The 72,089-nt window shown below is 40.1% G+C and overlaps 1 protein-coding gene across 1 annotated transcript; it reads right to left on the reverse strand.

Annotated features, from left to right (window-relative positions):
* Positions 1–305: 305 nt before the first annotated feature.
* Positions 306–49,415, reverse strand: LOC128688896 (uncharacterized). Its single transcript, XM_053776927.2, has 5 exons — positions 49,146–49,415; positions 45,298–45,470; positions 44,249–44,413; positions 38,340–38,547; positions 306–18,933 (listed from the first exon to the last, which is right to left on the reverse strand). Exons 1-5 carry the CDS (start codon positions 49,155–49,157, stop codon positions 18,202–18,204), a joined length of 1,290 nt encoding a protein of 429 aa, XP_053632902.2. The 5' UTR covers positions 49,158–49,415; the 3' UTR covers positions 306–18,201.
* Positions 49,416–72,089: the final 22,674 nt, after the last annotated feature.

A 72,089-nucleotide genomic window follows, 5' to 3' on the forward strand; every position in this document is an offset into this window, starting at 1 on the left:
CCTTCTCCAGAACATCACTCCATCTGAGATCATACATACCCAGGATGACTCGAGTATGGAACACATTCGTACAGCATAATGATGTCAACGAGATAACGTCAGTTGATCAAATGAAAATGCTGGCCCACAGATGGCTCCAACTTCATCCTGTTCCCTACTTGTATGTCTCATAACAATAAAAATGCTTTCAAATGAGCTGATGTAGGTAACAGCTCTTAGCTTGCCAATAAAGTTAGGAATCCTTAACCTGTAAATAGCTGTCAATAAAGCTAGGGATCCTTAACCTTGTCAAACCCTGTGTAAAAAAAAAAAAAAAAAAAAAAAAAAAATATATAAAGAGAAAGAGAAAAAGACAAAGAGAGAGAAAGAGAAAGAGAAAAAGACAAAGAGAGAGAAAGAGAAAGAGAAAAAGGCAAAGAGAGAGAAAGAGAAAGAGGAAAAAGACAAAGAGAGAGAAAGAGAAAGAGAAAAAGACAGAGAGAAAGAGAAAGAGAAAAAGACAAAGAGAGAGAGAGACAAAGAGAGAGAGTGAGGGGGGAGTGACTTGAGGCATACACAACCTGAACAATAGCCTCAAAAAATGCTAGACTGGAGAATTTATGGGTAGCTTTCAGGCACCTCAACCAGTTGTCATTTACGACACTTAATATAGCATTTGTCAGCCTATCATGCAGCACCAGTATGGAACTCGTATCCCATAAAGCATGTCAAGATGCTGGAGAAAATGCAAGGATTTGTAACAAAACTAGTTCCAGAGCTAAGGTAAAGGATCTATAAGGATAAACTAAGTCTTACAGCATGCGAGGACAAAAGAACCATGGGATGATATGATTACAGTGTACAAAATACTGATGAACTGACAAGGTGAACAGGGCAAGTCTGTTCAAGAGGTGGGTGTCAGGTACAAGAGTGCATAGCTTGAAGTTTAAAATGCAGGCGAGTCACAGAATTGTTAGGAAATACTTAAAGTGGTGAGGAAGTGGAACAATATATGCAATGAAATGGCAGAGGCAAGATTCATACATAATTTTAATAAGAGGTATGACAAGGCTCATAGAGGCAGGAGAGAGAAAACCCAGTAGGCCCCAGCAGAGGCACAAGGCCAGAAGCTGAGACTTAACTCATGCAACCACAAATAGGTGAGCACACTGTATATATAATGGTGAATTATCTATTTTCAAAAATTGCAGCCATTCACACTTTGTAATAATTATATTATAAATGGAAGAGTCTGTGAGGAAGTTCAAATTTCTTAAGTTTATTAAACACTTCAAAGCAATAAAGCATACAGTACTTTCTATCACACTCAGTCATTCTTATTTCCCTCACACATGCAAAATGTAGTTCATACACAAAGCAAATGCTGATACTTCAATGCTGAACAAGCAACCTTCAGTTTACATAACATCACTGAACTGAAGACAATGTATTATTCCACACCACTACACTATCATCTCTTTTTAACATGGTTGCTCATCTTATTTATTTAAAAACGACATTTTCCCATAAAGCCTCAACATTCTGGCCTACAATCAGTCACTATTACACATACAAAATAACACAATCATTAATAGTATCCATTGTATAAGAACATTTAACAAATTGTCAGCCTATATTTCTTTTGCCTGAAATCATGACCTATTAAAGTTGTTATTATTGGAACCAACCCACAATGTACTTTATGAAATAACTATTACATTTATAAAATTATTCTAAAAACAAGTGGAGATGCTGAACTTCATAAGTGATAAAGCTTGCTCCCTATGTAAAAACAAGTTAACATAAAAACTGCAATGTTCATAAAAACAAATTGCTTAGAGGACAGATGGAAAATAATATGCAACTGTAATTATTAGCAAATGAAAGTTTTACATTTGCTAATCATTATTATATAAATAATTTATGAAAGAAAGGTCAGGTATGCCCAACAGCTCAAATTTTTTAGTCTGAGGAGCTTAAAGAAAAAATTGTTCTGGTGAACTGTTTCAATAGTTCATTAAATAAAAGATTTTCTTGTACAGTACCACTAATATTATATATAAAAATAAAGATCTTTATATCTTTATTTTTCATTACATTTTCTGACAAATACACACATTTAATTTTCTAAGCCTAAGTGAAATACAGCCTTATGAAAAATTATGGAATGAGTTTAAATTTCTTATCAATAATTTTCTGAAAACTCTGGGACAACCTTGGAGTGTGATGAGAAAATATCCCCAAAATGTGAGCTTGTCAGAATAACTGTCATTACTTCTGAATAATTATTTATTTCCTGTACATAAGCAACACCATAATATCAAAAATATATGCAAGTTCTTAGAAAATAGGCATGTTTTACTAAAGTCAACTGATGTAACACTTATAAAAAAATTAATTACCAGACATCTATTTATATCAAGTTCCTTAAACATTCAGTATTTATGCCATGTATGGGTAAGGCAAGAATGTTCTAAGACAGGTATAGCAACAATTAAAAGATATTATGTGTTATACTATATATAATACCCCATTTCATTAGCCTTGATATAAGATTTAACATCAAATACACATTTTCCTACCTTTTAAAAAGTAAAATGATGTGTATTTAGTGTTACATGTTTAACACTTAATTTGTTGGCCTTGGTAAATACATAAAATTTGCAACTAAACAAACTATCCTACATCACTTGAACATTACTTGAGCACCTTGTAACTATAAACCATACATTATTATTATTATAATCAAAAAGAAGTGCTAAGCCACAAGGACTATACAGCTATAAACCATACAAAAATTGCTGTCAGTAGTACGAGTGATTTTGCACTGGTATGTGTATCGTCTGTTAGTAACTGTTTAATGTATTCAGTAAACTTCCTAAAAGACAGATGCTATGTATGACTCGTATTGCCCCTGAGGGCTTAATCAGGTCAGTGAAAACCCAAGAATAGCATTTGGATATATTACTGTGACTATCCATGTTCACATTCTCCTGTACACTAAATGGCAGAACTCAAGTACATGTGTCTCTTTCTGTTGTCTGGTGAACCCACATGACCAGTTGAAGGCATGACAAATTGGTGGCAACAGTGAGACTGAACTCCTGGATGGTCAAAGACCATCTTGCCAAACACCCATTTGGTTGTTTATTCTGAAACAGGATATGGACTGGTTACTGGTAAATGATGTCTTGAAAATATTTTAGAGCCCAAATAATGTCTAATGCTACCTGTTCAGTAACTGAGTACTGTAATTTCATTCAGCTTAAGAATAAACTGGCAAATGCAACAGCTTTATACTTGCCATGTCTTTTATGCTATGACAACACCCCTGCCAATGGTACTAGCATCTGTAATCAGGTAAAAAGGTTTCTCAAACTTGGGAAATGTAAAAACAGGAACAGAGGTGAACTTTGACTCAAGTGTTTGAAATACTTGTTCTTGACTGCAGGTCCATCTGAATGGAGCATCTTTCATAAGTAACCCTGCTTAGGAAGCTGCAATAGATAAAAAATTTCCCATGATCTGCAGAATCCTTCTAAGCCAATGAATGATGTTATGGATTCAGCAGTGTGTAGTTTGGGGAAATTTTGAATAGCAGCTACTTTACTATGGTCAGTTGTAAACCCTCTAGGAGTGACTTCAGGCACTGACACTTAGAGAGCTCCATCTTTAAGTTAGTGTCACCTAGTTTCTCTACAAACAAGTCCAATCTCTTTAGATGTGTCTTTATGGTGTGATTGACAGCGATCACATTATCGCAGTACACCATCAGTAATTTACCAATGAGACTCCTAAAGATGTTCATCAAGAGACTTGAATGTGATAGGGTTTGACTTTAACCCAAATGCCATGTGAGCAAGTGATAATGACCTGTAGGGGTGAAGAAGGCTGTTAACATTTGGGTTTCCTTGAGAAGAGGGATTTGCCAAAACCCCTGTAACAAATTGAACACCAAGAAAACTTGTTGCCACTGATGTTCCATAGCAAGTTACTCAAAACAGGTAGCAGAAATGATCTGGTAAAGTCATTGCAATGAGTCGACAAAATCAACAATGGGGCACCATGTTTCATTCTGTATACAGTGGACCCCCGCATAACGATTACCTCCGAATGCGACCAATTATGTAAGTATTTATGTAAGTGCGTTTGTACGTGTATGTTTGGGGGTCTGAAATGGACTAATCTACTTCACAATATTTCTTATGGGAACAAATTCGGTCAGTACTGGCACCTGAACATACTTCTGGAGTGAAAAAATATCATTAACCGGGGGTCCACTGTATAAGGATCAATGGGGAATTGCTTGGAGTGATGACCATGTCCTCCAAAATCTTGGCAACAAGTTTATCAGCAAGTGAGTGCTGAGAATGTGTCTGGTACCCAGTTCTAGTGGAATACAATATGATATTTGTTTAGTAAAACTCACATTTTCACCAGATTAAACTACTGCTTTTCTTTGTTGATTCAGTGCTTGCAGCAGTCCACCAACTGCATCAAGACAATCTGTAGGCGACAGGTTTGTCAATAGTATTTGTAATGCTGTACTGGTATGTGTATCACTTGTTAGTAAATGTCTAAACAGGCACTATGGATGACTCAAAGCTGCTGTGCATCAGTTCCTGAGGGCTAGATTAAGCTGGTTCAAACGCAGGAGTAATGGCGTGTGGATGAATTACTGCAACTCTCTCTATCCACATTCTCCTACACAATAAATGGTACAACTCAAGTATGTCTTTCTCTTTCCATTTTCTTGTGAACCTATAACACGCCCAGTTAAGGGCATGACACTACAGAGCTGGTAAACTATAAAAATACCGGAAATTATATCAATCAAATAATTCCCTGTGATGTAGCCTAGTTTTTTGTCAATTGAATTGGACTTTCATAAAAAATAATTATCTGTTCTGAAATCTTAGTAAAATACTGAGATCCTTTTAGCAATAATGTGTTATAACACCAGTCAGAAAATCATGCACTTACCAGTTATGTACTTAACAGTAATTTTCTGTTCAGTTCAGCTATGTACATTCAATAGTAACAAATTCTTACACACTACCAAATTCTCAAGCAATTATTCATACAACATACAAGAGTTTTCACTTTATCAACAAATCATAAGTATTGCACCCAAGATTCATTCCTCATAGTTTACTAAAAAAATCTAATATAACCATAAATATAAACTGTGATCTCATATTCTGACTGAAATATTTTCTTTCAAAACAACAATTCTGTCAATGAACCCACATTCAGCAAGCCAAATAACACAAGAGAAAGACACAATGTGCCAGTTAAGGAATTATATTTAGAAAATGTTTCTTCCATCAAGATGAACATTTTTTAAATAAAACACCATAACTGATATACTATGTCTTACATACTTGTCTGTATACATTAATGATACCTATCTACAACAACAATCTAAGGATGAATAACCAGTATGAACAATTAATATTATCCTTCACAGCTCCAGTGCAATATATTAATGCAGTGAACATCAGTGATCAGTGTCCCAGTTATTCTCTTACACAATCATTATTATTTTTGTAGAGCTTGCCATACACTCTGGTACACCACTACTGCCGACTGAACAAGTGAGAGTCCCACAGCCATTTTTGTAATGGTGGTAATGTTAAAACTACCTTACAGCAGCAAGAAACTATTAATCATTACACTGGCTTTTTTGCCAGAATAATGAATAAAACCTATATATTTATATTAACAGAAAACCTAAAACTAATGTTACATCTATATACTTAGAGTATATAGTAGCCATGAAGAACAAATACTAAGGCCACTATGTGTTCTATACAAAATGATGTGGAACTTGAATAATTTCCTATGAAAATGTTTTCACTATACATTTTAATCTATGTACAAGTTTCAAAAGATTATTAAACAGAAAGAAAGACATTTCTAACTCTTATACATATCTCATTATATAAATTAAATCTTAAAAAAAATTTAATATTTCAAACTGATAACTGCAGGTGGACTTATTCAGTAACCTAGAAATGTCCTGTGCTTGAGAAAGTGATTTTCCTATAGGAAACAAGTCAATAAAGACATATAGATAGACAGATATATGCAACTGCTTCTTAACCCTTTGACTGTTGCAAGCCCCTTTCTGAAACTCATTCTGTCGCAAAATTTTTGAAGGGGGAAAAAAAAAACTAATGAAATAATAGAAAATCTTTTCCCAATAGTAATGACACCAAAAGTATGAAATTTGGTCGAAAACTCACGGAATTACACTCCCGCAAAGTTAGTGGTCTCGGCGACATATACGCATCAGCGATTTCGCCAACTTTGAGCCCTGTTTTTGGCCAATTCCGTTGTTCCAGTTGACCAAACTCAAAGGTATTTCTTTAGAACTCCATTTTTTCTATCAACTGAGTACAAGAAACTGCCCATTTACTGATTTGAACTACCCAATAAAGTAGTCAGAAATTGGCAATTTGGCCAATTTCACGCAAATTAAAAAAGATGCCAATTTCAAAATAGGGCCCAGAATAAACAATGTAGACATTCTTGGCACTAAAATAACATCCTCTGTTCATTAGTCATGTCTCTAGACCCCTCTTATATTACTATTGCTTTCTATTTTGAGTTTTTATTCATACAAAAAATATAAAATTTACTGTTATGAAGACTACTGCATTATTGTACAAATGTTATAAATAATATCAGTGCACTAGTGAAAGAATATTAGACTCCCCATTTGACGTGTATTTTGGACGTGTGGTGCGATTTGCTTACTCTTGAACACTGGTAAAAATCGAACATTTCCGCTACTTTGAGCTTAATTTCAAGGTCGTTTTCATCGTGAAACTAATCAATATCATCTCTATTTCTGCAATATGTTTTCCATTTTATCATGCGAGACCATGAAAACAAGAATACAACGACAAATTCTATACAAAAATACACCTCAAAGTCGGCATTTTAATCCAAAAAACAAGTCAGTTTTTTTTTCCTCATTATGCACTGCGTGCTGCAGGATTTTTTTTATGTGGTGCACACTGACCACACAGACCCATTCTCTCACATGTGGGCCTACCAGCTTTCTCCTGCTTGATTTGAAGCTGCTAGAATTATTGAGTATACAGTGGTCCCCCGCTTTTCGTAGTTCCCGGCAATCGTAAAATTCGCCAATCATAGGGGTATTTTCATATAAACATGGACTCGCTTTTCATAGGTTGACTCGTGAGTCGTAGTTCGTCCGGGACGCGTATGCACGGCGTGAGCCAGGGCGGCAGCCAGTCTGGCATTGTTTACCAGTGAGCGAAGGTCCCCTCGCGTGCTCCAGCGAAATATTTCATAATATTCCATTTATTTTAGTGCTTGCAAGTACTAAATAAGCTACCATGGCTCCAAAGAAAGCTCCTAGTGCCAAGCCTGTGGTAAAGAAGGTGAGAAATACGATTGAATTTAAGAAAACCATCATTGAACAATATGAGAGTGGTACAAGTGTGGCCGAACTGTCCAGGATGTATAAGAAACCCTACACAACCTTATGTTCCATAGTGGCCAAGAAAAATGAAATAAAGGATGCTGTTGTTGCAAAGGAAGTAACTATGCTGATAAAAATGAGATCACCAGTACTGGAAGAGGTTGAGAAGTTATTATTGGTGTGGATAAATTAGAAACAATTAGCAGGAGATACTCTTATGACTGTTTATTTGTGAAAAGGCTAGGCAGTTGCATAAAGATTTGGTAAAGAAATTGCCTGCAAATAGTGGTAAAGTGAGTGAATTTAAGGCCAGCAAAGGCTGGTTTGAGAGATTTAAGAACCGTACTGGCATACACAGTGTGGTAAGGCATGGTGAGGCTGCCAGTTCGGACCACAAGGCGGCTGAAAAATATGTGCATGAATTCCAGGAGTACATAAACAGTGAACGACTGAAACCTGAAAAAGTGTTCAATTGTGACGAAACAGGCCTCTTTTGGAAGAAAATGCCAAAGAGGACCTTCATTACACAAGAGGAAAAGGCAATGCCAGGACATAAGCCTATGAAAGACAGGCTGACGCTAATGTTCTGCACTAATGCTAGTGGGGATTTCAAAGTGAAGCCATTACTAGTGTACCATTCTGAAAATCCCAGAGTGTTCAGGAAAAACAATGTTATGAAGAGTAAATTGTGTGTGTTTTGGAAATCTAATAGTAAGGCATGGGTCACGAGGGAAATTTTCGTCAAGTGGTTCAATGAAGTGTTTGGCCCTAGTGTGAAGGAGTATCTCCTGGAAAAGAAATTGGATCTCAAGTGCGTGCTAGTAATGGACAATGCACCTGCTCATCCTCCAAACTTGGATGACCTAATTTTCGAGGAGTTTGGGTTCATCACAGTAAAGTTCTTGCCCCCAAATACCACTCCTCTCCTCCAACCCATGGACCAGCAGGTTATTGCAAACTTTAAAAAACTCTACAAAAAAGCAATGTTTCACAGGTGCTTGACTGTGACCACAGACACTCACTTGACCCTAAGGGAATTTTGGAGAGAACACTTCAGCATCCTCCACTGCATAACCCTTATAGGTATAGCTTGGGAGGGAGTGACTACCAGGACTTTGAACTCTGCCTGGAGAAAATTGTGGCCAGATTGTGTTGACAAGAGGGATTTTGAAGGATTTGGGACTGACCCTAATGAGCCTATGTCTGTTGTAAAATCAATTGTGGCACTGGGGAGTTCCATGGGGTTGGATGTGAGTTTGGAGGATGTGGAAGAATTGGTGGAAGACCACAATGAAGAGCTCACCACTGAGGAGCTGCAAGAGCTTCAGCAGGAAGAGCAACACATCGCAGCTCAGAATCTTGCTGCAGAGGAGGAGGAAGAGAGATGGAAGAAGGTGCCTTCTTCAGAAATTGAAGAGATTTTTACTATGTGGGGTAAGATGGAAAGCTTTATGGAGAAACATCACCCTAACAAGGTTGTTGCAAGCCAGGTTGGCAACATGTACAGTGACAAAGTCTTGGGCCATTTTAGGGAAGTGTTAAAGAGACGCCAGAAACAGAGCTTTCTCCACAGTTATTTTGTGAGACAGGACTCCAGTGACTCTCAAGGTGGTCCTAGTGGCATTAAGAAACAGAGAAGAGAAGCAACCCCAGAAAAGCAAATGGTACCTGAGGTGTTGATGGAAGGGGATTCCCCTTCCAAACTATAAATAATCCACTCTCTCTCCTCCTCCAGTCTCCCATACACTAAGAAGAATCTCCAATAAAGGTAAGTGTTATGCTGTTAATGTTTCATTCATCATTTCCCATTGTATTGTTTATGTACTACATATATATTTCATGTTAAAATTTTTTTTGTTTTAATACTTCTGGGTGTCAGGAACGGATTAATTGTATTTACATTATTTCTTATGGGGAAAATTGATTCGTAAATCGTAAATTTTGTTTATAGTAATGGCTCCAGGAACGGATTAATTATGAACAACGAGGGACCACTGTATATACGTCCAAAACACTGGCTCTTAACACGTATATATACAACCAAAACAGTCAAAGGGTTAAATACATTTCATACAGTTACAAAATTAAATTTGAGTGTGAAGTTAACTAAAAAACATTCTCATACCACATTCTTTTACAATCTAATTAACTTATCTTAAAATTGCAAACCAATAAAAACACATGCATTAGCCAAGGAAATTTTCACAGCCCTAGTCAGTAACACTAATAAATTTATTTTTTATATAAGATATTGCACTACTTGCAAAATTATATTATATTAGACACACTGACACTTCATTGATACATAAAAATCTTGCCACTGACAACCTTTTTGTTAGTGCATCAAATTATGGCAAAATGACAGTTGACTTTTATTTCCCCTTCTCAATTTCATGTATAGACAGATTTACTTGTGTATATTCATGAAGAAAAAACTGTGGACAAAAATAATACTTGTTCTTAAAACCCAAAGCTAAACTTTATATTCATTCTTTCAAGCTAGAGTATATTCAATTTTTATCAGTGCTATCCAACTAGCCATGAACACAAGTATTATGGCCTTTTAAAACAACAATATACATAAACAGCATTCCAAAAAAAGAAACTTATTTGTTAGATTCAAAATATTTAGAATTGCTAGTGTCATTACACAACATTACTGAAAGCATATTATTTTTGCCACTTATACAAGAGGTGTTAACAACAACCATCAATCCTTAACATAACTCTTAGTCAGTCAATATGCTATGTTTAAGTCCAATACTGTATTGAGGTTATCGTACACTGTACTGGAAACTGAAATGTGATAAATATCAATAATTAAAAATTTTGCCCATATTTTTGAAGGTCAAAAACATAAATGACAAGGGTGATATTATATCCATGGTTGAACAATGCCAAACTAATCTCAAAAGTTATCTGTATAAAAATAAAGCACTGTTACCACTACCTGCATACTGTCCTTTACTTTATTATAATTTTATCAATGACTGACTACTACACTTCCTGCCAAGGCAATGCTCTCTATAGGCAGAAAAATGGCTGATATCTTGTCATCCATAGTATCTTGACATGGGATTTTTTCTTTAATTATTAGTTCTTGACTGGCTTACAAGTACAGTACTGTACACTAAGCTAACTAAACTGTTCAGAATATGCAAAGCGAGATATTTTCTTTTACTAGATGTATAATTCTGTCTTGGCATTTTTACTGTCATCTTTCATTTTGTATAAAATTGTGATTTTTGTTTTTTAAATTGTTATCACTCACCTCATACACTTAATGACATCAACACTGCTATAATTATTGCTCGAGTGCATTAATAATTTTCTTCAACCTCATTTTCAAGTTTCAGAAATTATCACCAATTAAAACATTTTTCAATAATACAAAAAATATGTAAAACAAGACAGTGATATAATAAAAAGTATGTACATTTGCAAGTGCAGTACAAGGTATTTTAATAAATGACAGAGACAACACTAATGCAAAAACGAAATTTTAAAAAATCTTCATGGTCCCCTTTCTTTGGTGAAACTCTATTACTACAATCTTATTACATTACCAACCATTCTTTGTTATCAAAATTAGATGTCCTTTAGCACCCTACCCTATTTTGTGTCTAACATATCTTTATTTTGTAAATGTTGTACCAGTATAGTAATTTTCATATTTATCTGCTTCACCTTTTTATTTTTGTATGTTAAGTACTCAATCAGAAGTGACAAGAAACAATAAATTGGCCATTAAAAATACGAGAGAAGTCATAGGCTATCTTAATAAGAATTTTTTTTTAAGAGATAAATCTTAAATCTCAAACCATACTACGGGCAGCATTAGAACCCGCGGTCAGAGAGTTTCAAAACTCCAGACCATCGAGTTAGCCACTGGGCTAGCTAGCAAGTTCTAACCCTGCCCATGGTATGGTTTGTTTGCAATCGTGTCATTACGATTTCGTAAGTCTCAAATCTCTCTAGGCTTATTTATACAACATATCTTTAATATCTTACCACACATGCAAGATGATTATTTTTCACTTCTCTGTTTTCTAGTAATGTATGATGTATACCGGCTAATCAGTGAATGAAGAAAAATAAACACACAATACACAGAAATTAATCCCTTTAATTGATAGTAAAACTAATATTCAAACCCTTATGAATGATTCACACTTTCTAATAATTTTTTTTTTACATGAGATTCTGCAAGATTCACTTTGAATGGGGTAAACACACAATATCCAAATGAGATCAATGAGGGACCAAGTATTTGCCTATTTCACGTACAGCAAATCAAAACCCACAATACAGCAAATAAGCTAGGGAATTGTGACAATGTCTGATAATAAGACTAGTGGCATGTTCAGTGACCCAAGGTGTACTCACCTATGTTTGCAGAGTTTAAATTTTAGTTCCTGAACCTCATCATTTAACCATCAATTCCTCATTATTCTTAAGGTCTTTTTTTTTGTATACTATTTACACTGGAATTCCTGCAAGGAGTTTGTCTCTGTTGCTATATTCCCTGGTGATGTTCCACTGGCTTATTAGCCTTATCATGATCCTATCCCTTCCAAACTGTCTGTATTCACAATGCCAATACCTATGTATCATGCATGTTGTGACCACAAGATACAATACAAGCTCTTTAAGCTATCATTTTTTAAAATCTATCATCAAAGCTCAAGTCCTTAGTCTCAAGGACTAGCCTGGTAGAAAACCTGAAATTACCCATTTTTTTTTTTTCATCAAACCAGCCATATCCCACCAAGGCAGGGTGACCTAAAACAAAAAAAAAAAAAAAGTTTTTTTTTTTCAAGAAAATGAGTTTTTTTTTTTTGAAAAGAAAAACAAAAAAAATGTTTTTAAAAAAGAAAAAAGTTTTTCTTTTTAAACCCTTTCAGGGTACAGAGGCCAAATTTTAAAGTGTGCACCAGGGTCAAAGAAATATCCAAAAAATAATTTTGTTATTTTTTCTTATGAAATGGTAGAGAATCTTTTTCTGAAGGTAATAAAACAAAAAGTATGAAATTTGATGGAAAACTGACAAAATTATGCTCTCGCAAATTTTGATGTGTCAGCGATATTTACGCATCGGCGATTTTGCTGACTTTGACTCCCATTTTAGGGCAATTACAATACGTATTCCAGTCAACCAAATTCTTAGCTATTTCACTAGTATTACTTCTATTCTATTGATTGAGCACAAGAAATCGCCAAGTCGACTGTTTCAACAACAAAATAAAGTGACTGGAAATTGGTAATTTAGCCAATTTAATGCAAAGTTAAAAATAGGGTCCAAAATAAACAATGCAGGCATTCCTGGCACTAAACTAACATTTCCTCTGTTCATTAGTTATGTTCCCATTTTGATTTTTTATTCACATAATGAATTTTTATTCAAACCAAAAAATAGAAGATTTCTGTTATGCAATACTGTAATAATTGTATAAATAATATTACCACATTTGTGAATGTATATCAGACCCACCAGCTGTCATGTATTAGACTTGTGAGGTCATTTGTTTACTCTTGAACATCGGCAAAAATTTAACATTTCCACTACTTTGAGCTCAGTTTCAAGCCATTTCCAGCATTAAAACCAATCAAAATCATCTCTATTTCTGTAGTATATCTTCCATTCTATCAAATGAGACCAAGAAATTGCAAATACAACTATAAAAAACATACGAAAAAACACTGCAAAGTTGCCGTTTTAATCGAAAATTACAGTCTCAGTATTTTTCTCTCATTATGCATTGTGTGCTGCAGGATTTATTTTATGTGGTGCACACATACAACATAGATGCATTCTCTCATATCTAGGCCCAAATTTACTGCTCACAGCTTATCAGAGTGAGCTGAGCTCATGGCGTAGATCTACTGTTCGGACCCTGAACGTAAAGCTGTAGATCTATGGCACGGACCCTGAAAGAGTTAAATTTAGTAATGTGTACAGGAGAAAGGGTTACTAGCCCCTTGCTCCCGGCATTTTAGTCACATCTTACGACACTCATGGTTTACGGAGGAAGAATTCTGTCCACTTTCCCATGAAGATGAGCAGAAATAAAAAAGAACAAGAACTAGTAAGAAAATAGAAGAAAACCCAGAGGGAGTGTGTATATAAATGCTCATACATGTATGTGTAGTGTGACCTAAGTATAAGCAGAAGTAGCAAGGTGTACCTAAAACCTTGCATGTTTATGAGACAGAAAAAAGACACCAGGAATCCTACCATCATGTAAAACAATTACAGGTTTCTGCTTTACACTCACTTTGTAGGACAGTAGTATCTCCCTGGGTGGTTGCTGTCTACCACCTACTACCAGGAATTACTTATTTGTAAATACATTTTTTTTAACACACTGGTCGTCTCCCACCGAGGTAAGGTTACCCAAAAAAGAAACTCTTTCACCATCATTTACACTCTCGCTGTCTTATAAATACATGTACCGATTTTTAGTTTCGGAAATAAAACTTACGCTCATAGTGGTCTGTCATCTGTTATGAATTTATCATACAAGCTTTTAAAATTCCTAATGGTTTTAGCATACTACCTGCTAATTTGCTTCACTTCTTCCTCCTTTACAAAAGGCTCCTCTCTTATCCTCCTCTATTAGACTGATAAAGCCCTTGAAGCAAGAACCATCTCTCAAATATACCCAGGTGTGACAGTGAAAGCATCTCCTTTGTGTCACCCTACCTCGGTGGCACAAGGCCAGTGTTAAAAAAAAAAAAAGGTATTGCATGTTTTAATGAGTAAATTTATTTATGTGGGTTGATAAATAAATCTAAACATATTATTATTATTGCTTACCAGCAAAATTAAGTAACAAAACAATATTTGCTATGCACTTCTCTCTTACATCAATAGTCATACATTTTTATAAACATCACTTAGTACTTTGCTAAGTATGTCCTAGAAGAATATAGTGATACAAGCCTTTTGTCTTTTTTTCTAATTACAGGTCCGCCATCACAAATCCGGCAGACATCCAGTTCCATCAGTTATTCAGCACTAATTCTGGCTAGTATAATTTCAAATTTCCAGGGTTGCCACACCAACCTGCTGTTACTGTTTGGTGGCACTACTTCCTGCATAAGTCATTCCAATTTCTTTTTCTCCATTTATGGTTATAACCTGCTCACTTTTAGACCTAGCCACGGTTCCAACGGATAAATGATTCTCGTTGAGTAAATCACATACACAGTACACTGTCCATAAAAGATAAGGTGGCTTTCAAGCCACTGTCGGTTGCCATGAGCTCAGTTTCACGATGCAGGGAAATATGCTTTATTATTACACTAATATCAACACTATGGCTTATTTGCTTATCACAACTGATCTAATATGACATAATAAACAATATAAATGACATAAAAACACGTTAAATACTCCATAATGAATAATATTTGGCATAATACCAAGTGGCTCGACAGATTATTATTATAATAATCAAGGGGAAGCGCTAAACCCGGAGGATTATACAGCGCCTGGGGGGGGGGGGGATGTGGAAGGCATTCAGTATTTTCAAACTTCAAAAAACTGTACACCAGTGTTTCAAAAGTGTTTTGAAGTGACCTCAGAAACTGAATTGACCCTAAGAGAGTTCTGGAAAGATCACTTCAATATCCTCCATTGCATAAGCCTTATACCAGCTTGGGAGAGAGTAACTTCCAGGACTTTGAACTCTGTTTGGAGAAAACTGTGGCCAGAATGTGTCCAAGAGAGGGGATTTTGAAGGGATTGGGGGCTGACCCTGACGAGCCTATGCCAGTTGTGGAAAGTACTATTGCGGCATTGGGGAATTCCATGGGGTTGGATGCGAGTTTCAAGGATGGGGAAGAGTTGGTGGAGGACCATGATGAAGAGCTAACCACTACAGAGCTGCAAGACCTTCATCTGCAACAGCAACAGACCACAGCTCAGGAAACTACTTCAGAGGAGGAGGAAGAGAGATGGAGGAATGTGCCTTCTTCAAAGATTAAGGACACTTGTGCAAGGTGGACTGAGGTGCAAACATTTATGGATGAACTTCACCGTGACAAAGCTGTTGCAAGCCATGTTGGCAACATGTACAATGGCAATGTTGTGTCCTATTTAAGGGAAATTTAAAGAAATGCCAGATACAGACCTCTCTGGAACACTTTCTTGAGCAACAGGGGTCCAGTGACTCAAGCTGGTCCTAGGGACATTAAAAAACAAAGAAGGAAAGTAACCCCAGAAAAAGACTTGGTACCTGAAGTCATTATGGAGGGGGATTCCCCTTCCAAACAATAGTACACCTCCATCCTCTCCCCTCCTCCCATCTCATCACTCGTCAACAAGTCTTCAATAAAGGTAAGTGTTATTTTATTATTGTTTTATTCTGCATGTCTTATTGTTTTCTGTGTAGGTAAATGTATATTTCATGTAAAAAATTAATTTTTTAATACTTTTGGGTGTCTGGAATGGATTAATTGGATTTACATTATTCCTTATGGGGAAAATTAATTCAGAAATTGCCAGATTCAGGTTTAGTCACTTTCTCTGGAACAGATTAATTACGAAAACAGGGGGTAAACGTACCATTCTTCTATCCCTGTCTTGGGGCTTATATTAGAGAAAACAGAGTAGAGCACAGGGATGTGATATACACTCAAAATGCACCATAAAACTGAAACAAAAAAGCTATTTTCTCTACAGAGATTATCATATATAGCAGCATATGTATAGAGAAGCTAGGATAACCCAAAAAAGTCAAAGTGACTTATTTCTAGTACCTGGCCTGGGCTTGCCATATATGATTTTTTGGTAAATTTTTTTTTCTCAGTTGTTTGTTGGGCTATCTTATTGAAACTTGGGCAATGTATGATGAAAAGATGCTTCTTAACATACACCAAAAATTAAAGAAATCGGATAATTAATAACAGTTCATTAGCCATTAGCCGACCCTTAGCAGTATATTTTCGTATGGTTTTTATGTTTGTATTCTCATTTTTTTTTTCTTATTTGATAGAATGGAACATATATTAAAGAAATAGATATGATCTTGACTGAAACTGAGCTCAAAGTAGCAGAAATGTTCGATTCTTTGGCGATGTTCAAGAGTAAACAAATGATGTCATAGTCCAATACAGTATGTGTCCGAATGGCCAGTCCAAATTCCAATACACAGTCACGAATGGGTTCACATTATTTATACAATTATTATAATAATGCAATAGTCTGCATAACAGTAAATCTTGTATCTTTTGTGTGAATAAAAATTCCAAATGGAAAGCAAGAGTAATATAAGAGGGGCCTGGAGCCATGACTAATGTACAGAGAAAATGTTATTTTAGTGCCAGGAATATCTGCATGTTTATTCTGGACCCTATTTTGAAATTAGCATCTTTTGAAATTTGTGTGAAATTGGTCAAATTGCCAATTTCTGACCACTTTATTGGGTAGTTGAAATAGGTGAATGGGCAGTTTCTTGTACTCAGTCAACATAACAGAATAAAGTTTATTCAGGAATACACATATATAGTTACATAGATTATCGTACATAGCAGCGTATGTAGAGAGAACCAAGGATAACCCAAAAAAGCCAAAGTGACTTACTTCCAGTACCTGGCTTGGGCTTGCCATATATGATTTTTGGTAAATATTTTTCTCTCAGTTGTTTGTTGGGCATCTTACTGAAACTTGGGTAATGTATGATGGAAAGATTCTTCTTAACATACACCAAAAATGAAAAAAATCTGACGATAAATAATGGAGTTCACTTCTCAGCCATTAGCCGCCCCTTAGCGGTAAATTTTTGTATGTTTTTATGGTTGTATTCTCGTTTTTTGGTCTCATTTTAAAGAATGGAAAATATATTACAGAAATATATTTGATTTTGATTGGTTTCAAGGCAAAAAGTACCTTGAAATTGAGTCCAAAGTAGTGGAAATGTTCAATTTTTGCCGATGTTCAATGAACTTTTTTGTGTAAGTCAAGTTGGTTAACTTTATTAAGTGTATTCTAACCTGACCACTCTGTAATCTGGTAAACTCAATAATCTGGCACACTACAGGTCCCAATGATGCCGGATTTGTGATGGCAGACCTGTATTTCATGCTAGAAAAAATGATATACTTAACTTACTTTGGTATGCTCATAGTCAGTCCTAAGTCTTACATGGCTGTGGACCCTAAAGACCTCTTCAAACTAAAAAGATCTGATGTTAGCCTAAAAAGTAATGGCTCATGGAAAGAATTTTAAATTATAAAATAAATAATACTGTGTATTATCACAACAGCACAAATAATAATATGCATATTAGTACAGTATTATAATAGTTATATTAATATCTGCAAAAATATATAATGCCACATTCATACAAATTAATGAAAAAATAATTTGATTAAATTCTAGTAATCAAGTAATGAGTGGCAGGTTTTGGGTTATGGAAATTAGCATGAATGATTTAACAAATCAGAGGAATTTGCTATATTATAAATCATATCTAGTAAAAGACAATCACAACTGGATCAATTATAAAAAAATAAAATCCCTTTAAAAGTATACAGTATGTACCTTCTACATTAAATCACTGAAAATCTTCCTAAAAAAAAAAAAATCCTCCTAAAACAAGACAATACATAAGTGATGTATATTTTAAATATCTGCAGATAGTTATCACTATATAAATGAGAATACAGAAGGCTTCAACAGTTACTTTTGCCACCATTCACAGATAAAAAATAAAATAACAGGATGTCCTAAATGTAGTGTTTAGAGCCAGATATTATATCCCTCAATTTTGACTAAGAAAAGTGGCTGGGAAAGAAGGAAGTGTACATCCCTTTTGTTGCAGAAGCTTTTGAGCTGTCCATGTACCACAATCCAGACACTTGTCAATAGGCTGCCCTGTGCTCAATGCAGCCAAGAATCCTCCCACAAATGAGTCACCTGCACCAGTTGTGTCTACAATGCCTTTGGGCGAGATTGGGGGAACAGGACGTTCTCGAACTTCATGATTATGGACATACAAAAGTGGACTTGGGCCCTTAGTTACAACCACCAGTTTCTGTTTTCTACCACTTACATTATATAAAGAATCATTAAAATTAATCCTGTGACCATTAATGACACCATTGATTAAACCATTTGTGGTTCCATTAGCCACAACACTATCTTTATGACTGAAATGATTATCAGATATTTTTAAAGATTCAAGTTTGGCTACCTTTTGTAGTTCTTCTGATATATAAATACTACTGTCTTTTATAATCTTCTCCTCACCTTTAATGGCTTTTAAGACCTGCAATACATCATGAGATATGTTATTGGGATTGATCATGTGACTGGTAGAGACTCTCTCAAGGTCAACAAACTTATCCAAGGTTTTGTACTCTTCTACATAACCAAAGAGGATGTCCACATATGGCAAAAGTTCTGCTAATTCGTTGGGATGATTTTCACACACGTAGCTTCCACATAGATTAAATACAAAAGTTTTCTTGTTCTTCTGAGCAAATCTGGCAATCTGTAAAAAAATAAATATATTAGGAAACTTCTTTAAAGACTGGTGAAGTCTTATAACATTGTGACAAAATACAAACTTTAAACTCAACACTGTAGCAAAGTTAATGTATGAGCATCACATAAAAAGAAGGAAACAAAGGGACTAGCTTAAAAAAGACACAATAGGACAAACAAAAATCTGATGACTCATGAAATTGTAATGACACGATTGCAAACAAACCATATCATGGGCGGGGTTTGAACCAGCGGTCAGAAAGTCATAAAAACCCAGACCAACTCGTTAGCCACTGGTCCAGTGGCTAATGCGTCGGTCTGGAGTTTTATGACACTCTAACCACAGGTTCAAGCCCTGCCTGTGGTGTCTTTTTTTTTAAAAAACTGATGCTGTATGTTTACAAAGATGAACACATCTAATTTACAAAGATTATCTTGTTTTTACAAGAAGCATTATAGTTTACTTGGCAAAACACAACACCAAACCCAGAATAAGGAATATTCAGACCAATATTAAACAGGATTAGAGGCATATTGTTATACGGTGGACCCTCGGGTAACGAAAGCATCGTCTAACGTTAAATCCACCTAACGAAGCGTTTGAGCGTAAAAATTTTGGCCCAGCCAACGATGAAAAACTCACCCAAAGTGATTCGTCTAGTAAGCATCCACATGTGGCCTGAGCGCGCCTCAGCTGCCCCGTGTGTGCAAGTGTTTACAAGCCAGCCAGTGCGGTCACATCCATGCATACATTCGGAACATTTTATACTATCCTAGTGTCTTTAATACTTGTAACTGCAAAATAAGTCACCATGGGCCCCAAGAAAGCTTCTAGTGCCAACCCTGTGTTAAAAACAGTGAGAATTAGTATGGAATTGAAAAAGAAGAGATAATTGCAAAGTACGAAAGTGGAGTGCGTGTCTCGGAGCTGGCTAGGTTGTATACCAAACCCCAATCAACCATCGCTACTATCTTGGCCAACAAAAAGGCAATCAAGAAAGCTGTTCTTGCAAAAGGTGCAAGTATGTTTTTGAAACAGAGATCGCAAGTACTCGAAGATGTTGAGAGACTGTTATTGGTGTGGATAAACAAAAAACAGATAACAGGAGATAGGAAGTTGCATGACAATTTAATTAAAAAAATGCCTGCAAAGGTTGGTTTGAGAGATTTAAGAGTTGTAGTGGCCTACACAGTGTGATAAGGCATGGGGAGGCTGTCATTTCGGACCAAAAAGCGGCTGAAAAATATGTGCAGGAATTCAAGGAGTACATAGAGGCTGAAGGATTGAAACCTGAACAAGCGTTTAATTGTGACAAAACAGGCCTGTTTTGGAAGAAAATGCCAAACAGGACCTACATTACTCAGGAGGAAAAGGCACTCCCAGGACATAAGCCTATGAAAGACAGGCTTATTCTTTTGTTGTGTGGTAATGCTAGTGGTGATTGCAAAGTGAAGCCTTTATTGGTGTATCACTCAAACTCCCAGAGTGTTCAGGAAAAACAATGTCCTCAAGGCTAATTTGTGGGTGATTTGGAGGGCAACAGTAAGGCATGGGTCACTAGGGACTTTTTTCTATGACTGGTTTCACCATGTGTTTGACCCCACTGTGAAAAATTACCTCCTGGAAAATAAATTGGACCTTAAGTGCCTCCTGGTATTAGACAATGCTCCTGGTCATCCTTCAGACTTGGCAGAGCCAATTTCTAAGGACATGAGCTTCATCAAGATCAAGCTTTTGCCTCCTAATACCACTCTTCTCCTGCAGCCCATGGACCAGCAGGTCATTTCAAACTTCAAAATACTCTACACAAAAGCTATGTTTCAAAAGTGCTTTGAAGTGACCTCAGATACTCAAGAGAGTTTTGGAAAGATCACTTTAGTATCCTCAGTTGTGTAAACCTTATGGGTAAGGCTTGGGAGGGAGTGACTAAGAGGACCTTGAACTCTGCTTGGAGGAAACTGGCCAGAATGTGTAGAAGAGAGGGATTTTGAAGGGTTTGGGGCTAACCCTGAGAAGCTTATGCTAGTTGTGGAATCTATTGTGGCATTGGGAAAGTCCTTGGGGGTGGAGGTTAGTGGAGAGGATGTGGAAGAGTTGGTGGAGGAGGACAATGAAGAACTAACCACTTTTGAGCTGCAAGAGCATCTGCAACAGCAAGAGGCCAGACCTGAGGAAACTGCTTCAGAGGAGGAGAGAAATTGAAGAAGTTGCCTACTTCAAAGATTAAGGAAATGTATGCGAAGTGGGTTGAACTGCAAACTTTTATGGATGAAAATCATTAACACAGCTATTGCAAGCCGTGCTGGTGACTATTACAATGACAATGTTGTGGCCCATTTTGGCAAATCTTAAAGGAATGCGAGGTAAAGAGCTCTATGGACAGATTTGTTGTGCAACAGAGGTCCAGGGAGTCTCAAGCTGGTCCTAGTGGCATTAAAAGAAGGGCAGTAACCCCAAAAAAGGACTTGCTATCTAAAATCCTCATGGAAGGGGATTCCCATTCTAAAAATTTATAACATCTATCATCTCCCCTCCTCCCATTCCATCAATCATCACCAGATCTTCAATAAAGGTAAGTGTCATGTATTCTTTATTTGGTACAGTAGTAATTGTGCATGTCTTCTTTTTTTGTGTAGGAAAATGTTTATTTCATGTGGTAAATTTTTTTTTTTCATACTTTGGGGTGTCAGGAAAGGATTAATTTGTTTCCATTATTTCTTATGGGGAAAATTAATTCTGCTCTCTGGAATGGATTAATATCATTAGCCGAGAGTACATTGTATGGGATGTACTATGCTGTTCACTGTTTGCAGAGACCCTTTTCTTTGCAAAATATTTGTGAAAATGCTCAACATTACAAGCTGTGAAGTGTGACAGAAACATCGTAGAATAAAACGACTTAAGAAATCGTAATGACACGATTGCAAATAAACCATACCCCCGGTCGGGATTGAACCCGCGGTCATAGAGTCTCAAAACTCCAGCCCGTCGCGTTAGCCACTAGACCAGCTAGCCACAATAAGATTCATCCAACTAGGTATATTTCTACACCATAGGAAAGTTAGCACAGGCGTCTGTGCTAACTTTCCTATGGTGTAGAAATATACCTAGTTGGATGAATCTTATTGTGGCTAGCTGGTCTAGTGGCTAACGTGACGGGCTGGAGTTTTGAGACTCTATGACCGCGGGTTCAATCCCGGCCGGGGGTATGGTTTCGTAGAATAAATTTAAACAGTTGAATTTTTTTCCTTTTCAACCTACTTGAACCTACAGACTTTTCTGCACTGCCACCCACACTCCTTAAAGTTGCATTCTGGGAGCATTATGTGTTCTATTCTGTATTTAACCCTTTGAGGGTCGCCAGGCCCTCTCAGAGACTTGTTCTCAGGGTTGCCAAAAATTAAAAAAAAAAAATATTTTTTCTTATGAAAAGATAGAGAATCTTTTCCCATCACAATGACACCAAAAGTATGAAATTTGATGAAAAACTTACGGAATTATGCTCTCGCGAAGTTAGTGGTCTCAACGATGTTTATGCATCGGCGATTTTGCCCACTTTGAGCCCTATTTTCGGCCAATTCCAGTGTACTAGTCGACAAAAATCATAACTATTTCGCTAGAACTCTGTTTTTTCTATTGAATGAGTACAAGAAACCACCCATTTACCGATTTCAACTATCCAATAAAGTGGTCAGAATTTAGCAATTTTGCCAATTTCACACAAATTTCAAAAGATGCCAATTTCCAAAAAGGTTCCAGAATAAACAAGGAAGACATTCATGGCACTAAAATAACATTTCCTCTGTTCATTAGTCACATCCCCACGCCCCTCTTACATTTCTTTTGCTTTCCACTTTGATTGTTTATTCTCACAAAAATAATAAGATTTACTGTTATGCAGACTACTGCATTAGTGTAGAAATGGTATAAATAATATTGGCGCACTTGTGAAAGAATATTAGACTCACCAGTTGACGTGTATTGGACGCTTGGCATGATTTGATTACTTTTGAACTTTGGTAAAAATCGAACATTTCTGCTACTTTGAGCTCAATTTCAAGGTACAGTGGACCCCCAGTTTACGATATTATTTCATTCCAGAAGTATGTTCAGGTGCCAGGAATATTGTGAATTAGATTAGTCCATTTCAGACCCCCAAACATACACGTACAAATGCACTTACATAAATACACTTACATAATTGGTCGCATTGGGAGGTGATCGTAAAGCGGGGGTCCACTGTACCTTTCATTGTAAAACCAGTCAAAATCATCTCAATTTCTGTAATATGTCTTCCATTCTATACAATGAGAACAGGAAAACTAGAATACAATAATAAATACCATACGAAAATACAGTGCAAAATTGCCGTTTTAAACCAAAAACACGGTCAAAGTTTTTTTTTTCTCATTATGCACTGTGTGCTGCAGGATTTTTTTTATACTGCACACACTGACCACATAGACCCATTCTTTCAAATGTAGGCCTACCAGCTTTGTCTTGCTAGATTTGAGGGCACTAGAATTTATGCGTAATAGTACATCAAAAACCCTGGTGCATAAGCCGTACTAATACAGCCGAAACCCCAAAAGGGTTAACAAATTATTATATTAACCATGGCACCCAAGACGACTACTGGTGATGGCAAAAAGAATAAGCATGAAACTCTGATGGTAATGAAGAAAACGCGTTTTAGATATACAGTGGAACCTCCAATCATGAGTTTAATCCGTTCCGAGCCTTGCTCGCATCTGGATTTGCTCGTTTTCAGAGTCAATTTCCCTCATTTAAATTAACTGAAATGCATTTATGTAATCCATTCCTGGCTCTCAGGAGGCATGACAAGATATTCAGTATTTCGCTAATATCATCTGTATAGCTTATTTATGTATCACAATTCATCTAATATGGCATAATAAACATATATAAATAACATAGAAACCTGAAAGAATGAATAAAATATGTCATTCATGTATGGGCAGTGTAGGCAGTGGACAAAAGTTTGTCTGGAGACCAGACAAAATACTCCTTGAATAATTTCACTAAGATCATCTATACAGCTTTTTTTTTTATTTTAACAAACCAGCCATCTCCCACCAAGGCAGGGTGGCCCAAAAAGAAAAACGAAAGTTTCTCTTTTTAAATTTAGTAATTCATATAGGAGATGGGGTTACTAGCCCCTTGCTCCCGGCATTTTAGTTACCTCTTACAACATGCATGGCTTACAGAGGAAGAATTCTGTTCCACTTCCCCATTGAGATAAGAGGAAATAAACAAGAACAAGGCGTAGAAAGAAAATAGAAGAAAATCCAGGGGGTGTGTGTATATACATATATGCTTGTACATGTATGTGTAGTGTGACCGAAGTGTAAGTAGAAGCAGCAAGACGTACCTGAAATCTTGCATGCTTGTGAGACAGAATAAAGGACACCAGCAACCCTACCATCATGTAAAACAATTACAGGCTTTTGTTTTACACTCACTTGGCAGGACAGTAGTATCTCCCTGGGTGGTTGCTGTCTACCAACCTACTACCTACAATACGGCTTATTTATCTATGACAATTCATCTAATATGACATAATAAACAATATAAATAACATAGAAACCTGACATATACTCTAGAATGAATAAAATATGTCATTATGTAACAGATGGAGGCGGACACAACCACTCCAGCTTTGTTGTGCTAAATACTGCCATCTAGTGACGGCCTTTTGAAGCGAGGGTCTTGGCAAGAGGCATGGAGTTAAAAGATAAAGAATCACACATAAAGTGGGAGTTGTCACAGTTGCTCTTTGCTGATGACACTGTGCTCTTGGGAGATTCTGAAGAGAAGTTGCAGAGATTGGTGGATGAATTTGGTAGGGTGTGCAAAAGAAGAAAATTAAAAGTGAATACAGGAAAGAGTAAGGTTATGAGGATAACAAAAAGATTAGGTGATGAAAGATTGGATATCAGATTGGAGGGAGAGAGTATGGAGGAGGTAAATGTATTCAGATATTTGGGAGTGGACGTGTCAGCGGATGGGTCTATGAAAGATAGGTGAATCATAGAATTGATGAGGGGAAAAGGGTGAGTGGTGCACTTAGGAGTCTGTGGAGACAAAGAACTTTGTTCTTGGAGGCAAAGAGGGGAATGTATGAGAGTATAGTTTTACCAACGCTCTTATATGGGTGTGAAGCATGGGTGATGAATGTTGCAGCAAGGAGAAGGCTGGAGGCAGTGGAGATGTCGTGTCTGAGGGCAATGAGTGGTGTGAATATAATGCAGAGAATTCGTAGTTTGGAAGTTAGGAGGAGGTGCAGGATTACCAAAACTGTTGTCTAGAGGGCTGAGGAAGGGTTGTTGAGATGGTTCGGACATGTAGAGAGAATGGAGCAAAACAGAGTGATTTCAAGAGTATATCAGTCTGTAGTGGAAGGAAGGCGGGGTAGGGGTCGGCCTAGGAAAGGTTGGAGGGAGGGGGTAAAGGAGGTTTTGTGTGCGAGGGGCTTGGACTTCCAGCAGGCATGCGTTAGCGTGTTTGATAGGAGTGAATGGAGACAAATGGTTTTTAATACTTGACGTGCTGTTGGAGTGTGAGCAAAGTAACATTTATGAAGGGGTTCAGGGAAACCAGCAGGCCGGACTTGAGTCCTGGAGATGGGAAGTACAGTGCCTGCACTCTGAAGGAGGGGTGTTAATGTTGCAGTTTAAAAACTGTAGTGTAAAGCACCCTTCTGGCAAGACAGTGATGGAGTGAATGATGGTGAAAGTTTTTCTTTTTCGGGCCACCCTGCCTTGGTGGGAATCGGCCAGTGTGATAATAAAAAAAAAAAATATATATATAATAATAATATTACATAGTGCATTATTATACATGTATTATTATTATACATATTATATATTATATTATATTATTATTATATTATATTATACTATTACTATTATACATATGATTATTATTATTATTATTATTATTATTATTATTATTATTATTATTATTATTATTACAATATAAATAATTTGTAATTTTTATTCACACAAAAAATAAAAGATTTACTGTTATGCAGACTACTGCATTATTGTAATAATTGTATAAATAATGTCAACACATTCACGGCTGCATAGTGGAATGGACAGTAACGTCATTTGTTTACTCTTGAACATCGCCAAAGAATCGAACGTTTCAGCTACTTTGAGCTCAATTTCAAGGTACTTTTCATTCTGAAACCAATCAAAATCATATTTATTTCTGTAATATATCTTCCATTCTATCAAATGAGACCAAGAAACTAAAATACAACCATAAAAACCATACAAAAATACTGCTAAGGGGTAGCTAATTGCTGAGAAGTGAACTCCATTTATGGTCTGATTTCTTTCATTTTTGGTGTACGTTAACCCTTAAACTGTCCAAACGTTTACGTGCATAGAGCTCCGACCTTAATTGTCTCCATTTGAAAGCACATAAAAAAATAAAGATCTATGTTTGGAGCACTGTGCGAGCGAACATTGATCTACATTTGGACAGTTTAAGGGTTAAGAAGCATCTTTCCATCATACACTGGCCAAGTTTCAATAAGATAGTCCAACAAACAAATGAGACCCAATTCCCAAGATCAAAAGCAAGAGCCCCTCACCAGTATCCAGGAACCTCCCTTGAGGCCCACTTGCTTATGGAAATTTCACTCGCGTATGGAAGCAAAAAATCGATCGATCGACTGCTCATATTTGGAAAAACTCGCATGTGGATGTGCTCGCAAGTGGAGGTTCCACTGTACTTGGAGACACTGTATGTGTGATAAAGAATACCCGCTCCTTTGATCCGAGACAATCAACCATAAGTACATTTAACCCTTAAATGGTCCAAACGTATATATACGTTTTTTCAACATCTGAAAGTATGTAAAAAAATGTAGATCTTTTTTGTTTTACATTTGAAAACGTGTAAAAAAAACTTTTATCTACATATTTTTTTTTATATTTGAAAATGTGTAAAAAAAACTAGATCTACTTTTTTAGCAATACGAATTTGAACGTCAATCTGTTTGGACCGTTTAAGGGTTAAAGACAATGAGAAGAAAATAAGAGTTTGTGATATAACCAGTGCAGATTGTGGCATGCTTAAAGGAATGGCAAAGAGATAATGCAGCTAAATAAAAAAAGAAAAATACACAAATAACCAGCACATAGGAGAGAGGAGATTACAAATGTGTGGACTGTGGAGAAAATAAGGAAAGGTGTTAACTTAGTACAGTGGACCCCCGCCTTACGAATGCATCGCGTTACGTTAAATCCGCCATACAAAGCATTTGAACACAAAAATTTTGCCTCGCCTCACGATAAAAAACTCGCCTTACGTGATCCGTCCGGGACGCGTCCCACGTGTGGCCTCAGCGCCAGTGTTTACAAGCCAGCCAGTGCGGTCGCATCTATGCATACATTCGGTACATTTCACATTATCCCAGTGTTTTTAGTGCTTGTAACTGCAAAATAAGTCACCAAGGACCCCAAGAAAGCTTCTATTGCCATCCCTGTGGTAAAAAGGGCGAGAATTAGTATGGAACTGAAAAAAGAGATTAAGGAAATGTGTGCAAAGTGGGTTGAACTGCAAACCTTTACAGATGAAAATCACCCTGACACAGCTACTGCAAGCCATGTTGGCAACCTGTACAATGACAATGATATGGCCCATTTTAGGAAAGTCTTAAAGGAACGCGAGTTACAGTGCTCTATGGACAGATTTGTTGTGTGACAAAGGTCCAGTGACTCTCAAGCTGGTCCTAGTGGCATTAAAAGAAGGGAAGCAACCCCAGAAAAGGACTTGCTACCTCAAGTCCTAATGGAAGGGGATTCCCTTTCTACACAATAACTTCCACACTCTCCCCTCCTCCCATCCCATCAATCATCACCAGCTCTTCAATAAAGGTAAGTGTCATGTATTCTATTCTTAGTAGAGTAGTAATTGTGCATGTCTTCTTCAGTTTGAATGTATTAAAATTAATATTTCATGTGGTAAAATTTTTTTTATCATACTTAGGGGTGTCAGGAATGGATTAATTTAATTTCCATTATTTCTCATGGGGAAAATTAATTCGGCTAACGATAATTTCGGCTTACAATGAGCTCTCAGGAACGGATTAATATCATAAGGCGGGGGTCCACTGAATTCAGAGTGTACTCACAAAACCATGTGTGGAAAATACTGTATATATTTTCCAGAAATACAGTAGTTATATGTAAACAGATGGCCATACTGTATTTAATAAAAATTATGTTATCGAAAACGGGAAGCTGTGCCTGCGCAGAAGAGACTCGCCATTTTTTGTTTGAACTGGTCAACAGAAAGCTAGTGAAATCGGAAGAATTTTCGTGCTCTAGAGGTTAAAATTGGGCTGACACCTCTCAAATAGGAGTCGAAATTGTTGGATGTGCATTCCTGCATAATTTGAGTATCAGGCGACAGGACAACTCCAGGAACCTCAGATAAGCTGTCTAATTTATGTTTAAATTCTGGCCAGTAAATTTTTCATAAATGTAGGCAAAAGGGGGGGTCCTGTACATGACACATTAATCTCCAGTCAAATTGGTGAGTGTTATGATTAAGATATATTCTCCTTCTGATATATAAATGTGTATATACTATATATATATATATAATCATTTATTAATTTTAATATACAGTCCACAAACTTATATATTTACCAGAATTCCTGGTGTATGTACATATTTCATTTGTAATTAATAGGTCCAGAGCAACTTGTGGATATGGCAGTTGTAGGTATCGAAGGGGGACATTTTTTGCGACCTAGGTGTCCCAAATTCCTACTCGTCTATGTAACTCTGATAAATAATAATTATCTTTGTTATCATTTACTGCTATGTACATAATGATTTACATTCAGATAAGTGCAATTTTCCATATCACGTCTTACTTCCTGTGTGAGAAAGAGAGAGTCTTCATGACAGTATATGGTTAAATAACAAAAAAGGCACAACACTGTGACTGGAACAATACACAAATAACCCGCACATAGAAGAGAGGAGCTTACGACGACGTTTCAGTCCGACTTGGACCATTTACAAAGCCATACTAACGAAAAGGAGAGGAGGAGGAAACATATATAGGCCAGGAGGTGGTAGTGGTAGTAGTGGAGATATTAGGTACTAATTCAAATTCAAATTCAAATTCAAACTTTATTCTCTATAAGTATTACAATGCTGAGTTTACAGAATTTGGTTATTGTGTGGTTTACATGTAGTAAAATAATAATTACAGAGTGTACCACTAGAACGCCTAGCATGGCTAGGCATTTCGGGCAGACTTATATTAAATCTTAGGTTTAAAATGTTACAGAATTATGAGATAAGTTGGTATTATGGCTAAGTGACTAAATACTAGTTGTGAGTTTAGCAATGTGAATGCTTTTGTTTTGGCACTATATATAGTTTCAGTATTGGAGTATCACAGGCCAACTTTTGACTAGTTAAGATTCATTATTTTAAGATTGAGATTGATATTTCTGTTTATGGTCAAATGGGTGAGTGAGTGTAAGTGTGAACCACCAGGTGGTATTCGTATTATTAGTTGACAGGGTGTATCAGGGAGATAAGATGTTTTCTGATGGTAGTTTTGAAGGTGATGAATGTGTCTGCAGTTTTGGAATTTTCAGGTAGGGTGTTCCAGATTTTAGGGCCTTTGACATACATTGAATTTTTGTAAAGGTTTAGTCGGTCACGGGGAATGTCATAGAGATGTTTGTGTCTGGTGTTGTGCCTGTGGCCTCTGTCACAACTATCAAGAAAGCGTTTTAGGTCAAGGTTAATATTGGAATTTAAGGTCCTGTAGATGTAGATTGCACAGTAGTGGGGAAGGTAGTACGGTGGAGGTGGATCCAGTCACATACTTAGAAAGAGGAGCACTGCAAGGGAGCTAGGGGCCCACAGAGGGTAGGAGCAAGAACACAGAGGGGAAAAAACTAAATAATTTTGTTTTATTATATTATTATTAACACACTGGCCGATTCCCACCAAGGAAGGGTGGCCCAAAAAAGAAAAAAACTTTCACCATCATTCACTCCGTCACTGTCTTGCCAGAAGGGTGCTTTACACTACAGTTTTTAAACTGCAACATTAACACCCCTCCTTCAGGATGCAGGCACTGTACTTCCCATCTCCAGGACTCAAGTCCGGCCTGCCAGTTTCCCTGAATCCCTTCATAAATGTTACTTTGCTCACACTCCAACAGCACGTCAAGTATTAAAAACCATTTGTCTCCATTCACTCCTATCAAACACGCTCATGCATGCCCGCTGGAAATCCAAGCCCCTCGCACACAAAACCTCCTTTACCCCCTCCCTCCAACCTTTCCTAGGCCGACCCCTACCCCGCCTTCCTTCCACTACAGACTGATACACTCTTGAAGTCATTCTGTTTCGCTCCATTCTCTCTACATGTCCGAACCACCTCAACAACCCTTCCTCAGCCCTCTGGACAACAGTTTTGGCAATCCCACACCTCCTCGTAACTTCCAGACTATGAATTCTCTGCATTATATTCACACCACACATTGCCCTCAGACATGACATCTCCACTGCCTCCTCCATACTCTCTCCCTCCAATCTGATATCCAATCTTTCATCACCTAATCTTTTTGTTATCCTCATAACCTTACTCTTTCCTGTATTCACTTTTAATTTTCTTCTTTTACATACCCTACCAAATTCATCCACCAACCTCTGCAACTTCTCTTCAAAATCTCCCAAGAGCACAGTATCATCAGTGTCTCAGGCCTACTTTTACTGGGAAATAATCTCCCTCTTTCCTACATACTCTAACTTGAGCCTCACTATCCTCGTAAAAACTCTTCAATGCTTTCAATAACCTACCTCCTATACCATACACCTGCAACATCTGCCACAATGCCCCCTATCCACCCTGTCATACGCCTTTTCCAAATCCATAAATGCCACAAAAACCTCTTGAGCCTTATCTAAATACTGTTCACTTATATGTGTCGCTGTGAACACCTGGTCCACACACCCCCTACCTTTCCTAAAGCCTCCTTGTTCATCTGCTATCCTATTCTCCGTCTTACTCTTAATTCTTTCAATAATAACTCTACCATACACTTTACCAGGTATACTCAACAGACTTATCCCCCTATAATTTTTGCACTCTCTTTTGTCCCCTTTGCCTTTATACAAAGGAACTATGCATGCTCTCTGCCAATCCCTAGGTACCTTACCCTCTTCCATACATTTATTAAATAATAGCACCAACCACTCCAAAACTATATCCTCACCTGCTTTTAACATTTCTATCTTTATCCCATCAATCCCAGCTGCTTTACCCCCTTTCATTTTACCTACTGCCTCACGAACTTCCCCCACACTCACAACTGGCTCTTCCTCACTCCTACAAGATGTTATTCCTCCTTGCCCTATACACACAATCACAGCTTCCGTATCTTCATCAACATTTAACAATTCCTCAAAATATTCCCTCGATCTTCCCAATACCTCTAACTCTCCACTTAATAACTCTCCTCTCCTATTTTTAACTGACAAATCCATTTGTTCTCTAGGCTTCCTTAACTTGTTAATCTCACACCAAAACTTTTTCTTATTTTCAACAAAATTTCTTGATTACATCTCACCCACTCTCTCATTTGCTCTCTTTTTACATTGCTTCACCACTCTCTTAACCTCTCTCTTTTTCTCCATATACTCTTCCCTCCTTGCATCACTTATACTTTGTAAAAACTTCTCATATGGTAACTTTTTCTCCCTTACTACTCTCTCTACATCATCATTCCACCAATTGCTCCTCTTCCCTCCTGCACCCACTCTCCTGTAAAAACAAACTTCTGCTGAACACACTTAACACTACATTTTTAAACCTACCCCATACATCTTCAACCCCATTGCCTATGCTCTCATTAGCCCATCTATCCTCCAATAATTGTTTATATCTTACCCTAACTGCCTCCTCTTTTAGTTTATAAACCTTCACCTCTCTCTTACCTGATGCTTCTATTCTCCTTGTATCCCATCTACCTTTTACTCTCAGTGTAGCTACAACTAAAAAGTGATCTGATATATCTGTGGCCCCTCTATAAACATGTACATCCTGAAGTCTACTCAACAGTCTTTTATCCACCAATACATAATCCAACAAACTACTGTCATTTCGCCCTACATCATATCTTGTATACTTATTTATCCTCTTTTTCTTAAAAAATGTATTACCTATAACTAAACCCCTTTCTATACAAAGTTCAATCAAAGGGCTCCCATTATCATTTACACCTGGCACCCCAAACTTACCTACCACACCCTCTCTAAAATTTTCTCCTACTTTAGCATTCAGGTCCCCTACCACAATTACTCTCTCACTTGGTTCAAAGGTTCCTATACATTCACTTAACATCTCCCAAAATATCTCTCTCTCCTCTACATTCCTCTCTTCTCCAGGTGCATACACGCTTATTATGACCCACTTTTCGCATCCAATCTTTACTTTAATCCACATAATCCTTGAATTTACACATTCATATTCTCTTTTCTCCTTCCATAACTGATCCTTCAACATTATTGCTACCCCTTCCTTAGCTCGAACTCTCTCAGATACTCCAGATTTAATCCCATTTATTTCTCCCCACCGAAACTCCCCTAACCCCTTCAGCTTTGTTTCACTTAGGGCCAGGACATCCAACTTCTTTTCATTCATAACATCAGCAATCATCTGTTTCTTGTCATCTGCACTACATCCACGCACATTCAAGCATCCCAGTTTTATAAAGTTTTTCTTCTTCTCTTTTTTAGTAAATCTTTACAGGAGAAGGGGTTACTAGCCCATTGCTCCCGGCATTTTAGTCGCCTCATACGACACGCATGGCTTACGGAGGAAAGATTCTTTTCCACTTCCCCATGGACAATAGAAGAAATAAAGAAGAACAAGAGCTATTTAGAAAAAGGAGAAAAACCTAGATGTATGTATATATATATATATGCATGTGTGTGTCTGTGAAGTGTGACCAAAGTGTAAGTAGGAGTAGTAAGATATCCCTGTTATCTAGCGTGTTTATGAGACAGAAGAAGACACCAGCAATCCTATTATCATGTAAAACAGTCATCTGGCAGGACGGTAGTACTTCCCTGGGTGGTTGCTGTCTACCAAACTAGTACCAATAATAATGAAGGAACAAATACCCAAGGCAGAAGAAAGACAACCCAAACAGGAAAGAGGAAGAGTAAGAGGGAGAAGAAGAAAAAGGAATCAGGTTAAGTCATGGGTGTTCTGAAGTTTGGAGCATTTTACAATGTATATAGTGGGAAAGGAAGGCATCTACAGAGACGAAGCCAGGACTAAGATTCACACAAGGAAAGTTGTGTATAAGGGAGGATTCAACCAGATGGCGACTGTTAAAGTTGGAAGTAGGGAAGACAGTTTTAGCAGAAGACAATAGGATGACTGTGATCTCTGATGCGACAGAAAAGAGCATCGCTAGTGTCGGCAAGCCTAACACTAAGTCTGTCTGAAAGAGATCAGCCAGTTTCCCCAAAGTACTGAAGAGGACAGGAGGAACAAGAAATAGAGTAGACACCAGGAGCATGTATAGAGGGAGGAGGTATGAACTAGATTAGTGCGAAGAGTGTTAGTCTGGGAGAAAGTAAGTGTGATGTCTAACCCTGTCAGGGTCAAGAGGCCCTCTCCTAAACTCGTTCTCAGGGTCGAAAATTTTTTGGAAAAAAAAAATTATTTTTTCTTATGAAATGACAAGAGAATTTTTTCCCAATCATAATGACACCAAAAGCATGAAATCTGATAGAAAACTTACAGAATTATGCTCTCGTGAAGTTAGTGGTCTCGACGATGTTTACGCATCAGCGATTTCGCCCAATTTGAGCCCTATTTTCGGCCAATTTCAGTGTACTAGTCGACAAAAATCATATCTATTTCACTAGAACTCCATTTTTCTATCAAATGAATACAAGAAACCACCCATTTACTGATTTCAAGTATCCAATAAAGTGGTCAGAAATTGACAATTTTGCCAATTTCACACAAATTTCAGAAGATGCCAATTTCCAAATAGGATCCAGAATAAGCAAGACAGGCATTCCTGGCACTAAAATATCATTTTCTCTGTTCATTAGTCATGTCCCCAGGCCCCTCTTACATCTCTTTTGCTTTCCACTTTGAATTTTTATTCTCAAAAAATAGAAGATTTCCTGTTATGCAGTTTACCTGGAGTTTACCTGGAGAGAGTTCCGGGGGTCAATGCCCCCGCGGCCCGGTCTGTGACCAGGCCTCCTGGTGGATCAGAGCCTGATCAACCAGGCTGTTACTGCTGGCTGCACGCAAACCAACGTACGAGCCACAGCCCGGCTGGTCAGGAACCGACTTTAGGTGCTTGTCCAGTGCCAGCTTGAAGACTGCTAGGGGTCTGTTGGTAATCCCCCTTATGTATGCTGGGAGGCAGTTGAACAGTCTCGGGCCCCTGGCACTTATTGTATGGTCTCTTAACATGCTAGTGACACCCCTGCTTTTCATTGGGGGGATGGTGCATCGTCTGCCAAGTCTTTTGCTTTCGTAGTGAGTGATTTTCGTGTGCAAGTTCGGTACTAGTCCCTCTAGGATTTTCCAGGTGTATATAATCATGTATCTCTCCCTCCTGCGTTCCAGGGAATACAGGTTTAGGAACCTCAAGCGCTCCCAGTAATTGAGTGTCTGCATTAGTGTAGAAATGATGTAGAAATGGTATAAATAATATCAGTGCACTTGTGAAAGAACATTAGACTCGCCAGTTGACGTGTATTGGACGCTTGGTATGATTTGTTTACTTTTGAAATTTGGTAAAAATAGAATATTTCTGCTACTTTGAGCTTAATTTCACGGTACTTTTCATTATGAAACCAATCAAAATCATGTCAATTTCTGTAATATGTCTTCCATTCTATAAATTGAGACCAGGAAAACTAGAATACAACCATAAATACTATACGAAAATACACTGCAAACTCGCTGTTTTAAACTAAAAACACGGTCGGAGTTTTTTTCCTCTCATTATGCACTGTATGCTGCAGGATTTTTTTTATACTGTGCACACTGACCACACAGACCCATTCTTTCATATATAGGCCTACCAGCTTTCTCTCACTAGATTTGAAGGCGCTAGAATTTAGGCGTTCTAGTACATCAATAACCCTGGTGCGTAAGCCGTACTAGTACGTCGGAAACCCTGAAAGGGCTAAGGAACGGAGAGAGTTGTTGAGATTAGAAAGACCAGAAATGTAGGGAAGGCAGAGGACAGAAGAGTTCCCAGGAGTAGAGAGTTCGGGAGAGAAGAAATTACGTTTAGCACGTGAGAAGGGAGATTCTATGAAATGGGAAGGGTAGCCAAGACGGCAAAATGAATTATGAAGGGTGGAAATTTCTGACTCAAGGAACTGAGGATCATAAATGTGGAGAGCATGGAGAAAGAGGAAGATAAGAACGCTTTTCTTGACAGAGGAAGCATGATAAGAAAAGTAGTGAATGTACATGCCACTGTGCATAGGCTTGAGGTAAACGGAAAAGGCAAAACCTGTATCTGAGCGGTGGACATGGACATCAACGAAAGGAAGCAAGGAATTAGATTCCCATTCAGCTTTAAACTTAAGAAATGGTTGGAAGAGACTAGTCATGAGGCCACAGAGCAAAAATGTCATCTACATAGCACAGCCAGAGTGAAGGGCGCACATCGATAGTAGGAAGAAGAACAGTCTCGAAGTATTCTATGTAAAGATTAGCAAGGACAGGAGAAAGAGGAGACCCCATAGCAACACCAAAGGTTTGAGAATAATATTTACCTTGGAAGGAAAAGGAATTTGAGTCCACATAAAGGCAAATAAGATCAAGAAAGACATCAATAGGTATAGGGAGATGAAGAGACCCTTCATTGGCCTTCTCTCTAAGAAAATTGAGGACATCATCAAGACGGACAGTGGTGAAGAGGGACTCAATGTCAAGACTAAGCATCTCTCCTTTTCATTAGTGTGGCTTTGTAAATGGTCCAAGTCGGACCAAAACGTCATCATAAGCTCCTCTCTTCTATGTGCGGGTTATCTGTGTATGCACCTATACTATTCCTCCACAAACACCATTCCCTCACAACCACCATTCCCTCACAACCATGATCCCCTCACAAGCATCATTCCCTCACAACCACCATCCCTTCAAAACCACCACGGCCCCATGGCCACCACACCTTATGCTTTCACTCACCATTCCCCCATAGCTTCTAGCCCTCACAGACCCATACCCACACCTTACCCATGTTTTCACAATCCACACACCCTAACATGCCATCTACACCCCTAGTCACGTAGACACCAGCCAACCTAACTACTGCCCACACCCACTCAGTCACCCATCATCCATACTACCACCCACACTGGGCCATCAACACTGCCACCCATGTAGTCACCATCACACCACCTCGTTGCTTCCAGCCTCCATCCCTACACCCTTCCAAAACTCAACATCACAGGTCTTCTTTCTTCTTTCAACACACCGGCCGTATCCCACCGAGGCGGGGTGGCCCAAAAGGAAAAACGAAAGTTTCTCCTTTTACATTTAGTAATATATACAGGAGAAGAGGTTACTAGCCCCTTGCTCCCGGCATTTTAGTTGCCTCTTACAACACGCATGGCTTACGGAGGAAGAATTCTGTTCCACTTCCCCATGGAGATAAGAGGAAATAAACAAGAATAAGAACTAGAAAGAAAATAGAAGAAAACCCAGAGGGGTGTGTATATATGTGCTTGTACATGTATGTGTAGTGTGACCTAAGTGTAAGTAGAAGTAACAAGACGTACCTGAAATCTTGCATGTTCATGAGACAGAAAAAAGGACACCAGCAATCCTACCATCATGTAAAACAATTACAGGCTTTCGTTTTACACTCACTTGGCAGGACGGTAGTACCTCCCTAACATCACAGGTATGTATGTAAATAAAAAACGACTTGTATATGGTGTTCACTACTACCCGTGGTTTTCGGCATCCATGGTAGAGCTTGGGGGATGGGCTTGGAACATATCCCCTGCAGATATGGGGAGCCTACTGTATATCATGAAAATTTACTTGCCTCCTTAAAGTTTAAAAGCTTAGCCAAATCACTAGGAAGGTGATGTTAAGGCTTTATTTTACTTAAGCATATTGAACATTATGAACTAGATATAAACAGAAGGCTGGTAGACGCAACCACCCAGGGAGGTATTACCGTCCTGCCGAAAGAGTGTGAAACTGAAACCTGTGATTGTTTTATACAATGGTAGGATTGCTGGTGTCTTCTTTCTATCTCTTAAGCACACTAGATAAAGATATCTTGCCACTTCTGTTTACACTTAGGTCATAATACACATGCATGTATGTATACACACCCATCTGAGTTTTCTTCTATTTTCTTAATAGTTAAAGTTCTTTATCTCCTTTCATCTCCATGGGAAGTGGAAAAAAAAACTTCCTCCATAAGCCATAATGATGGGAGCAAGGGGCTAGTAATCCCTTCTCCTGTATAAATTACAAGGGGCTAGTAACCCATTATCTTTTATACATTACTAAATATAAAAAGAAGAAAAACTTTGGTTTCTTCTTTTTCAGGTCACACTGCCTCGGTGGGAGATGGCCAGTGGGCTAAAAAAAAAAAAAAGATACAACAAACCATCAACATTACTATGTGTTGGAATTATTTTGTAGTCTTGTCAATACTGTCAATATTAAAAACATGAAAAATAAAAAAAACACATGGCATGACAGTGTGCCATGTCCCAAGGCCTATACAATACACCCCCTGCCATATCAAGGCACCACAACACTGCACATTCCCTAACACAGATTGGGCCTACTGAATAAATGTCACAATACCATGGCTATTAATTAAAAAAACATGCTTAGGTAAGGAAACCCAAGATGCTGCAATCCTTCAAGGACCATCAAGTCACAACAGAGAGAAAATGGGAAGAATGCTGGAAGACAAGTCAGGTGACAAGATGAAGAGACAATCACAAGACAGATTAGTAGCTGGGCCCACTCTCTCCCAATTTTCTTGCTCAGTTGTGCCATAATAATGCTCCAGGAATCAGACAGACCACAACATCTAAGTTCCCTCTCCAAACTGTGGGCTATTTGTGAAGCTGGCTTAGTGTAAATTTTACTAGTTTCTATAACAAAAAGCACTCTTAATTAATGGAGACTCTTCAAAAACAAAGTAATAGTATATAAATAAGAACAAAAATGGGAGGATATATTAAAAAAAAAAAACAAAAAAAAAAGAAAAAAAAAAAACAAAAAAAAAAAAAAGATTTGCATGTGACAGTTTTCAAAAAATCCTCTGCAAGTGTGGAGATCAACTCAGCAATTCAAAGTCAAAACACAAACCTGGAGAGCAGTTGAAAAACTGTGTGTGATGAAATATCCTTCTACATATACAAATTCTGCTTTGTTCAGCAAAGGAAGGAGATGGGAATTGAAGACATGATCTGGTTCACAAACATTAGCAGCTCCAATATCAGCACATAAACATCGGCAAGCTCCTAAAACTAGTGCCACACACATGCCTGTTGGCTGGTCCTCTACATCCACAAATCTGAAAAGGCACAAAAGTTTTTGAAGAGTATATAAAATTTTTGCTTACCACTAAACATTTGAGTATAGAATGAGGGTAACAAGATTAAAGACATCAAGAAAAAAAATAACTTAAGTTTACTTGTAACTTAACCTAAAAGCTCAAAGTTTGTCTCTGTACAATAATCATATACAGTAGGGCCCCACTTATACAGCAGGTTAGGTTTCAGGCTACTGCCAGAAAGCAGACATCGCCAGAAAGCAGAACACCATTTTTTTCCCCACTTATAAATGCCAGGTAACAAGTTTACACTAACATATATTATATTAGCAATAGAACTAGGCATTAAAAACAATAAAAAGTAAAATACACACACAGTACAGCCATTACTTACCTTAAAATATTTGTAGTCTTAATGTAGGGTGAGAGGTGAGTTTAATTTGAAGGAAGTCAGGTCTGGGAGGCATGGAAGCCAGCCAAGTCAGCCCACCCCACCCACACGTAATACACTACATTTAATTAAAGCTCCCCAGAGCGATAAAATACATATACAGTACATTCATTAATTACCTTAAAATATTTGTAGTGTTAATGCACGGCAAGAGGTAAGTTTTATTTGTAGGAAGTCAGGTCTGGGAAGCATGATAGCCAGCCAGGCAGCCCACCCCACCCCACCCACATATAATATACATACTACAATATTTAATTAAAGCTCCCCAGAGCGATAAAATACATAGACGTACAGTACATTCATTAATTACCTTAAAATATTTGTAGTCTTAATGTAGGGTGAGAGGTGAGATTTATTTGTAGGAAGTCAGGTTTGGGAAGTATAGAATCCAGCCAGGGAAGCCCTCCCCACCTCACCCACACATAATGTAAACAAACCAGGCGAACGCGTCTGGTTTTCGTCACTTTACATTGTGTACAAGCTGTCTCCATGTTGACACAGAAACACTCCCATTCTCATGTAACACCATTTTTAGAAGAAATGACGCCCTGATTGAAGGCATACTTAGGTACAGGTACACACACATAATTACTATATCAGTTATAATAATAATGTAGGTATGTAGTCTGCCTGGGCTACATACCTATACCTACCTACATAGCCACGTGATATAGAATGTGGCCCAGAGCCATATTATTACCATCAACATACCATGTTCATTGAGTTCATTCGTTTCTAACAACTACCTTTAGATGCCATCATAAACAAAGGAGAAGTAATGAATAATTCCTGCCGAGAATTGTAAACAGAAGCATCATGTATTAAGGAGAGTGACGTAATGTTTTCCCTCCGCCCGGCTACCACACCTCCATAGTATATAAACATAAAATGCTTATATGCTATGTAACATGTTTCTTATATAATTTTGAAGAAAATAGCATAGATAGGTTAATGAAAATGTCTATTAACATAAAATAAGGCATTTAATGTGCCCAAGAGTGATTATTATTAGTATTACGTAATGTTTTTCCTCTGCCCGGCAACCACACCATAGCATATAAACAGTATGTTTATATGCTATGTAACTTGTTTATTATATAATTTTGAAGAAAATGTCATAGATGGATTAATGAAAATGTCTATATTGACATAAAATTTGCATTTAACCCTTTGACTGTTTTGGTCGTACAGTGGAACCTCAAATATCGAACTTTCTTCGGTCCAGAAGGCTGTTCGAGTGCCTTTACCGAATTAATTTATTTCCATCAGGAATAATGTAAATTAGATTAGCCCATTTCAGACCCTCAAAAATACACTTATAAAAGCACTTACAAAAATACACTTACATAATTGGTCATGTTGGGAGCAGTTCGATTTTTGAGGTTCCACTGTATATATATATATACACGTCTTACGAGCTACCGTATTTGAAGTATATACAGTGGACCCCCGCATAACGATATTATTCCATTCCTGAGAGCTCATTGTTATGCAAAATTATCGTTATGCGAATGAATTTTCCCCACAAGAAATAATGGAATTCAAATTAATCCGTGCAAGACACCCAAAAGTATGAAAAAAAAAATTTTACCACATGAAATATACATTTTCCTACACACAAAGAGAAGGATACATGCACAATAGTAGAGTAGTACATGCACAATATATATTGTGCATGTACTACTCTACTAAATGAAGAATAAATGACACTTACCTTTATTGAAGATGCAGCAATGACTGATGAGACACTGTGTCCTGGGAGTGCCTTTTCCTCCTGAGTACTGTAGGTCCTGTTTGGCATTTTCTTCCAGAACAGGCCTTATCACACTGTGTATGCCACTACGATTCTTAAATCTCTCAAACCAACCTTTGCTGGCTTTAAATTCACCAATATGAGCACTAGTTCCAGGCATTTTTCCCTGTTCACCTGAGTGTTAGTCGACTGGTGTGGGTTGCATCCTGGGAGACAAGATTAAGGACCTCAATAGAAATAAGTTAGACAGTCTTCGATGACACTGACTTTTTTGGGTTATCCTGGGTGGCTAACCATCTGGGTTAATTGTTTCTTGGTATTCTCAATAAGCCACACCAACAACGGTGCTACACCAGCAGCAGCAGCTGACAGTGCTACAGCAGCAGCAGCTGAGTGCTACAGCAGCAGCAGCAGCTGACAGTGCTACAGCAGCAGCTGACAGTGCTACAGCAGCAGCTGACAGTGCTACAGCAGCAGCTGACAGTGCTACAGCAGCAGCTGACAGTGCTACAGCAGCAGCAGACGGTGCTACAGCAGCAGCAGACGGTGCTACAGCAGCAGCAGATGGTGCTACAGAAGCAGCAGACGGTACTACAGCAGCAGCAGCAGCAGCTGACGGTGGTACAGCAGCAGCAGCTGACGGTGGTACAGCAGCAGCAGCTGACGGTGGTACAGCAGCAGCAGCAGCAGCAGCTGATGGTGCTACAGCAGCAGCAGCAGCTGATGGTGCTACAGCAGCAGCAGCAGCAGCTGACAGTGCTACAGCAGCAGCAGACGGTGCTACAGCAGCAGCAGACGGTACTACAGCAGCAGCAGCAGCTGACAGTGCAGCAGCAGCTGACAGTGCTACAGCAGCAGCTGACAGTGCTACAGCAGCAGCTGACAGTGCTACAGCAGCAGCTGACAGTGCTACAGCAGCAGCTGACAGTGCTACAGCAGCAGCAGACGGTGCTACAGCAGCAGCAGCAGCTGATGGTGCTACAGCAGCAGCAGCAGCTGACAGTGCTACAGCAGCAGCAGCAGCTGACAGTGCTACAGCAGCAGCAGCAGCTGACAGTGCTACAGCAGCAGCAGCAGCATCAGCAGTTCACCATGGTACCACAGTATTTAGATAATATTTCTCACCCTTTTTACCACAGGGTTGGCACTAGAAGCTTTCTTGGGGCCCATGGTCACTTATTTTGCAGATAAAATCACCAAAAATGCTGTAATAATACGAAATGTTCCGATTGTATGCTTGGATGTTACCGTGGAGGCTGGCTTGTAAACAATGCCACCGGCGGAACATGTGAGGCTGGCTCAGGCCTCACATAGACGCGTCTCGGACGAATAGCGTTGAGCGAGTTTTTTAGCGCTATGCGAGGCAAAATTTTAGTGATAAAGTGTATCGCTATGCGGATTTAACGTTATGTGATGCCAACGGTATGCAGGGGTCCACTGTACACCCAAAAATTCTAGCGGCTTGAAATCAAGCAGGAGAAAGCTGGAAGGCCCACATGTGAGAGAATGGGTCTGTGTGGTCAGTGAGCATCATATAAAAAAAAATCCTGCAGCACGCAGGGCATAATGAGAAAAAAAAACTCAGACCATGTTTTTGGATTAAAACACCGACTTTGAGGTGTATTTTCGTATAGTATTTATGGTTGGATTCTCATTTTCTTGGTCTCATTTGATAGAATGGAAAACATTTTATAGAAATAGAGGTGATTTTGATTGGTTTTACTATGAAAAGAACCTTGAAATGGAGCTCAAAGTAAGGAAAATGTTTGAATTTTGCCGATGTTCAAAAGTAAACAAATGATGTCATTGTCCAATAAATGTCCAACTAGCCATTCTAATATGCAGTCATGAATGGGTTGATATTATTTATACAATTATTACAGTATTGCAGTAGTCAGCATAACAGTAAATCTTCTATTTTTTGTTTGAATAAAAATTCAAAATAGAATGCAAGAGTAATATCAGAGGGGCCTGGAGACATGACTGATGAACAAAGAAAATGTTATTTTAGAGAAAGGAATGTCTGCATTGTTTATTTTGGACCCTATTTTGAAATTGGCATATTTTTAATTTGCATGAAACTGGCCAAATTGCAAATTTCTGACCACATTACTGGGTAGTTGAAATCAGTAAATGGGCAGTTTCTTATACTCAATTGATAGAACAAATGGAGTTCTAAAGAAATAGCTATGAGTTTGGTCGACTGGAACAATGAAATTAACCGAAAATAGAGCTCAAAGTGGGCAAAATCGCCGATTTGTAAATATTGCCAAGGTCGCTAACTTCGCGAGAGCATAATTCCGTAAGTTTTCCATCAAATTTCGTTCTTTTGGTGTCGTTACCATCAGAAAAAGATTCTCTATCATTTCATAAGATTTTTTTTTTTTTTTTCAAAAATTTTTCGACACCAGGAGACACCTCAGGATTTTGGGTTGCAACAGTCAAGGGCTTACTGTGCCCAAGAGAATGTAAACATACTGGGTGGTGCATGCTGTATTTGAAAGACCACTTGCTGTATAGAAAGTTTTGGTCATAATTTGAGGTCGCTGTATTTGCGGAATGCCGTAAGGCTAAACGCTGAAAAGCAGGGCCCTACTGTATGAGGAGAGACATCATAAGAAATTATAAGATAAAAGCTTACAATTTATTCAGATGGTGGTATTTGACATTTTTTTTTTTTCCCCAACTTGTAAGCACAAAGTCAAAATAGTATTTTCAAAGCAGCCCATCTCAGGTATAGTATTAGGTTCAGTACCACAGTCTAGCTTATAAAGTAAACCTTATTGGGTATACTGGTAATAAAGATACTGTATGTAATGCAGATCAAGTCTAGATGACATTTTACTCAGGTGTGTGAACTTTAAGGGGCTCTGCTTGAGAAATATATATTGCTCTGGTTTCTAAGTGTTTATATGCACATGTTAGCTTGTTGCCCCAAGTTACTGTGGACTTCACTGATGTTTCAGTAACTGTTTAAAGACAGCAAACCAAAGGTAATGTTTTTTCAAACAAAAAACAAAATAAAATGTGAAGATGTAACAATGGAAGAAATAGGTAATGGGTGATAATGTGAATAAATAAAATGCAGTGTCTAGCTGGGTTATTTGTTATCTCAGTAGTACCAGTTGCCAGTAACCAGTTACCAGTAGTATGACTCACTACCAACCGTCTGTGTGAATCACTGACTGTTATTCACGTTGCTGCTGACCATAGCATATTTTTGAACACCGCTCACCCTCTAGGCACTGGTGAGTCAGTCTGAGACAGAGAGCAGAGAGAGGCAGGGCGGCTGATGGTGCTTCCCATACTTTCCGTTATAATTATACATACTAACCAGCCTATGTGAGTGTTTTTACCCCATCCATGTTATCGAACCCACATGACAATTTGGTGGCAGTGGTGGCGAACCCACACGACAGTTATCTCGGAGAACCTTGGAAGATACTGAAGTGCATTTTACATCTACTAAAGAGATTCCAATTGGTGTGAACCAACTAACCCTAACATTATGCTCTTACCTTGTGACAACTCCACTGTCTTGTATAATTGTGGAGAGTTTCTTTGCCTGCTCATCCTTGCCAATTCCTCCGACAAACACAACCCTATGGCGTTCGCCCAGTACCCAGCCAAAGACTCGGGAGGCATTGAGAGCACATCCTCCAGCCGTGTACTCAACAGGATACCTGGAGTTAATTGTATTTGGAATTACCAGTAATTCTACATAAATTTACCTTTTATCATATATTGAATCAAATATCTGTAACTAGTTTTGAGAATTTTCTACCTGCAGCCTGGCTTTTCAATTGATTGCCTGTTCAACCAAGTTGTTGCTGTTGGCAGCCCACTGGCCTACATATTCATCATTGCCTGGCTGATCTGGCACTTAGCAGAGGTTGAGATCCAGTTGTCCTTTGACAATTTCTACGTTTATTCCAGCAATATTTCTAACATCTGCTGTTAACATGGTGAATGGCCTTAGACCACAGATAATAGCACCCCTGCTTTTCACTCTCTATTTTACACTCAGTTCGTGGATGCAGTGTACACGGTAAATACAATACAGTACAGGGTTACAAATTAGCCATGCCTACTAGTTATTTTCACCAAAATGACATATTACTCAGACAGCAATATACAATAAGGCACACAGAATAAAAATATTTAGGATTATTTAATTACATTTTATTATTAGATCAGGAATACATGCAGTATAATTTTCATACTGCAATAGGTCATAATATCTTAGAAGAAAGATAAAGGTACTGTACATTATTGTGATAAATCATGAATGGAATGGATGTAGGCATAAAGCATATTCACTTCAAAGTTACACACTTGTTAACTGTCCCTCAGTTATTGATTCTAATGTTATCAACCTCCCAAGTCACCAAAGTCTTTACCCCAAATTTAGCTTGTGAGATAAGATGATTCATAAAATTATCACTTTAAATTGTCCATTCTCACAATGAATTTACTCAGTAACTACCATATGATGTTTCAACATCCACTCAAGGTTTGTGATCCTTAAATGTCTTTCAGTTAACCATGAAATGATCTGTACACTTACTTTTTCATAACCAAGCTAAATAAAGCTCGTTGTTGGGCATTAACTTCCAACTGGCCATCTACAGGAAGTTGAAATTCATCATGTAAACTTCTATCTTTAACAACAGCAGTTATGTCCAGCAATGGGTTTCCAAATGCTACAAGTAAGGGCTGTGGCCTATCCTTGTCCTCAATCTGTAAAGGAATGACATGTTATTTAGTATTATAAATTAAAATTAGATTTAAGAAAAAACTAAAAATAGATAAAAAAAAATAAAATAAAAATTACTACTGGATACTGTATTTCTACTCGAAAGTACTGCTATCCCTACAGATTCACAGAATATAAATTTGCTGTTTTGAGATTTCACAGATTTTTATTAAGGTGGCTCCAGCAAATAAATTTGAGAATTATATTTAATATGTTCACTTTATGAATGATTTGCGAATTTGTAATGACATAACTGTAATAAACTTCAGTCAGCGTGGCACTGGCCTGCTAGTTTAAGGACTAGCTTGCCATGGATTTGAACCCTCTGTTTAGCAAGATGTTCCCTTTAATATTTTAAATACAAATGGCACAGTCATAAAATAGAACACATTGGGGTGTGTTATTGCTGAAATGAGCATGTTTGCATATCATATCCCCTTCATAAAATATTTATATCACAGTAGTTTTCTAACACAAATAGTGGCAAAGGTAATTTTGTTCCTAAGACAAAAGTTATGCTGAAATTAACCACTTACCTATCAGTCATTTAGATGTACATCAGAGGGATCAGGGTCTAGAAATGAGAGAATGGGTCTATGCAGTGGGTGTACACCTGGAGTAAACCTGGAGGGCATTTTGGGGGTCAACGCCCCTGTGGCGGTGTGCACAACATAAAAAATATCATTCCCCATGAAAAGCGTGATGGGAACAGCTAACTTCAGACCTTTTTTGATTAAAATAGCAACTTTGGAAATTTTCTAGTTTTTTATTAAAATATATTTATACAAAAATTGCTACTTTAATATCTAGTTTTGTTACTTAAAAAATCATTACATTTAATAATCTTATCTTCAGACAACTTAATGATATTAAATTTAGCATTCAAATAATCTAATTTCAACTATACAATGTCTGTCAAGTAGCTACTTTTAGGTTCTAATTTTATTTCAGTCTGCCTGAAATGGTCTGCAAAACCTGGGGCTTTTCAAAACATGTGAATTGAATGACACCTAATTTTATAAAAATTACAGCACATTTTTTAAAAAAAATGCTTTGTTAAGGTATTTCATTATTAAGTACAGTAATACAAATCTTGATGATTACAATGATCATACATAGTAATACATATTTAAATTACCTAGGATTACCCCCAAAAAAGTCAGTGACTTCTTGCCATTGGGATCCCTGCATCATCATTATGATTATTATTATTATTATTATTATTATTATTATTATTATTACTAACATGTTAATTAACAATTTCCACAACAGATAAGTGTGTTTCCCATGAACAGTATGTGATACTGATAGGGTTCTGACCAAGGAATAAAGTAAATACTGACCCAGTTTAATAACTGATTGACATGTATTTGCTGCTAGATGAACAGTGGTAGCAGGTGTAAATATATTTAGGTACAGGCACATTATACATAGTAACATATGGGTAAATCACCTAGGATAACCCCCAAAAAAGTCAGACAAAATGACTTATTTCCACTGGAGCCCTTGTCTTATTTCTACTGGTGTCCTTGATTTACTTACACTGGGGTCCTTGAACAAGAAATGTCCATATGTCTTGCCATTTTTGGGACATGTACTCTGGACACGTACCAGTACATACAACATACTATGAACACGTGCCAGTATGGGCAACACGTACTCTAGACAGTAAGGAGCAGTAAAGTCAACTAGTACTTAAGACATGTATGTACTAGTAAGGACAACACTTACTCTTTCACGTATCAGTAAGGAAACGTTGTATTCTGGACACGTACCGGTAGGGACAAAACGTACAATACATGCAACACACACTCTAGACACTTATCAGTAAATACAAATAGGGCATGTAGTTTGGACACGACCTAGACACGTACATTACGTACCACACGTAACCTGGAGACGTACATACAACACGTAAACTGGACACGTACATTACATACAACACGTAAACTGGACACGTACATTACATACAACACGTAAACTGGACACGTACATTACATACAACACGTAACCTGGACACGTACATTACATACAACACGTAAACTGGACACGTACATTACATACAACACGTAACCTGGACACGTACATTACATACAACACGTAACCTGGAGACGTACATTACATACAACACGTAAACTGGACACGTACATTACATACAACACGTAAACTGGACACGTACATTACATACAACACGTAACCTAGACACGTGCATTACATACAACACGTAACCTAGACACGTACATTACATACAACACGTAACCTAGACACGTACATTACCTGGAGTTTACCTGGAGAGAGTTCCGGGGGTCAACGCCCCCGCGGCCCGGTCTGTGACCAGGCCTCCTGGTGGATCAGAGCCTGATCAACCAGGCTGTTGCTGCTGGCTGCACGCAAACCAACGTACGAGCCACAGCCCGGCTGATCCGGAACTGACTTTAGGTGCTTGTCCAGTGCCAGCTTGAAGACTGCCAGGGGTCTGTTGGTAATCCCCCTTATGTGTGCTGGGAGGCAGTTGAACAGTCTCGGGCCCCTAACACTTATTGTATGGTCTCTTAACGTGCTAGTGACACCCCTGCTTTTCATTGGGGGGATGGTGCATCGTCTGCCAAGTCTTTTGCTTTCGTAGTGAGTGATTTTCGTGTGCAAGTTCGGTACTAGTCCGTCTAGGATTTTCCAGGTATATATAATCATGTATCTCTCCCTCCTGCATTCCAGGGAATACAGGTTTAGGAACCTCAAGCGCTCCCAGTAACTGAGGTGTTTTATCTCCGTTATGCGTGCCGTGAAAGTTCTCTGTACATTCTCTAGGTCAGCAATTACATACAATTATACAATTAGGTCTCAATTACACACAACACGTAACCTAGACACGTACATTACATACAACACGTAACCTAGACACGTACATTACATACAACACGTAACCTAGACACGTACATTACATACAACACATAACCTGGACACGTACATTACATACAACACGTAACCTAGACACGTACATTACATACAACACGTAACCTAGACACGTACATTACATACAACACGTAACCTAGACACGTACATTACATACAACACGTAACCTAGACACTTACATTACATACAACACGTAACCTAGACACTTACATTACATACAACACGTAGGCTGGACACGTACATTACATACAACACGTAACCTAGACACGTACATTACATACAACACGTAACCTAGACACGTACATTACATACAACACGTAACCTAGACACGTACATTACATACAACACGTAACCTAGACACGTACATTACATACAACACGTAACCTAGACACGTACATTACATACAACACGTAACCTAGACACGTACATTACATACAACACGTAACCTAGACACGTACATTACATACAACACGTAGGCTGGACATATACCAATACATACAACATGTAATTAGTCACGTACCAATACATACAGCACGTACGCTGGTCACGTACCAGTACATACAGCACGTACTCTGAACACGTGACAACCACAACAACAACAAACTCCCTCGATCAGCTGACTACCACAACTCTACCAAGACTGCCACAACACTCTTGCCTCACTGTTCCTGGCCAGGGCGGAGATGAGGGGCGAGCAGTAGCTTTAACTAACCCACAAGACAACTAGGAAGGTGTGCAGTACCTACCAAAGTATCCATGGCGGTTGTGGTGAGGGAGAGTAGCGGTGTAGAGTGAGACAGAGAGAGAGAGAGAGAGTGTGTAGGAGGGTGCCGAGCTGCAAGGTACACACTCAGGGTCGTAGCGGACGGTCAACTGGTCTCCTCTGCGTGTGTTTACGGTGTTGCCAGGCAACGGCACCGGCATGACGGTTCTTGTCTGGTGTCGGGGCACAGCTCTCGATCCGGGAGTTGAGAGCCGATCGCATCTTTGCTCCCTTCCCTCACCTCTCCCCTTCCTTGCATTGATTTCGATCGTCTCCTCACCCACCTTTCCCATTCCATCCGGCCACTGCGTGGGTGGGGCACGGCCCACCCTCCTTACGGGTTTAGCGCTTCTTCGTGGATATAATAAGCCACGTCCATTTGTAATTTGCGCAATCTTGTGCACCCTAACTGCAAATGCTTTCTCGTCGTCCATGTACACACCTTTATGGTGGTCATCCCCTCAAGGGAGGTTAAGATAAGATAAGATAAGATTTCGTTCGGATTTTTAACCCCGGAGGGTTAGCCACCCAGGATAACCCAAGAAAGTCAGTGCGTCATCGAGGACTGTCTAACTTATTTCCATTGGGGTCCTCAATCTTGTCCCCCAGGATGCGACCCACACCAGTCGACTAACACTCAGGTACCTATTTGCTGCTAGGTGAACAGGACAATAGGTGTAAGGAAACGTGTCGAAATGTTTCCACCCGTCGGGAATCGAACCCGGGCCCTCCGTGTGTGAGGCGGGAGCTTTAGCCACCAGGCCACCGGGCCACCCTTGACGCTGGTGAGGGGCTCTTGATCTAGGGAATTGGATCTGTGCTCCGGTTCCCTAAATACCTTCCATCCCCCCACAGGCGCTGTATAACCCTACGGATTTAGCGCTCCCCATGATTATAATTATGGTGGCCATGGTATTTTAATCCAAGGAATTGGATTAAAATCCCATGACCTTACTTTAGATCAGACATTATTACTGTGTTTAGAGTTTCTCCATAATTATTATTAACAATAGTTACCACCTAAAATTATTATTTCTACAAGTACGGTTATTACAGACCTCGCTGACATATTAATATTTTCATTTCTACAAGTACATGTACAAGGTACACAGGCCTGGTTGACATCAATAAAATACTACTATATAGAAAGCCGCTTGTTATGCAGAGCATTTCGGGCAAATAAGGTCAGTTTTGTCCCGGGATGCGACCCACACCAGTCGACTGTAACACCCAGGTACCAATTTTATACTGATGGGTGAGCATAGACAACCGGTAGAGGAAACACCACCAATGCTTCAACCCTCACCGGGAATCGAACCCGGACGTTCACAGCGTGAAGCAAGAGCTTTTGCCACCAGGCCACGGGCTATAGAAGCCCCATCCTTTTCTTCATCCTCGTATCTGACATAGAGATGTAAGCCACAGCACAGTGTCCTTTGCTGACGATACCAGAATCTGCATGACTGCCATCCATTGAGGACACTACAAATCTCGAAACTGACATTAACCAAGTCTTTAAATGGGCCTCAGAAAACAATGTGAAGTTCAATGAAGACAAATTTCAATTAATTTGCTATGGAAAAAACTTAATGTGAAGGCAGTGACAATGTCAGAGAATCTCACATTCAAAGATCACAACAATGTGTCTACCACATCTGCTAGGAAACTGATAGAATGGATAATGAGAACCTTCAAAACTAGGGATGCCAAACCAGTGATGATTCTCTTAAAATCGCTTGTTCTCTCGAGGATGGAATATTGCTGTATACTAACTGGTGGCTAAAACTCCCGCTTCACACACGGAGGGCCCGGGTTCGATTCCCGGCGGGTGGAAATTCCGACACGTTTCCTTACACCTATTGTCCTGTTCACCTAGCAGCAAATAGGTACCTGGGTGTTAGTCGACTGGTGTGGGTCGCATCCTGGGGGACAAGATTAAGGACCCCAATGGAAATAAGTTAGCTCCAGGTAAACTCCAGGTACTCCAGTCCTCGATGACGCACTGACTTTCTTGGGTTATCCTGGGTGGCTAACCCTCCGGGGTTAAAAATCCGAACGAAATCTTATCTTATCTTATCTTAACTTTGACTGCACATTTAAGTACAATAAAACACCTAAATTACTGAGAACGGTTGAAGTCCTTGACCTGTACTCCCTCGGAACGCAGGCGAGAAAGATACATGATAATAAACATTAGGAAAATCCTAGAGGGATTAGTCCCAAATCTGCACATGGAAATCACTTCCTACGAAAGGAAAAGACTCGGCAAGCGGTGCAACATCCCCCCAATAACAAGCAGGGGCGCCATGAGTATGCTAAGAGACCACACAGTGAGTGTCAGGGGCCCAAGACTGTTCAACTGCCTCCCAGCAAACATAAGGGGAATTACCAATAGACCCCTGGCTGTCTTCAAGAGGTAGCTGGACAGGCACCTAAAGTTAGTTCCTGACCATCCAGGCTGTGGTTTGTACGTCGGTTTGCGTGCGGCCAGCAGTAACAGCCTGGTTGATCATGCCCCGATCCACAGCGAGGCCTAGTTATGAATTGGGCAGCAGGGGCGTTGACCCTCGAAACACCATCTAGGTATACAGATTATTATTATAATAAAAAAGAAGCGCTAAGCCACAAGGGCTATACAGCGCTGGTATACAGAGTATTTCAAGCAACTTAGGTTAATCTTGTCTCCCAGGATGCGACCCACACCAGTCATCTAACACCCAGGTATCTACTTACTGCCAGGTGAACAGGGACAGCAGGTGTAAGGAAACATGCCCAACATTTAACCCGTACTGGGAATCAATCCCTGACCCTCAGTGTGTGAGCTGGGGATGCGAGGGGAAATAGCCACGGGTCTTATAACCTCAGCCCACTCACTGTATCTCAAGGCATGCAAAAGGAATAGTACAGAGCACGGCATGAGTTTAATAGTTAAATTAAAATTTGAAGGCAATCAGAAGTATTCACAATTTATAACACGGATGCCAATATTCCAATTTCTTCAATAAGTAGACTTACTTTGGTTGCTGTGCGATCCAAGGAAGGTATCCTCTTACGGTCTTATTCATTCTACCTCAATGCGCGCGACAAACAGTACAGGACGTTCATAAAATTCTAATTCAGCAGAACAGAAAGATATCCTTGTGTATATATGTGAATGTATGTATGCTTATTTATGCAGCTAGACCCCAGATAAGTATGGGCGTCAAGGGGGTGAATCCCATACCCCGGAGCACCAGGCTTATGGTAAGCTATTTCATCAAATCCTGCCACATGCAGTGAACTTCGTACGAGATTTCGGAATGCTTAACAGTTAGCAAACGAGCGAAATTATTTAAAAACATTTTCTCTCAGTCCACTGCAGGATTCGAACCTGCTCATTTTGCATCAAAATACAATAGTTGACATTACTGGTATAATTTATAGAAAGCCGCTGATTATGCAAAGGATGACCGTGCATCTGCTGGGGCTGAATTCCAATAACCATTTGTGAGACTGATCCTGCGGGTTATCCAATTTCATGTGTAGGCTTTCCTTGTTTTTTCTTGTTTGTGTTTTGTTCATTAGATTACATCATCTGCCAACAGGGAAATGTTTCACTATTTCTTCCGTCATGACGCTCACGTATGCCAAGAATATTACAGATTTCAGTACTGATGCTTATAGAGCCACAATTGTCACTCTTCCTCATTCAGACATCTCTTTCCAGACAATCAATGTTTCCTACTGTCTCTTCCAGCTTTTGTCCCAGCCTCTTGTTTGATGCTGTGTCAAAAGTCTTCCTAAAATTTAAAAATATGCAGTACACCTATATGTCCCCTGTTCTCTCTCTCTCCCTCCCTCCCTCCCTCCCTCCCTCCCTCCCTCCCTCTCTCTCTCTCTCTCTCTCTCTCTCTCTCTCTCTCTCTCTCTCTCCCTCTCTCTCTTTTTTTTTTTTTACACAGGGTTTGACGAGGTTAAGTATCCCTAGCTTTATTGACAAGCTATTTACAGGTTAAGGATTCCTAACTTTATTGGCAAGCTAAGAGCTCTCTGTTACCTACATCAGCTCATTTGAAAGCATTTTTATTGTTATGAGACATACAAGTAGGGAACAGGATGAAGTTGGAGCCATCTGTGGGCCAGCATTTTCATTTGATCAACTGACTTTATCTCGTTGACATCATTATGCTGTACGAATGTGTTCCATACTCGAGTCATCCTGGGTATATATGATCTCAGATGGAGTGATGTTCTGGAGAAGGGTACAGCCAGAGTGAAGCTGCTGCTTTCTGCCCGTCTTGTGGCATAAAAGCTTGTTTCACGCTGTCCTCGAAGTGGATCCAAGTGTGGTACTTTGACAATATTGGCCTTGTACATAACAGTAAGGCCACCCACATCCCTCCTGTGTTGAAGGCTCTGCTGAAATGACAGATCTATCCAGGATGGGTCCAGGCGAGAGATGAGACGTCTTGCTCTGTTCTCTACTCTGTCAAGCAGTCGCAGATGGGAGGGAGGGGGGCAGGCAAACCAAGAAAGTGGAACATACTCAAGGTGTGAGCGTACTTGTGCCTCATACAGAATCTTGCAACCCCTACTGTCAAGCAGATGCGAGATACGGCGAAGTGCTGTAAGCTTCCTGGCTGCCTTGTTTGCAAGATTTACAACATGGTTCTTCATGGTTAGTTTGGAGTCAAATTTCACCCCAAGGATATCAACTTCTTCTCCAGGTGCCAACACCCTCCCATTCATCCTTACTACTGGACCAGCATTACCATCATGGTGCCTAGAGACGATCATCATTTGCGTTTTCTCAGGTGCAAATGTTACTTGCCATCTATTTCCCCAAGCTGATATAGCTCTCAGCTGGTGATTGATGTAGCTTAGAGCAGCTGGCATTTCTTCTCTTGGATAAGTGAATGTCAGTGTACAGTCGTCTGCATATGCATGTGATTCTGGGATGAGATGAAGAAGGTCGTTGAAGTAGACATTCCATAACAATTGTCCCAGTACGCTTTCTTGTGGAACACCTGCCCCAATAGGATGTCTTGGGGCAGGTAATCACTGAGGAGACATAACGTAGAGCCTGCAATTCCCAGTGCTTGATGTTTTGCAAAGAGGCTCTGGTGCCACACCCGGTCGAAAGCGCCAGAAATGTCCAGTGCTACCACACAGCTGACTTTGGATTCATCCAGTGACTGGTGCCACTTAGTGGAGAGGTTTAACAACAGATCAGCAGCAGAGTAACCTTTCCTGAAGCCATATTGACGATCACAAAGTAGCGAGTGGTAGCCAAAAAACTCTGTCATTTGTCTTGAGATTGTCTCTCCCTCTCTCTCTCTCCATCTCCCCCTCTCTCCCTATCTCTTTCCCCCCCCCCAGGATGAGCCCATGGTTTACCCAAAGGTGCAGGGAGGCAAAAACCAAGTGTGCTAGGGAATGGAAGAAATATAGAAGGCAAAGGACCCAGGAGAATAAGGAGAGCAGTCGTAGAGCCAGAAACGAATATGCACAGATAAGAAGGGAGGCCCAAAGACAATATGAAAACGACATAGCAGCAAAAGCCAAATCTGACCCGAAACTGTTGTACAGCCACATCAGGAGGAAAACAACAGTCAAGGACCAGGTAATCAGGCTAAGGAAGGAAGGAGGAGAGACAACAAGAAATGACCGTGAAGTATGTGAGGAACTCAACAAGAGATTCAAAGATGTGTTCACAGAGGAGACAGAAGGGGCTCCGGAAAGACGGAGAGGTGGGGCACACCACCATGTGCTGGACACAGTGCACACAACCGAGGAAGAAGTGAAGAGGCTTCTGAGTGAGCTAGATACCTCAAAGGCAATGGGGCCAGATAACATCTCCCCATGGGTATTGAGAGAGGGAGCAGAGGCACTATGTGTACCCTTAACAACAATATTCAATACATCTATCGAAACAGGGAGATTGCCTGAGGCATAGAAGAAAGCAAATGTAGTCCCAATCTTTAAAAAAGGAGACAGACATGAACCATTAAACTACAGAACAGTGTCACTGACATGTATAGTATGCAAAATCATGGAGAAGATTATCAGGAGAAGAGTAGTGGAACACCTAGAAAGGAACGATCTCATCAACAGCAGCCAATATGGTTTCAGGGACGGGAAATCCTGTGTCACAAACCTACTGGAGTTCTATGACATGGTGACAGCAGTAAGACAAGAGAGAGAGGGGTGGGTGGATTGCATTTTCTTGGACTGCAAGAAGGCGTTTGACACAGTTCCACACAAGAGATTGGTGCAAAAACTGGAGGATCAAGCAGGGATAACAGGGAAGGCACTACAATGGATCAGGGAATACTTGTCAGGAAGACAGCAGCGAGTCATGGTACGTGGCGAGGTGTCAGAGTGGGCACCTGTGACCAGCAGGGTCCCACAGGGGTCAGTCCTAGGACCAGTGCTGTTTCTGGTATTTGTGAACGACATGACGGAAGGAATAGACTCTGAGGTGTCCCTGTTTGCAGATGACGTGAAGTTGATGAGAAGAATTCACTCGATCGAAGACCAGGCAGAACTACAAAGGGATCTGGACAGGCTGCAGACCTGGTCCCGCAATTGGCTCCTGGAGTTCAATCCCACCAAGTGCAAAGTCATGAAGATTGGGGAAGGGCAAAGAAGACCGCAGACGGAGTACAGTCTAGGGGGCCAGAGACTACAAACCTCACTCAAGGAAAAAGATCTTGGGGTGAGTATAACACCAGGCACATCTCCTGAAGCGCACATCAACCAAATAACTGCTGCAGCATATGGGCGCCTAGCAAACCTCAGAACAGCATTCCGACATCTTAATAAGGATTCATTCAGGACCCTGTACACCGTGTACGTTAGGCCCATATTGGAGTATGCGGCACCAGTTTGGAACCCACACCTAGCCAAGCACGTAAAGAAACTAGAGAAAGTGCAAAGGTTTGCAACAAGACTAGTCCCAGAGCTAAGAGGTATGTCCTACGAGGAGAGGTTAAGGGAAATCAACCTGACGACACTGGAGGACAGGAGAGATGGGGGGGGGACATGATAACGACATACAAAATACTGAGAGGAATTGACAAGGTGGACAAAGACAGGATGTTCCAGAGATTGGACACAGTAACAAGGGGACACAGTTGGAAGTTGAAGACACAGATGAATCACAGGGATGTTAGGAAGTATTTCTTCAGCCACAGAGTAGTCAGTAAGTGGAATAGTTTGGGAAGCGATGTAGTGGAGGCAGGATCCATACATAGCTTTAAGCAAAGGTATGATAAAGCTCACGGCTCAGGGAGAGTGACCTAGTAGCGATCAGTGAAGAGGCGGGGCCAGGAGCTCGGACTCGACCCTCGCAACCTCAACTAGGTGAGTACAACTAGGTGAGTACAGGGTTTGACAAGGTTAGGTTAAGGATCCCTAACTTTATTGACAAGTTAAGGATTCCTAACTTTACTGACAAGCTAAGAGATGTTACCTACATCAGCTCATTTGAAAGCATTTTCATTGTTATGAAACATACAAGTAGGGAACAGGATGAAGTTGGAGCCATCTGTGGGCCAGCATTTTCATTCGATATCATTTTGCTGTATGAACGTGTTCCAGACTCAAGTCATCCTGGGGATAAATGATCTCAGATAAAGTGGTTCTGGAGAAGGATACAGCCAGAGTGAAGTTGCTGCTTTCTGCCCGTCTTGTGGTATAAAAGCTTGCTTCTCGCTGTCCTCGAAGTGGAGCCAAGTATGGTACTTTGGCCTTATACATAACAGTAAGGCCCTCCACATCTCTCCTATGTTGAAGGCTCTGCTGAAATGACAGATCTATCCAGGATGGATCCAGGGTGAAAGATGAGGCATCTTGTTCTGTTCTCTACTCTGTCAAGCAGTCGCAGATGAGATGGGGGGCAGGCAAACCAAGAAAGTGAAGCATATTCAAGGTGTGAGTGTACTAGTGCCTCATACAGAATCTTGCAGCTCCTTCTGTCGAGCAAATGCGAAATATGTCGAAGTGCTGTAAACGTCCTGGCTGCCTCATTTGCAAGATTTTTAACGTGGTTCTTCATGGTCAGTTTGTAGTCAAATTTCACCCCAAGTATATCAACTTCTTCCCTGGGTACCAACACTCTCATTCATTCTTACTACTGCTGCTGCATTGCCATCATGATGCCTAGAGACCATCATCATTTGTGTTTTTTCAGGTGCAAATGTTACTTACCATCGGTTTCCCCAGGTTGATATAGCTCTTAGCTGTTGATTAATGTAGCTTAGAGCAGCTGGCATTTCTTCTCTTGGATAAATGTCAGAGTATAGCCGTTTGCATATGCATGGGATTCTGGGATGAGATGAAGGTCATTGCAGTAAACATTCCATAACAATGGCCCAAGCACACTTCCCTGTGGAACACTTGCCCCAATAGGATGTCTTGCTGATTATATTCCATTGAGAACTACCCTTAGAGATCTACCATGAAAGTAATCACTGAGGAGACATAGTGTAGAGCCTGGAATTCCCAGAGCTTGCAGTTTTGCCAAGAGGCCCTGGTGCCACACTCGGTAAAAAGCACCAGCGATGTCCAGTGCTACCACACAGCAGACTTGGGACTCACCCAGTGGTTAGTGCCATTAAGTGGAGAGGTTTAACAATAGATCAGCAGCAGAGTAACCTTTTCTGAAGCCATATTGACAGTCACAAAGTAGTGAGTGATAGTCTTGAGATTATTGTCTTGAGATTATTGTCTCAAGGAGTGACACTGGTCTGTAGTTGCTGATTTCTGCTCTGCTCTTCTTTTTATGAACAGGGACTACATTTGCCTCTTTCCACAGAGAAGGCCATTTACACTGTATTAGGCAGTGCTGAAAGATGCTAGTTAGCTGGTCTGTACATCTTCTCAGCAATCTTGGGCTCAACTTGTCTGAGTCCACAGCCTTTTCTTGGTCAAGCGATTTAAGAAGATGCATCTCCTCCTGCCTTATTGTCACCACTGACAGTTTTGACACAGTTCTTGTAGCTAGCCAAGGAGGGTCCCTTGCTGGATCAGGAACTTGCATTTTGGTAGCAAAGTGTTCAACAAAGAGGTCTGCTTCCTCTTGACAATTAGTAAAGGTATTCCCATCCTGTTGATTTAAAGGTGGAATAAGTTCATCGGGCAGATAATCTTGTCTGTCCTTGACCAGGGACCACAAGGTTTTGGAACCCACTCTACCTGATGCTAGCTTTCTTTTTGTGTCCACTTCCATTTTAGAGATGGCCCACTTTTGAACTTCACCCATATGCTTACAGGCTTGCCTGTGCAAGTTCTTGTTATAGGTAGTAGGATGCCTCTTATACCTTCGCCAAGCCTTGTACTTAGCAGTAGCAGCCTCTCTACAACGAAAGCCAAACCAAGGCTGATCTGTAGGCTTCGTCACATACTGCCGGTGAGGGATGTGTTTTTGTTGTAGATTAAGGATGTGTCCAGTGAAGGCATTCACTTAGTTGTCAACATCCCCTTGGAGAAGAGCATTCCAATCGGTGGTGGCGAGCTCAGAGCAAAGGGCTGGCCAATTACCTCTCTTTTTACACAGGGGTTTTCAAAGTTAAGTTTAGGGTTCCTAACTATATTTACAAACTAAGAGCTGTTAACTATATCAGCTCATTTGAAAGCCTTTTTATTGTTAATTATTATTATTATAATAAAAAAGCACTGAACCACAAGGGCTATACAGGGGAAGGAAGCGAGGGTATCGGGTGGCAAAAGGGAGAGGGATGATTAGTAGGGTACGGAGAACATCGGGGCAGTGGATAGTGCGGGGGTAGAGGGTAGCAAGAGATTGAGGTAGAAAGGGCTGAGGGGAGTGCTAAAGGTATCATCATCAGAGTTTGTGGAATAAATTAGTTGTTGTCAAAAAGCCAATGAGAGAGTCCGGATGAAAGGAGGGTCCATCAGCAAGAAGGGAAGGTAAAGAGAGAGCAGCAGAGCGGAGACGACATTGTAGGTAAATTCTGCGGGCCCGTTGGCAGAGAGGGCAGTCTAACAGAATGTGGCTAACCGATGCTGGAACCTGACAATTCTCACAGAGACGAAGAGGGCGCCTCTCCATTAGATACCCATGAGTAAGACGAATGTGGCCAATGCGAAGATGGGAGAGAGTAGTCTCCCAACCTCGACACTGATGACAAGAAGACGGCCAGTAACCTATACTCAGTTTAATAGAATGAAGTTTGTTATTGAGCAGATCAGACCAACGTTGTTGCCAATGGGCATGAAGGTGGGTAGCTATTACAGCAGAATAGTCCGTGAATGGAACACCTCTATATGAAACTAGAAGGTCATGTACTGCTGACTGCATAGCAGTGTCTGCCTGTTCATTGCCCTGTATGTCAACATGACCAGGGACCCAACAAAAAACAATATCTTTATGCTTGGTAAAGATACAGTGTAATCAAAGTTGGATATGGAGAACTAGGGGGTGAGGTGTATCAAATTTCCGTATAGCCTGTAAAGCACTAAGGAAGTCTGAGACAACCACAAATGATGACACAGACATAGATGCAATACGGATAAGTGCTGCAAGAATGGCATACAATTCAGCAGTAAAAATGCAAGCCAAGGATAGTAAATGCCCTCACACGACACTGTCTGGAAACACTGCTGCGAATACGATGCCGTCAGAAGACTTAGAGCCATCTTTGTACATTGTAATGGCATGAAAATGAGAGTGGAAGTGATCAAGAAAAAGAGAGCAGGAAGCTACCGTACACAGTTTGACTTTCACACAAGGGAGTGAGAAAGAACAGACTCAAACAGCTGGAACTTCTCAGGTGGGTAGGGAAAAGTTAGATGCTACATGAACACAGAAAGGTGGAAACTGAAGGGAAGACAAGAGCGAATGTAGGTGAAGAGAGAAGAGACGGAGCAAACAGGGGCAGCAAACAAATAAAGAATGTCTACTAACATCGGTGACTATTCTATATATGGAAGGATTGCGGAGATCATGAGAGCGAACATGGTAGCGAAGGCAATGGGCATCAAAGCGATCGGACAAGGATGGAATATTCGTTTCTGCATAGAGGCTCTCAACAGGGGAAGAGCGAAAAGCACCAAGGCATAAATGTAATCCCTGGTGATGGATGAGATTAGGGCTAGAGAGAGTAGCAGGAGAGGCTGCTGAATAGATCTGGTCACCATAATCTAGTTTCGATAAATTGAGGGCTGAATGTAGGCGAAGGAGAGTTCGATGATCAGCTCCCCATGAAAGATGAGCAAGGGTTTTAAGAAGGTTCAGCCGCCTGTGACAAGTTGCCTTCAGAGAGGCAATGTGAGGATTCCAGGATAACCTACGGTCAAAGAGAAGGCCTAGAAACCTGACTGTATCACGTTCAGGGATACGTGAGCCATAGAGGTACAAAGGATGATCGGAGATTATAGAGTGTCTAGAGAAAGTAATTTGGTGAGTTTTGGTACTGGAAAATTTAAACCCATGCGTGGTAGCCCAATTGGAAACACGGTTGACCACATGCTGGAGAGAAACTGTAATGAGGTGACAGTCAGCGCCTGCACAAGCAATAGCAAAGTCATCAACATAGAGTGATGACCAAATATTGGATGGAAGAAGAGAGGCCAAATCATTTATAGCAAGGAGAAAAAGTGTTATGCTCAGAACACATTCCTGGGGGACACCTTCAGCTTGGACAAAGTCCGGGGAGAGCATATTATTAACCAGAACATGGAAATGTCTGTCAGTTAAGAAGTTCTTAAGGAAGGATGGTAGATTGCCTCGGAGGCCTAAGGAGTGGGCTTGGGTCAAAATATTATACCTCCAAGTTGTGTTATATGCCTACTCCAGGTCAAAAAATATGGCAATAACTGAGTGGTTATTTTCAAAGGCATTACGTACATACATATTCAAGCATAGTAAGAGGTCTATGGTAGAATGGCCCATACGAAAGCCATATTGACTAGTGGAGAGACTTTTCTGTGTCTCTAAATACCACATTAAACGTCGATTTACCAGACGTTCCATCACTTTGCAAACTGCACTAGTAAGAGCGATGGGACGATAGTGGGAGGCATCATGTCCTGTAGTACCCAGCTTGCGGAAAGGGAGAACAATGGCAGATTTCCACAGCTGGGGAAGAACTCCTTGTGACCAAATAAGCTTGAAGAGTTGTAAGAGGACTGAAAGGACTGACTGATGTAAATGTTGTAACATCCAAATATGAATGTCGTCAGGCCCAGCTGTCAATGATCAGCATGCTGAGAGTGTCGCCTCCAGTTCCTGAAATGTAAAAGGCACATTATAAGATTCTTCTTTGAGAGAAGAAAAGTCTAAGGGTGCTAATTCTCTGGCAGACTCTGAGGAAAGAAATGATTACCAATTTCAATGGCAACGTCAAGAGGATTTGCTATATCAACACTGGCAACCCGCAGAACAGGAGCCGGATCAGGAGAGTATTTACCACTCAGTTTCCATACTTTTTTCCAGACTGCACTCACAGAGGAAGCAGAGGTGATGGTGGAAACATAATCTCACCAGCAAGTGCATTTAGCATCATGTATGACACGGCGAGCGACCGCACCCTTCTGCTTAAAATCAAGAAGTCTCTCTGTGGTTCTATTGTACTGGTACCTGCCCCACACAGCACGTTTCAAATGTACTGCCCGAGCACAAGCAGGAGACCACCAAGACAAGCACTTCAGAGAATGCCTGCCCGAGGTTCGGGGTATAGAATGAGAATCTGCGGTTAAAACTGAGGTCGAGAAGAGGTGTAAAAGCTCATCAATGGAGGACGAAGAAGGAACCTCATTAGAAGCAGTTGCAAGTAAAGGTCCCAATTTGCTTGGTCAAACTTCCAGCATGGGCTACGAAGAGATGGTGAATATAAAGGAGAAGTAATAATGATTGGAAAATGATCACTTCCATGTAAGTCCGGGAGAACAGACCAGGTGAAGTCTAGTGAAGTGGAGGAAGAGCAGACTGAGAGATCGATGCAAGAGAGAGTATGAGTACGAGGATCAAAATGTGTGGGAGTACCCGTATTTAAAACATGGAAGGGGTGAGAGGCGAGAAAAGCCTCCAACTGAATGCCACGGGAATCACAGTGAGGCTCCCCCCAGAGGATACGATGGGCATTAAAATCGCCAAGTAACAGAAGTGGAGGCGGTAAGGACGAAACAAGAAAGGCAACATCCGAGATAGATAATGCCCGAGAAGGAGAGAGATATAAAGAACAGATTGTATACCACTTATGCAAGTGGATACGGGCTGCAGTGTAATGCAGCGAAGTATGAACAGACAGCCGATGGTATGGAATATCAGTGCATAGAAGAAGTGCATTTTCACTAAAAGTCCCATTAGAAAAAGGATCCAAAGAATACAATAAATTATAGCGTGAGATGGGATAGATAACAGTGGAGTGTAATTTTGGTTCTTGTAGCCAAACACCAACAGGGGAAAACTGGGAGAGCAACATCTGAAGCTCACCTCGATTACCCCTGAGGCTGCAGATATTCCACTATAAATAGGCCATAATTGGCAACAATAAAGATACCAGAAATCCACAGGTAAAGGTACCCATGGACTAGAGGGGTTAGAAAAGTCCACATGTGGCGGCAGCAGAAAACGTTCAAGTAGCAAAGGAACGGAGTGCTGTGAAGAAAGGAGTTGCACAGATGGAGGTGAGGCAAGAGAAGGAACAGGGTGGATCAGTGTCCATTGATGGTTTAGTCTCTGTAATATATTCTGAAATAACTTCAAGTGTTTCAGAATTCAAAGATATTGTATGGGAGACAATATCAGAGATGGAAGGAGGAGGGTGAGTAAAGACTGGGACAGTAATGGACTGCACCTAAGTAGGGGGGGGACGAAAGGGTGGAGGGAACTGGAGAAGAAGTGTGGGAGGGGACAGAAGAGGTAGAAACCTGGGAGACGGCAGAAAAGGAAGAAACTTGGGAGGGGACAGGGGAGGAAGGCCCAGTACGAGGAGGAGGGTGAACCTCCTCACTTGTAACAGAACCAGTGAGAGGGGAAGAACCAGATACAGAGACTGGAAAGGTAAAATGTGGAGGTGGAAGAAGGGAAGGAGGGGTTAAAGGAGATTTGAATAATGGGGATTTTTTGGACTTCTGGGAAGTAGTCTGGCGATTGGGAGGAGGTCTTGTCAATACCGGGGCTTGTGAGGAAGAACACGAAGAGGTAAGAACAGACTGAGGTGTTGAAGTAGGGACTTCTGAGCCCATGACAGCAAAAGAATTAGAGACAGGAGTGACTATGGGAGGGGTAACCACAGAGGAGGCTGCAGAAGATGGGACCCCAGAAGTGGGGGGACGTTTAGAAACACGAGAATAAGAAATACAGGGTAGTCTCCCTTTGAGGCATAGATGAGAAACTGCCATAGCATAAGGGAGACCTTCTGCCTCTTTGAAGCAACGAATTTCTCGCTCATTTAAGTAGACCTGGCAACGGTGAGAGTAAGAAGGGTGAGCCTCATGACAAGGCAACAGGGAGGTCGACTATAAGACATATTAGAATGGTCATCAGCACCACAGACTGGACATTCAGCTATAGATCTGCAATATTTCACTGGGTGACCAAACTGCCAGCAATTTCTACACCGTTGTGGTGTAGGGATCACCTTTTGAACTTGTAAACGATGTCCTGCTACATAAACAGAGGATGGGAGTTCTCGGCTGTCGAAAGTTAATCGAGCCACATTGCGGGCAAGAAGAACATAAGTGTCTACTTTGAGGATTGGGAGATCTTGGAGTTCCAGCTGTTCCAGAATGTCATCGCCACATGTCTGGAAATTCTGGTGGACTATGGTATGGGGCAGAATGATAGTACCACTACAAGAATTGAGGGAATGATGTTTTTCGATAGTGACAGGAATAGTATCAATATGTGAAAGAAAAGAAAGATCATGAGTTTGGGTAGCATTCTGGACAGTTATGATTCATGTACCGCTCTTGAGAGCGTGAAAGGAAATATCTCCACCAACATGGTGTAGGAGCGCCTTGCCAATACTATAGTCAGAAAGATAGGCAATAGAGGAAGTTGGTCATAAAGAATTTAGTTCATTGTGCATTCTGAAACTGAACATGGAAAGGGAGTGCAGGACGTGTTGGTCTTTTCTGAGTAGAACGAGAAGGTGGCAACGAAGTATCATCAGGCAAATGTCGTTGGCATTTAGGAGTGGGACCAGAGTTGGTCCGACATGGGATGGGCTGGCAATTCGAAAATTGCCGCACCATAGAGGGAGAGGCCGAAAGCATAGTCAAAGGAGAGCGGAGGTCAGACAAATCGAAGGAGTCAGTCGAAACCCCGGTACCTGAAGCAGGTGATAAACAGCACCAGCAAGAGGTACAGGGGCATTAGAAGTGTCTGAAGAGTGATCAAAAAACGAGGCAGGGTCAGAACAGGGTGCGGTAACAAGAAGGGGCCCGGGGGTAGCAGGGTCATGGATTGGGAACTCCATGGTTATGTTACTTCTTTCTTTTTGTTTTTAAGAAAAAAAGAAAAGAAAAGAAAAAGAAAAAAAAGAATAAAAAAAGGGGGGAACGGGGAGGAATAGTTCCTAGGAGGAATGAAAGGGCCGGAAATCTCCCTCCGCGCCCGATGACCTCTGCACAGCAAGTAGCACAGATGCGGCATGGAACCTGTGCCATACCCTACCCTTCATGCCAGTAAACCAGCTACCTCGGTGGACAAAAGAGAGGGCGGCCGGATATCCACCAAAAAGCATACCTCCTTTGGCCACCACCCCCAGAATCTGAAAGGTAGCCTCCAGAGATACACCCATCACCCGAAAGACACCCAAAGCCACCCCCTCGGGAGCCAGAGAGCCAGAGAGGGATCAGGACATGCCCAGGTGATCCAGATTCCACGGCAAACTACACCACCGCCAAGAACTTCAACAGAATGGGATGGACCCCGGTACCCTTCCCCCTACCTAGAAACTAGCATGCCTGTGGGAAGAATCCCAAAGGCCAAAAAGAGGAAGGGAATAAGGGAGGGGGGGAGGAGGACAGGAAAAAGGAAGGATGGGATAGGGAAGGGGGGCATTGGGGGGTAATTAGGTTCGGTCTGAGGATGGAGACAAACAGGTCTAATTCCTCAGACCAAGAGCCTCTTCACCACGCCAAGGAGCCCCCCTTGAAGAGGCTTTTATTGTTAAGAGACATACAGATAGGGAACAGAAAGAAACTGGAGCTATCTGCGGGCGAGTGATTTCATTTAGTCAGTATCTTCAGTGAAATATCTGGGAATCCTCTTTGACCCAAGCATGTAAGGAGAATTGATAGGAAACAGTGTAATAAAGAAAGCAAATACCAGACTAAAGTTCCTCTACAGACAGGCACAGTCTACCTACTGAAGCTCCAGGACCCTGTGTCTAGCTCTTTTACAATGCCATATAGATTTCTCTTGCTCTTCCTGGTACTCTGCCTTAACAAAAAAAAAAAAAACTGAAAGATAGACTACAAATCACCCAGAACAAAATGGTGAGATTCATCCTGGACCTGGATCCAAGAGACCATGTAGGCCAGGACGAATTACAACTGAATATGCTGAATGTTGACGACAGAGTAAAAGAATTAAAGTTAAATCACGTTTATAAAATTGCTCATAAGCAGAGTCCAGAATATCTTGCTGCCAAGTTTGTCAAGGTTGGGAACTAAATCAATTACAATACAATGGGGAGAGAACACAACTTTGTAGTACCCACAGTAGGTGGCCAGGCTTTAAACACCTTTTATTGTACAGCAATAAAGGAGTGGAACGGACTGCCTGCACATGTCAAAGCCTGTCATAGTATGAACCAGTTCAGGGAGAGAGCCAAAAGGTACCTAATGAATGTAGCTACAGAAAGGGAGGAGTTATTTCTGGTATAGCTAACATACATGACGTACCTATTACTCTGATCTGATCCTCTCTTTAATGTTAATGTAAATAACTCAGTTTACCTTATATCTCACATATCTCATTTTATTGTAACTTTTTCACATAGTTAATTAGCTGTTTTAACTTTTAAGGTTTAAATAAGATATGACAAGAACCCCAATGGCAATAAATTACTTTGCCTGACTTTTATGGGTTATCCTGGGTAATATACACGTGTGCTGTCACGTATGATGATTTATGTAACTGTATTTATGTATACCTATACTTGAATAAACTTACTTACGTACTTGCTTAATTGATGTCATTATGCTGTACGAACATGTTCTAGACTCGAGTCATCCTAAGAATAAATGATCTCAGATAAAGCATGGTCTGGAGAAGGGTACAGAGTATAGTTGATGCTGGCTGCCCGTCTTGTTGTGTAAAAGCTCAATTCTCGTTGTCCTCGGAATGGAGCCAAATGTGGTACCTTGAGTCAGTGCTGACCTTGATTCTCTCTCTCTCTCTCTCTCTCCCTATCTTTATCTATCTTGCCTCACTTTAAAATAGCATGGAGATATAAGAATGAGAAAATGTAAAAAAAAAAGATATTTATAACATTCGCTAGACCGAAACTGAAAAATACAACAATGATATGATGGTCCCACAGAAAAAAAAAATGGAAATGATGAAGAAATTTATTTTTTTTTAATAAATTCCATATTTGCTGGTAGTCATATCTTGACAAAATTGTCAATGTGCATAAAAACTGACAACTTGTTGACAACGTGGAAGGACGGTGGCCGGGCTCTACTATAAGCTAACTCCACAAATATACTCAGCTGTAAATATTACAAATACCGTAGTAAGAAGCAAGGTCCAGGAGCTAGAGTTCACGGTTCCTTAAGTAGGTCTACACTGCAGTTATGAGTACACTGATGTACTGTAATGTCATTCCTCTGACAGAATAAACATTAACTGGCTGTAAAATTATTTAAAGCTTTTCCAGTAATAAGAACAACTTTTGTACTACAGTAAATTAAAAAAAGTAAAATATCGTACAATGAATAAGAACAATGACGAGAACAATTAAAGTAATTGCACTAGCCTTCACTCTGAAAATTGTTAAAGGTAACAACTAACAATTAGTTCGTAATATTTAATAATTTTAAAATTAATAAATACAATGAAACCTAAACGTATGATCTCGATATTACCTGAAGTTTACCTGGAGAGAGTTCCGGGGGTCAACGCCCCCGCGGCCCGGTCTGTGACCAGGCCTCCTGGTGGATCAGAGCCTGATCAACCAGGCTGTTACTGCTGGCTGCACGCAAATCAACGTACGAGCCACAGCCCGGCTGGTCAGGAACCGACTTTAGGTGCTTGTCCAGTGCCAGCTTGAAGGCTGCCAGGGGTCTGTTGGTAATCCCCCTTATGTGTGCTGGGAGGCAGTTGAACAGTCTCGGGCCCCTGACACTTATTGTATGGTCTCTTAACGTGCTAGTGACACCCCTGCTTTTCATTGGGGGGATGGTGCATCGTCTGCCAAGTCTTTTGCTTTCGTAGTGAGTGATTTTCGTGTGCAAGTTCGGTACTAGTCCCTCTAGGATTTTCCAGGTGTATATAATCATGTATCTCTCCCGCCTGCGTTCCAGGGAATACAGGTTTAGGAACCTCAAGCGCTCCCAGTAATTGAGGTGTTTTATCTCCGTTATGCGTGCCGTGAAGGTTCTCTGTACATTTTCTAGGTCAGCAATTTCACCTGCCTTGAAAGGTGCTGTTAGTGTGCAGCAATATTCCAGCCTAGATAGAACAAGTGACCTGAAGAGTGTCATCATGGGCTTGGCCTCCCTAGTTTTGAAGGTTCTCATTATCCATCCTGTCATTTTTCTAGCAGATGCGATTGATACAATGTTATGGTCCTTGAAGGTGAGATCCTCCGACATGATCACTCCCAGGTCTTTGACGTTGGTGTTTCGCTCTATTTTGTGGCCAGAATTTGTTTTGTACTCTGATGAAGATTTAATTTCCTCGTGTTTACCATATCTGAGTAATTGAAATTTCTCATCGTTGAACTTCATATTGTTTTCTGCAGCCCACTAAAAGATTTGGTTGATGTCCGCCTGGAGCCTTGCAGTGTCTGCAATGGAAGACACTGTCATGCAGATTCGGGTGTCATCTGTAAAGGAAGACACGGTGCTGTGGCTGACATCCTTGTCTATGTCGGATATGAGGATGAGGAACAAGATGGGAGCGAGTACTGTGCCTTGTGGAACAGAGCTTTTCACCGTAGCTGCCTCGGACTTTACTCTGTTGACGACTACTCTCTGTGTTCTGTTAGTGAGGAAATTATAGATCCATCGACCGACTTTTCCTGTTATTCCTTTAGCACGCATTTTGTGCGCTATTGCGCCATGGTCACACTTGTCGAAGGCTTTTGCAAAGTCTGTATATATTACATCTGCATTCTTTTTGTCTTCTAGTGCATTTAGGACCTTGTCGTAGTGATCCAATAGTTGAGACAGACAGGAGCGACCTGTTCTAAACCCATGTTGCCCTGGGTTGTGTAACTGATGGGTTTCTAGATGGGTGGTGATCTTGCTTCTTAGGACCCTTTCAAAGATTTTTATGTTATGGGATGTTAGTGCTATCGGTCTGTAGTTCTTTGCTGTTGCTTTACTGCCCCCTTTGTGGAGTGGGGCTATGTCTGTTGTTTTTAGTAACTGTGGGACGACCCCCGTGTCCATGCTCCCTCTCCATAGGATGGAAAAGGCTCGTGATAGGGGGCTTCTTGCAGTTCTTGATGAACACGGAGTTCCACGAGTCTGGCTCTGGGGCAGAGTGCATGGGCATGTCATTTATCGCCTGTTCGAAGTCATTTGGCGTCAGGATAACATCGGATAGGCTTGTGTTAACCAGATTCTGTGGCTCTCTCATAAAAAATTCATTTTGATCTTTGACTCTCAGTCTGGTTAGCGGATTGCTAAAAACTGAGTCATATTGGGACTTGAGTAGCTCACTCATTTCCTTGCTGTCATCTGTGTAGGACCCATCTTGTTTAAGTAGGGGCCCAATACTGGACGTTGTTCTCGACTTTGATTTGGCATAGGAGAAGAAATACTTAGGGTTTCTTTCGATTTCATTTATGGCTTTTAGTTCTTCCTGCGATTCCTGACTCCTATAAGATTCCTTTAGCTTAAGTTCGATGCTTGCTATTTCTATGACCAGTGTCTCCCTACGCATTTCAGATATATTGACCTCTTTTAGCCGCTCTGTTATTCTTTTCCGTCGCCTGTAAAGGGAGCGCCTGTCTCTTTCTATTTTACATCTACTCCTCCTTTTTCCTAGAGGAATAAGCCTTGTGCATACATCGAGTGCCACCAAGTTAATCTGTTCTAGGCATAAGTTGGGGTCTGTGTTGCTTAGTATATCTTCCCAGCTTATATCGGTTAGGACTTGTTTTACTTGGTCCCACTTTATGTTTTTGTTATTGAAGTTGAATTTGGTGAATGCTCCCTCGTGACTAATCTCATTATGTCGGTCTGGGGCTCAAGAATAAGTAAAAAACTGATACTGCAAAATAAACTTAGGAGAATTTAAAAGTGATACCAGGAATTATGAAATCACTAATAATGTGAATAAGCCAACTGAACGAAATCGGTGATAATGGAAATTATCTTATTACAAGGAAAGCAAATATTGGGGATTAATTCTGACACAATAATGCCAAGAATGCACTCTCTACAAGGTCAATGAACAAGAATAATTATAATAGTATCACTTACCCAAGTCAATGAATAGACATCTTGTCTTACATAAATTCTGTGTAAATAGAACAATAATATTAGAATGGAAGTACGTCTCCTCCAGTCTTACTCTGGGAGGGATTAAGGATAAATGGATGGGGAATGGGATCCCCCTAATCCAATCACAATAATGGTAGCAAGTTAACAGACGAGAGGTGATGTCAGTAATGTGAGCTCAGTGTGTTATCATGCAGGTGGGATTATGGTGTCCATAAAGGAATCTCACGCGATCCTCACCATTCACCCAAGCTTAAACTGACTGCCTTGTTGCTGTTCATTAAGAAATTATTTTGACAATGTGGATTGTAGTATGGTTTATTCGTCGTTTTTAATTAGAAGAAATTAACATGATTACAGTACAGGTTGAGAGCGGCGCTTTAATTGTGTAATGATAGCGTGCAACTTCACAAACACCTGCAACAAGGTTATTAGTACTCTCCTACTGTATATATTGTACATATTACTGTCCTTAATCGCTTGAAGCGTCAACTGAAAATAGCTGTATCGTGTTGCAAAAACACCTCAGGGATTTATAGCATAGTTTATGCTCCTATTGTGATGCTGTGGATGATTGTAAACACATTGGCTGTCTGTTGCTTAGTGGACGGAGGACTGAACTTCCTTCACTCACTCAGTGTACTGAATGACTCGCTCGGGGAATGAGAAAGTTAGGTCAATAATATGAAGCGCCTTTAAGTACGGCAAGTAACTTGAAAAGTGACTACGTAGACTTATCCTACCATTTCAATACTTTGGGTACCTCATCTAATACTGATGGTTTAGTTTCGTTTAATGTTTATAATCCTGGTGAGATAGTTGCATTGTATGTTTCCAGGAATTAATATTGGAATGAGGCAACAACCGGACATACAAATTTTAGAATGTAAAAGATCAATCGTTATATACTAGAGACAGCCAGGTGATGATCTGGAATATCACCCCCTCCCCCCCCCCACCGAGACAGAAGAGGTGAGGAGGGTGCAACACGCCATCCTACTGCAGCGCCTCCCTTCCCCTTGCGTTGTTATTTACCCCACATAACACCTCCTTCCTCATTCGTTCTCCTCCCTCCCTCTCTTCCCTTCCTTCCTCTCTTCCTGGTGACATTTTTTCGTGCATGCAGGAAGAGGGTGCTATGCCAGGATGGAACAAGTCATTTGGAGTTGTCCAGGATACTAAAAGCGATATTGCATTGAAGTTAGTCGTAACATCTCTATGTAAAACGGACCAGTACCTTGGAGTCCAGCTTGCGCTAGACTTTGATCCAAGGCAGCCAGCTTTCAGGGAGAAGGCTTACAGCTTTTCATCTCATCCCCTGCATGCATCAGCCTTACTAGAGATTTTAACAATGCAAGGAATTCGCAAGATCAGGCGAAATATACACAAACACTGATCTCTGGCTGAAGGAGACTCGAACCTACGAACCTTGGAATAAGGTACACAGTGCTATACCAAACTCACCACACTGGACCAATACCTTGGAGTCCAGCTTGTGCTATGAAGGTTCTCTGTACATTTTCTAGGTCAACAGTTTCACCTGCCTTGAAAGGTGCTGTTAGTGTGCAGAAATATTCCTGCATAGATAGAACAAGCTACCTGAAGTGTCGTCATGGGCTTGGCATCCCTAGTTTTGAAGGTTCTCATTATCCATCTTGTAATTTTTCTAGCAGATGTGATTGATACAATGCTGGGGTCTTTGAAAGTGACATCCTCTGACATTATCACTCCCAGGTCTTTTACATTAGTTTTTTGCTCTTTTGTGTAGTTGTAATTTGTTTTTATACACTGATATGGTTTTAATTTCCTCACGTTTGTGATATACGACATATTGGTCGTGCCCATTTGGCCTGTATTTGTCTGTTGCTCTACACCTGTTTTTGTATGCACATATGTGTAATGTGTACTCGAGGTTGAGAGCGTCTAACAATAATAGATATGTGTATTTTGACTGCTGCGCGATCCGAGAAAGATATCCCCGTATTTCATAAGCCCAGTCTCTTCTACCACAGTACACTCAGGAGGAATAATGCAGGGAAGTTACAAAATTCTAACAGCAAAATGTAAAAATGAGCATGCATGCACTCACCTAGTTGTGGTTGCAGGGGTTGATTCACAGCTCCTGACCCTGCTTCTTCACTGGTAGCTACTAGGTCACTCTCTCTGCTCCAAGAGCTTTATCAAATCTCCTCTTAAAGCTATGTATGGATCCTGCTTCCACTACATAACTTCCCAGACAATTCAATTTAGTGACGACTCTGTGACTATAGAAGTACTTCCTAACATCCCTGTG

Source organism: Cherax quadricarinatus, chromosome 1 (assembly GCF_038502225.1).
Source record: "Cherax quadricarinatus isolate ZL_2023a chromosome 1, ASM3850222v1, whole genome shotgun sequence".
In the NCBI taxonomy this organism is placed as follows: domain Eukaryota; kingdom Metazoa; phylum Arthropoda; class Malacostraca; order Decapoda; family Parastacidae; genus Cherax; species Cherax quadricarinatus.

What these genes read in the sequence shown, in the direction of transcription:
- LOC128688896 (XM_053776927.2), bottom strand. An exon ending in TTTAGCTTGGTTATGAAAAA is followed by an intron (nt 44,414 to 45,297) that starts GTAAGTGTACAG and finishes AATTAACTCCAG; the next exon opens with GTATCCTGTTGAGTACACGG. An exon ending in GTTTTTCAACTGCTCTCCAG is followed by an intron (nt 18,934 to 38,339) that starts GTTTGTGTTTTG and finishes ATTTTTTTACAG; the next exon opens with ATTGCCAGATTTGCTCAGAA.